At 43.1% G+C, this 72,089-nt stretch overlaps 2 long non-coding RNA genes and 1 other non-coding gene across 3 annotated transcripts; 2 read left to right on the top strand and 1 right to left on the bottom strand.

Moving 5' to 3' along the window:
• Positions 1-2,174: 2,174 nt before the first annotated feature.
• Positions 2,175-2,334, top strand: LOC128108112 (U1 spliceosomal RNA). Its single transcript, XR_008217324.1, has one exon. It is a non-coding gene; the product is annotated as a U1 spliceosomal RNA (small nuclear RNA).
• A 6,852-nt stretch (positions 2,335-9,186) lies between these two features.
• Positions 9,187-23,367, top strand: LOC128107032 (uncharacterized). The gene is made up of 4 exons (XR_008216917.1): positions 9,187-12,000; positions 20,186-20,323; positions 20,984-21,092; positions 22,183-23,367. It is a non-coding gene; the product is annotated as an uncharacterized LOC128107032 (long non-coding RNA).
• On the bottom strand, positions 15,605-28,252 carry LOC128107031 (uncharacterized). The gene is made up of 2 exons (XR_008216916.1): positions 27,744-28,252; positions 15,605-17,914 (listed from the first exon to the last, which is right to left on the bottom strand). It is a non-coding gene; the product is annotated as an uncharacterized LOC128107031 (long non-coding RNA).
• Positions 28,253-72,089: the final 43,837 nt, after the last annotated feature.

Here is a 72,089-nt window from a genome sequence, read left to right on the forward strand (position 1 = left end):
TCCTAAGAAGGCTACTTCTGGGTAAACGAAGGTGTTATTCTACCCTAAACCAGATGATGGAACCATGTTGTCCTTGAGAGATTTTGCGTGTGTGTGTGTGTGTGTGTGTGTGTGTGTGTGTGTGTGTGTGTCTCATAGAGTCCAGAAGAAGGCATCAGATCCCCCAGAGCTGGAGTTACAGGTAGTTGTGAGCCATCTGATTTGGGTGCTGGGAACCAAACCGTGGTCTTCTGCAAGAATAATATATGTTCTCTCCCTCTCTCTCTCTTTAGTTTTTTTGAGATAGGGTCTGTCCATGTAGTCCTGGTTGTCCTGGAGCTCACTATGTAGTTCAAACTGGCCAGTATGTGCTCTTGACCACTAAGCCATCACTGAAGGAAGTAGTAGCCCTAGGGTGCCATGGTGAATTTGACGACTCATTGTCATGTCTCGTTTTTGATTGGTCAAAGCTGGTCTGTTATAGAACACCTTCAAATGTCAGTCTTGAGGATGCTCTCTGCATACAGAGGAATTCATTTCCAATCTAGACGTAATCCCCGGCCTCTTCTTCCCACTGCCAAGTGCATATGCACTGAACACTTGTCATTCCCCAGAAGCCCCGCTCGCCCTGCCTTGCTGGCTGACAACGTTTCCTTTCTCTGGAATCCGTGTCCTGTTGGGCTCCTTTACACCTGTCTTCCAGGCCTGAGCCCCAGTGTCTTTTCTTATCGGTGTACTCTTAGCTCCTGGCCCACTGGGGGTTCTTTTATCTGGCTCTCCCACCAACTATAGTCTCTCTAAGGACAGAACTGTGAACTCACCACAGTATCTTCAGGATTGAGAACCGATGATGGTCATACTTATTTATAACCATTATATGATTGTTTTATATATTTAAGGATATTAGCAGTTCTTAATATTTGCTGAGTGAATAAAGAAGGAACAAATTATGGCAAGCGAGGGTAATATTTTAGAGACATTATTCCACAGTAATGGCCAGTGCTGGTGTAACCACTGTTTGTTAGAAATGAAACTGGGGCCTTAAGTGATTTCATTTGGACAGCCCTTTAATTTGAATTTCTAGTTCTCTGGAAATTTATAGTTGCCCCTTCCCTGTTTGCTTCTGAAACAACTTAGAATCAAAGGCAGCCTCAACTTCAGTGTGGTTGGGCTATCTAATAACTCGACTGTCTGTTTTCTGCTTGTATTTGGAAAAAGTTATCTTAGGATTTAAAAAAGACATTAGAGAAACCAGATGAGGAAGGCTGGTACCACCCTCCTTAGAAGGAGTGCATTTGGTGTTTTTCTTTAGAGATGGCTCCTGTGTCAAGCTTCATTAACTGGAAACATGTTAAAACTTGATGGGTTGAAGTGGCGCACACCTTTAATCCCAGCACTCGGGAGGCAGAGGCAGGCAGGTCTCTGTGAGTTCGAGGCCAGCCTGGGCTACAGAGTGAGTTGCAGGACAACCAGGACTCTGTCATTCTAGATTTTTGAAAGTTGCTTATAATGTACTTCCTGTTTACTTAGGTAATATTATATCCTTCTGAGGTCTTTGATGTAGTTGAAGACTAGATAGCTATAATTTCCTTAGTTATGGTAAAAGATAAGTTATATATAAAACCTTAGACTCAGAAATATAGAATAGATAGAATATCTTCTTTAATTTTGCCAAATACAAATAGACTAGATATTATAAATAGACTAGATATTGTAACTGTAATTCTTGCTTGATAATTGTTTTGTTATATGTAATTTTACTATGTTAAAGTTAAAACCTTCCTTTTTTTAAAAAAAAAGTGGGGGGAATTGCTGTGGGTATCTCTCTGTATGCTGTGAATGTGTTGCTCTGATTGGTTAATAAATAAAGTGCTGATTGGCCAGTAGCCAGACAGGAAGTATAGGCGGGACAAAGAGAGAGGAGAATTCTGGGAACAGGAAGGCTGAGTCAGGAGTCGCCAGCCAGACTCAGAGGAAGCATGATGTGAAGGCAGAACTGGGAAAAGGTACCAAGCCACGTGGCTAAACATAAATAAGAAATATGGGTTAATTTAAGTGTAAGATCTAGCTAGCAAGAAGCCTGAGCCATTAGGCCATACAGTTTCAATTAATATAAGCCTCTGTGTGTTTATTTGGGTCTGAGTGGCTGTGGGCCTGGGCAGGACTGGAGAATATACAGAGAAACCCTGTCTTGAAAAGTGCCCCCAAGAGATACCATGATCACAAAGGTGGTTTTCCCAGGGCGAGGCTTATCCATTGCACTCCGGATGTGCTGACCCCTGCGATTTCCCCAAATGCGGGAAACTCGACTGCATAATTTGTGGTAGTGGGGGACTGTGTTCGCGCTCTCCCCTGTATAAATAAAAAAAGTAAAGAAAAAAAAAAAAAAGAAAAGAAAGAAAAGTGCCCCCAAAGAAAACAACAAAAACCCATGGTAGGCCACCCACTCCCTATTTTAATAAAATGGATCTTAAATGTTAAAAATCAATACTCATTTCTTTGCTTTTGGTTCAGGACCAGAAGCATACGTTGCCACACGTGTTGCCCAGTCAGGAAGAGCCTGCAGCGTGAGCGCGTATGAGGAGGTTCTGTGGAGTCAACCACCTCCCCACATAGCATCCTTCATGCAGATGTCTGTTCTGTGCTAATTTGTTTCCGGGTGAAGAGAAAAGACCTAGCACTCTTATTTCTTTGTTTTAGGAGAGATTTTTATTTTCACTTTGTGTATGTGCTTGTGTGAGTGTGTGCCATATGTGTGCCCATGGAGCCAGGAGATGGCGTCAGATCCTCTAGAGCTGGACTCCCAGGTAGCTGCGAGCTGCTGGATGCAGGAACTGAACTTGGGTCTGTTAGGATTCTGTGCCACTCCAGCTACATGACTGCACATGTGCAGTTCCCGGTCTTGCGTCTTACATCATCAGTGTGTGCTGGCGACTACATACAAGCCTTAAAAGCCGGACGCAGATCCCACCCTTTCTCTCTGCTCTGCTCTGCTCTGCTCTGCTCTGCTCCCCCACCTCCGCCACCATCGTTCTCTTTCTCCAGGCCTGGCTCTCCTCTTTCCCCTCCCCCCCTTTTCCCTCCTGATAAAGCTCTGAACACTAACACTGGGTTCTGCCGTGACCGTGACCTTTCCACGCGGTAACCAGCACCGCATGCCACAGCCAGCACTGTTTATCACCCTTTCAGGGTCCTCTGAAAGAGAGAGCAGCAAGCACTCCTAACTGCCGAGCCATCTTCTAGTTCTATTCCTTTTTCTTTTAACTTTTTTTAATTTAATTTTTTTATGTGCATTGGTGTTTTGTCTGCATTCATGTCTGTGTGAGGGTGTCAGATCCTCTGGAACTGTAGTTACAAACAGTTGTGAGCTGCTGTGTGTGTGCTGGGAATTGAACTCAGGTCCTCTGGAAGAGCAGCCAGTGTTCTTAATGGCTGGGCCATCTCTCCAGCCACCTATTATTTCTTTGAAAAGGTATCTATTTTAAAATTATGTGTACATGTATGTCTATGATTTGTGCACAAGTCCTGGTGCCCCAGGAATCTAGAAGAGGGTATCAGAGTCCCCTGGAGCTGGGGTTACAGATTATTGACATGAGTGCTTGTAACTGTACTTGATCTTCTGCAAAAGTAGCAAGTGCCCTTAACCACTGAGCCATCTCTCCAGCCCCCCTCCAGTATATCTCTTTATTTTAGTATTGATAGTGGTGACATAAATAAATTATATCTCTATTCTGTTTTCATTATTTTAAAAAATATTTTATTTTTTTGTGTATGACTGTTTGCCTACACATATGTATGTAAATCATATGTATGCCATACTCACTGAACTCAGAAAAGGGCATCAGATCTCCTGGAATGGTTGTAAACCACCATGTGGGTGCTGAGAACTAAACCTGGATCCTCTTTAAGGATAGCTAAGGCTCTTAACCACTGAACCCTCTATCTAGCCCCTATTTTCATTATTGAAATGTATCATTTTCCCCATAGTTATATTGCCCCATGTGCTCATCAGAGATACACTGGAACACATTCGGATTTCTAATGTAGTTGGCCTTCTATAACCACAGACAATGAATGCTTCTAGAGATTTGACCACCAGGCATGGAAAATATTAGGAAGAAAAAACGTTCTGTAGCGGATATGTGCTGTGGGGTTTGGGCCACAGTGTTTGTGTCTATGCTGAGCACGTGCAGGCTGCTCTTCATGTCATTATCTCCTAAGACAGTACGACAGCTGTGTGCATAGCAGTCCATTGTGTTAGTGTGGGGAGCACATACCCCGGTTATGGGGGAGGAATAATCACTCTTGATTCTGATTTGGTATAACACTCATTTATTCACTCACTAAGATTACAAGCAATATTTATCCCATCTTCCAAGTGGAAGCAGGAATACCTCTCCCAGTGTACAGGTCCAGACTCGCCACGTCTGTTCCTCTGGATCTCAGGTCAGCCTTCCTGTGGTCAACCTCGTCTGGTGAGGACAGGATCTTTCGTCCCTGGCAGAGGAGAGTCGTCTCACATGAGGGTCTGATGAGCTCTGTTGGTCCTGTCTGAGGCTTCATCTTTTATACCCCTTTCTGGATAGGTTTCTAGTCTTATCACTACTTCCACACATAGTTTATCACTGCTCCATTTATGGTTTATTTACATTGTTCTATTGCTTATCACGCCTGACCAGGGTTGTTCACCCTAGTCTTACATGTTCCTTGCAGTTAGCTATTGTAAGCAATCTAGAGATGACTGGAACTGGAGGGTGTGCTTAGGCTATAAGCAAACACTATGACTTGCATATCAGGACCTGAATATTCATCTTTGAATTCTGGTACCCAAGGAACAATGCATTATGGTATTCAGGACCAACTATATTGTGTTCCCTTTTGACAGATAATGTGATAGACCTGGTCAAGCTGTGTGAAAGTCTGTCTTTGTATGGGTCAACTGTAGCTGCGTGACTACTTCAAAATCAGCATCATACACTGATCACCATTTGTCTATTGAGTTTATGGGTCCACTGAGACAGCTTTGTCTCATGTGATAGGTTGACTTGAGTGGCTCCAATCCATGTGACTCTCTTCCACTCTTGGTATCAGTGATCAAGGCCAGTTTAACACTAAGTTTAAAAAAAAAAAAAGAACCAGAGAATAACCTTCATGTTGATGCCTCACTAATGTCTCTTGGGCTAAAACTAGTCATGGCTAAGCAGAAAGTCAAGGACTGGAGAGGTCCAATCACATTTGCAAAGTCCTTCAGTCACCCCCAGAATGTGTTTTTAAAATTGTGTGTGTGTGTGTGTGTGTGTTGGTATGCCTCGGCACATGTGTGGGGGCCAGAGGACAACTCTGTGGAGTTGGTACTCCTTTCGCCTCCATGTGGTGGCAGAATGGTGTGGACCACGTGGCAACCATTGCTGCTTGACAAAGTTCCACATTTCCACATTGCAGACCACACTTCTCCAGCACCTTTTTACTTCCATTTCTAATGATTCTCAATATTAATGCCTTTCCCTTTGGGAAATTTTGCGCAGGCTTTGGTAAAGGGGAAAAAAAATGTGTGTGCAACGGTAGCCTCCCTAAACAAAATAATTCTTTGGAAAAAAAAATCTGGAATTTCATTGTGCTCTCCTAATTACACCAGAAACAGGAAAGTTAGATTTACTAGACACACCTGATTCCAACGATGAAATGTTTACAATTCAGATCCAGAGCCTGAGGCCATTTGAAGTTCAGTTAATAAATACAGAGAAATCAGAATGGTACAGTATAGTGGGAAGAGAGTAATGGGGACGTTATGAGGGGAACAGGCCCATATAGTAAGACTAAGAAATTGTAGTATAGTGTCTGCACCCCAAGGTCAGGAATTTGGATTAGGGTCTCTAATCCCCTGGGGATTTGAGGAAAGTTCCTGCTTGGTAAAGCAGTCGTTCTTATCTCTAGCAAGAGGAGCTTGTGGCCCTTCATTAGCATATGACTGGCGCCTATTGTCAGGGTCAGTGCTGGATTCCTCAGCCCCTGATCTCAGGGCACACCCCAGCTCCCATGCTCCTTGTCTCCCCTTTAATCCCAGGTGCAAGTATAAAAGGTCCTTTTCAATTACACGCTGCTGGCAACCATCCTTGTTCACCCTCAGATCGCGTCCTTCTCTTCCTCCTGCCTACCCCCACTCCACACATCCTCTTTGGCACCTGAAGCATGTCTTCTGACTTAGCAGACATCTAGCTCAGGCAGCCAGGTTTATGTAGCTCTTCACCTGCTGAGCCGTCTTGCCAGCCCGTTTTATCACTTTAATGCAGAAATTACCCCTCACACCAGGTATTTAAATCACTCTGTGTCCACACCCAGGCCAATGCAGGACATGTTGGTGGAGGTTCTGTATTAGTTTCTTTCTTTGTTGTTGTTATAAAATATTGTCCAAGAAGCAACTTTAAATGGGGGAGGGAGTGGGGGAGGGTTGGAGATGGGGCGGGGGTGGATCTTAGCTCACAGCTTGAGGAAAGACTGACTATCAAGGCAAGGAGGTCATGGTCACACAAACAAGGCTTGGTCACACTGCATCCACAGTCTGAAAACAGTGGTGAATGTGTGTGTGTGTTGGGGGGGGTGGATTTCGGGGGGCGGCGGGGGGATAATGCCCAAAGCAGCTTGACCACACAGCTGCCATGACAGGCTTAGAGGTCCAGTCACAGCTTCTGGCAGGCAACCTGGACCCAGGAAAAGCCATAAGCTGACCCCACCCAGGGAGGGCCTGCATCTAAGAGGAAATACCTGACATTCCAAACATTCCCTATACCCCTAGACAAATATCAGCCAATCAGTGTCCTGAACCCTGGAAATCCCCTCACCCCAAACTCTACTGTGGTAAAAACCCCACCCTGCCTGGGTCTGGGCTCTCTGCTCTCACCACTGCCTGGGACTGAGAGTCCAAGCTCTGAGCTTGAAAATAAAGGCTCTTTGCTTTCACATACGGAATTTATCTCCATGGTGGTCTTTTGGGAGTCCCAGTGATCTGGGCATAGCAAATGGTGCTCAGCCAGCTTTCTCCTTTGCAAATGGGACCACAGCCCACAGGATGGCACCACTCACACTCTAAAGCTCATCTAGATTATCCTCACAGACACAGGCTTGTGACTCTGTGTCCTGTCAGGCTGACAACATTAACCACCCTGCCTCTTTTTCAGAGTGTGAAATGGGCTGAAGGGGTAGCCCTTCCTGTGTCCACACCCTTGGTCTGCAGTTAGCTCTCCTGGCTGCTCCACGGTTACAGAATGACTCTCTGCTCAGGAGAGGGTCTGTCATATCCATGGTCATTTCAGTTCTTAGAGAAGGAACTGGAAAGCCAATTAAATGTCATGTATACATTTTATTTTTCTAAATCTCATTTTTCTTGGGGACCCTTTTTGGGGTCATATCATTGTTAAGTTTCAAACAGGAGACAAAGGGCTGAGGTGCCTATTTAGCATATCAAAGCAGACCTGGCCTCCAGATTCTCCCAGCATCCCTCAATCTCTACCAGTTACCTGGTATGGCTGGCATACTGGTCCCCTACCCAGAATTCTCCAGCCCAGGGGCTGGACTGCCCTTCCCTATATAATCCAGGCGTTTTGGATAACTGACCCTGTTTTGGATTTTGGCCTCCTGGCTGCTGCACCTGGTTCCCCTCTCTTCCCTTCCCCGATGGCCCAGCTCAGTCTGGTCATGTCCACTCAGCAGTCTCCCAGATGTCTACAATAAACTCTCTCCTCCATCATACCTAGGAGAGCCATGTCCTTTCCTTTACGTTTCTTTTTCCATTCAATTATCAGGTGTTCCCTAAGCCATTCATAAAGGTGGTTCCTTTGTTGATTCTTGGTTGGTTTAGGTTGGATTATGTAAATCCTAATATTTAATTAATAAAATATTTATGCTACATAGTATAATATTATAACTTATATATACAATATATATAACTTATGATATACAATATTATATTGTATACAATATATGTTATAATTATATTTAATTAACAAAATAAAAATCTTATTAATTTTGCTAAAAATAACTAAGAAATTTTACTAAAAAAAAACCATATGACTTCATTCTGACAATGACCGCATGTGTCCCAGAATCACTATAAATGTGGCTTAACATTACACAGATTACAAAGTCATGTTGAACCGTCTAAAGGATGGACTCCCTTGTGGACAGGTGCACCTTAGGCTCCTTAATCTCCACTGCGCTTCTCATCCAGGATGGAAATCTCAGATTCTGGAGGAGAATAAACCAAACCAAGAGGGTGAGGCCACCAAGCGCCAATCAATGTGGATTCTTTCTGTGCTGCTGGGCGTCCATGACCCCAGGTTGTCTGGTTCTGTATCGCAGGGCTCTCAGCCTGTGCTCTGTACCAGAACTACAGCTTCCATTCACCCCAGGAGTCCAAGGTTGTGCTCCAGGAACAGAGGGAGTGGCAGACGGCATTGAGTATGTGCAGATGTGTGAGTGGAGACAGTGTGGCGGTGGATGGAGACAGTGGGCTGGCCTGAAGCGGGGAGGGAGGCTAGACAGCTCGGTCCCCTGCTACCCAGGAGTTTGATCAGGCTTTTGAGGACAGGCAGGCCACGGAGCAGACCCACTTTCACAGCCAGCGCAGGAGCCCAGGGAGGGAAGGTAGGTCAGGGCCATCTGTATTCACAACGGGGCTGGAACAGTTCTTTCCCTGAAGGTGATGGCGCAGAGATGGAAGCGGAGCAGACACGGCCATTATTTTAGGACTTTCTCAAATTGTTCTTAGATTTGGGAATCGGTTTCTAAGGAGAGTGCTGATGTTGATATACATGACACACACACACACACACACACACACACACACACACACACACACACATATAGTTAGTTTTTGAAATTAAAATATAATTACATAATTTCTCCTCTTTTTGCCCTTCAGCCCCACACATGTGCACTGTATCCTTGTTCTCTTAAATTTATGGCCTAACTGAAGTTACATAAATATTCCTAAATATATAAATACAGCCTGCCCAGTCTATATAACCTTGCTTGTATGCATATGATTTTCAGGGTTGACATATCTGTATATGTCTTAGATTTGTCTGACTCACAGTTCTCCATGTGACAGCAGGTTGTAAAATTCATTTTGAACTAGCCAGAGAAAGGGGCCCTAGGTTTTGTAGAAATTCTGAACAATAGCTTTTCTTTTTTTTTTTTTTTTTTTTGGTTTTTCGACAGGGTTTCCCTGTGTAGCTTTGCGCCTTTCCTGGGACTCACTCGGTAGCCCAGGCTGGCCTCGAACTCACAGAGATCCGCCTGGCTCTGCCTCCCGAGTGCTGGGATTAAAGGCGTGCGCCACCACCGCCCGGCCAATAGCTTCTTTTCAAAGCCGGGCAATGTTTCTTACATTATCTTTCTGATTCACATAAAGACACTAACTGTTTAGCCTTCCTGTTATACCCTCCCCCACCATCCCTAAGCCCACAGGATGGAAACTGCAGACCTTCCCTTTTACTGTGCCTTATCTGCTAGGACCTCCCCTCCAGACACTGCATGCACCTGCAACGTCGGGTCCCAGCTTTCTGTTCCGGTGGAAATGGCAGAGTCGGGGAAATGGGAGAGTAGAAGGGTAATAATCTTGTTTTTTTTTCCCTCCCTATAACAAAATATTACAGACAAGATAATTATAAAGAAGAATATTTTATCTCTTACAATCAAGAGGCTGGGGTGCTCCAGAGTGAGAGGTTCTCATCTGTCTAAGGCCTTCATGTTACATCATGCTAAGTGAGAAGGTAGAAGGCCAAGGAGCTTCCTCTACATCTGCCCACAGCCTTGCCTGCTGTCCCTGCCTCTCTGAGTCTCCTTTGTTTTGAGGCAGGACCTTGTTCTCCAGTTGGTCTGGTACTTCCTGTGTAGCCCAGGCTGACCTTGAGCTTGTGGCCGTTCCTGAGGGCTGGGAGTCTAGATGCACTCCGCCATGCCTGGTCATTGTCTCCTCATTAACGTCTCTTTAGAGCTTCTGCCTGTTCCCTGCCGGGACCTGACCCAGTGCCTTCCTAAGCCACAGGTTCCTGGACACGGTTCAGTTCTCTTCTCCAGTGTCCACCGCCATGCATATGAATCCCCCTCCCCTGACTCTGTTTCCCCTAGTCCCTGCCTGTCCTCTCCCAGCTGTTTCCACTCCTTTTGTTTTTAGCTTACATGTAGTGCTCGCACTGAGCACGGCTACAAACAGCAGGTGCTCATCTGGTTGTTGATTTGAAAATTGAATATTTATTGACTGTCTCCATGTATGAGGACCGGTGGGCAACTCTCTCTCTCCTGTATCTGAGAGTGTGACCCTCAGAGAAGCTAGCTGCTGTGCCAAGGCACCCAGCTGGGGCTGAAGTCAAGTCTCCTGCCTGAGCTCTTCCTTCCTCAGGCCCTGTCAGTGGAGCACTTCTTGTTTTGCTGAACTTGACTTGAACTCAGCAGAAGGTTGGTGTGTTCTAAAAACAGCTAACATGACTTCAGGGGTTTGAACTGTAGTAGCATGCTTTTTGCTAACTCATTCATCAGAGACACTTGCCTGCCTCTGACTTTGAGCCCCTGTAATTCACTGCGATTCTAAAAATTACCCCTGGCTCCCTAAAGGGCTCAATTTTAGACTCACGGTGTCTTGACAGTACACGACTCATTTAAATCTAGAGCAGCAGGACTTTTTTCTTTTTATATCAGAAATTGGAAGTAGGAATCACTGTATTTTATTCCCTACAAAAAGATGTCGATAAAGCTTTATCAAGTGTAGGACCAGATACAGCCAGGACTGTGGCTGCTGTCCTGAAAACGTCATTGTTATTCAATCAGCTCCTTAAAGAGCAGAGAAGAGGAAGGAGTCACAGTGTGGGCATCATAGATCCAGTTTCAAAAGCTAGCTGGGTGACCTTGGCACTCGCCCTAACTCCCCAGCCTCGGCTTCCTCACCTGTGTGTGACTGGACACGAGAGATGAGCAAAGGAGACAGAGTGTTCTCAGCAATGCCCGTGATTCAGCCGCTAAACCTAGCCTGGCACTTTAGCAGAGACCACAATGTCACTTTGGAGAAAACCGGAATCACTGTTGCTGACAGAGTAGGAGCAGAGTGCTGGGTGAGAAAGATCCTGGAATAAAACCGTGAGGCAGAGATGCCCAGGACCAGGTTATCCTGGGACACTACTTGGGTTGAGACACCCACAGCCCTTTCCTTACCCAGGACCCTCACCCTCAGGGAGCTGCACACACACCCCTTTCCCAAGAAGGCAATCAGGTCACTTTGACCTAGCTACTCTTAGTTAATTCTTTTTCTGTGACTAAACAGCTTCTCAAAACTATCTAGGGACCAGTGGCAGAGTGCTGATCCAGCCTGGGCTGGTTTGGTACACTTTCAGCAGGTCACACTGTGTCCTGTAAGCGAACTTTTAGGGGAAATCCCTATTTACCATCTCATGACTATGGGCATGCGTATGATTAAAGCCAGATGCATTAGGGGTAAGGACGTGCACAGTGAACAAAGGCTTACTTAACAGAAGCCTGTCAGTTAAAACAAAGACCACCTATATCTCACCCTTAGCAACAAAGAGGCCCCAGGCCATTACCAGGTGTTTCGGAATACTTTATCTCAGACAGTCCCTGCTCTTTTGCCAAGTATGGACTCTGTACTTACTACACCTAACCTTGAACGAAATCCCTCCATACCTGTGGGATTTTTAAACAAGATACCAAGATCCTGGAAACACCACTCTCCAGACAGAGACCGTTGGCAGCACACTAGGGCCCAGTGCAGAGGACCATGAGTGGTGGTGGGAGCCGTCCTCGGCCTTGGGTGGACAAGGAGCCCGGTGACCCTTGTTTCTTGAAGAGCAGTGTTGCTTCTGTTTGTCAGAACCTTCCTGAAGGCAGACTTGGATTTTCGAGGAAGCTGCTCAGATACACGCACTGAAAGGCCTCCTGTGAAGTCACCACCTTGGCTGAGTTTCTCTGTGAGAGGGAGGAAGCAAAAGTGGCTGTTTGGAGATCCCCTCACTGGTAAGTGATACACAGATTCTGGGTGGAGGGTCAGAAATGGTTGGCATTTTCCTAGAGGGGAGGGGCAAGGTTTTTTGTTTTTTGCTGTTTAGAGTAGTTGGACTGACAGTGTTGTAGCTGGGAAAATTATGGCCAATTAACATTTATATAGAGAAAACATTACACACAGTGCATCTCACATATTAGGTTATTAAGAAATGGCAGGAAGGTATGCAGAGGTGCCTCAGTGGTTAAAGCACTTACCACACAAGCATAGGACCAGAGTTTACATCCCCAGAGCGTGTATATATGCCAGGTGGATGTGGTGACCTGCCTGTGATTCTAGCACTTGGAAGGCTATGGGAACCTTAGAGTAAGCTGGCTAGCCAGCCTCTCTGAGTTTGTGAGCTGAGGGTTTAGGAGAGACCCTGCCTCAGTGAGTAAGTCACAGAGTCATGGAAGGAGATTCTTGGTTACTTTTCTGTTGCTAGATAAGACACCATGACCAAGGAAACTTAGAGAAGAAAAAGATTCCTGGGGCTAACCAGTTTCAGAGGGTAAGTTCATGGCCATCACAGTGAGGAGTATGGCAGCAGGCAGGCTTGGCTGTAGAGCATCAGCTGAGACATTATATTTTGAGACACATCTATGAGGCAGAGAGGCAGAGAGCTAACTGGGAATGGCATGGGCTTTTGAAATCTCAAAGCCCCCCACACCCCGGGGACAGGCTCCTTCTAACAAGGCCACGCCTCCTGATCCTTCCCAAACAGTTCCATCAACTGGAACCAAAACATTCAGACATGTCTCATAGCATGTGTGTGGACATCAGAAGACAACTTTCAGGAAGTGGTTCCCCTTCCACCTTCTCATGGATTCCAGGGGTCAAGCTCAGGCCATCAGGCTTGTGTGGCAAGGATGTAACCTGCTGAGCCTTCTTGCTGGCTACTAGACAGGGTCTTGCTATATCAACATGGTGGACCTGGAACTTGGAGCTATTCTCCTGCCTCTGCCACTTGCATACTAGGATTACAGGCATGTTCCAACATGCTCACTTGATATGTAAACCATATACAGTGACACACTACAAATAAAACATTATTATTGTTATTAATTGAAAATAAATATTTCATACAATATATTTTCATACAATGTAATTTCATACAATATATTCTGATCAATATATTCCTTTTGTGATGGTTTGAAAGAAAATGGCCGTCAAAGGGAGTGGCACTATTAGAAGGTGTGGCCTTGTTGGAGGAAGTGTGTCACGGTGGGGCTTTGAGGTCTCTTTTTCTCAAGCTTCCCTCAGTGTGATAATCAGTTGACTTCCTGTTGCTGCAAGATGTAGCACTCTCAGCTCCAGCATCACGTCTGCCTGCATGCCACCATGATGATAATGGACTGAACCTCTGAAACTGTAAGCCACCTCAATTAACATTTTCCTTATAAGGTCATGGTGTCTCTTCACAGCAAAAGAAACCCTGACTAAGACACTCTTCCTTCATATCCTCCCAAGTTCTCCCAACTCTCTACTCTTACAACTCCACCTTCTTTCTCTCTCTCAAACAGACAATAAAGAAGACAAGAAAAAAACAAAATGAACAAAATAAACAAAATGTCAAAGAAAGAGCACAAGAAATGCACACGTGCACACACACACACACACACACACACACACACACACACACACAATTTATAAAAACAGAATCAGAACGGTAATATACAAGGAAAGACCGATTAGGTAAAAATGTCCAAACAAAGCATTATGAGACCAAAAAAAAAAAAAAAAAATCTTAAAAAATACCATTGAGTTCATTTTGTGTTGACCTTCTTGGCCATCTCCTGCTGGGCCTGGGACCTGCCCCAGGTATGGTTTGTATATCCAGTGAGACTCCCTTGGAGATTCTAATTTTTCCTTTGTGAGCAGTTGTTAATTGGAGATTCCTTCTTGGTTGGGGATGGGAGCTTGTGTCTACTCCCCCACTGGGACTCCACCCGGTTTGGACTTGTGCGGGTCCTGTGCATGCTGCCACAGTCCCTGTGAGTCCGCATGTGCGTCAGTCCCGATGTGTCCTTCGTGTCCTCCATCTGCTGTGGATCTCACATCTTTCTACCTCCTCTTCCACAGAGCCCTGAGGGAAGACATTCCATTTCAGGCTGTGTTCCAAGGCCTCTCACTGGTTGTGGGTCTCTGTATTGGTGCCCGTCTAACACCGAGACCTTTTGGACAAAGGTTAACTACGAACACCTCCTCTGTCTCAGATGAAGGCTGGGTTCCATTTGATGGAGTTGTGAAGGGGCCCCAAAACAGCTTGACCGCACAGCAGCCATGACAGGCTTAGGGGCCTAGACATAGCTTCTGTGACAGGCTTACTGGCAGGCAACACCCAGATCCAGGAAAAGCCTTAAGCTAACACCACCCAGGGATCTACCTAGGGGTGAGGAAGTAAGTACCTGACATCCCAAACATTCCAACCATTAGATAAGGTGGCCAGGTGTCCTTGAGTCTAGCACACACCTATTTTTTGTTTTACAGATACCCCTAGACAATTGTCGGCTAATCAGAGTCCTGGACCCCAGAAATCCCCTCACCCCAACCTCTGCTATGATAAAAATCCCACCCTGCCTGGGCTCAGGGCTCTCAGCTCTCACCGCTGCATTGGACAGACAGAGGGACCGAGCCCTGGAGCTTGAATAAAGGCTCTTTGTTTTTACATATGGGATTCGGTCTCTGTGGTGGTCTTTTGGGGGTCTCCGAGATCTGGGTATAACAGAGTGAGCCTTCAATCCCATCAGGCAGTGGTTGCTTGCTCCCACAATCTTTGTGCCACTTCCACAAAACGTTAACTAGAAATGTGTTCTCTAGGCTCATGCTATCCTCAGTCACTGAGGCCAGTAAATTTTTTTTTTCATTTTTAAAACAAACCCCAAACTCGTAATTGTAGCTGTAGCAGCTGGTTTTAGTTTTTCTATCAAATCTAGCATCTACAAGATCCAAACCTAAGTGCAAATGTACCACAAGAAACACCCTGTTGGTGCTCAGAGTACTTCAAGTTGCTTGTGGTATTAGTCATGGTCTCAGCAGGAAATGGTTTTCACTCTCTTCCAGGAAGATGAAAATTTGCTAAGCCATTTGTAAACTCATAGACAAACCAGGAAACCGGGACAGGGGTGGAATGGCCCAGGGTTAGTAAGTAGGGTTTGTTAATACCTTCAGGGCTGGGGACGAGGTGAGGGAGTAGTCACCAGAAGCTGGAGGCTGACTGCATACCTGCTGCCTTGCAGGAGCAGACACCACAGGAGAGGGGCCGCTCTACTTCCTGAAGAGGGCAGAGGAATGAGAACAGATCCTCACTCTGCTCCTTCCTTCTAACTACTTCTCAGGACTCTGAAGGACAGAGAGTGGGCCACAGATGTAGAGACTAAAGCCTGAGGAGCCAGCAGACACACCCGCACCCCTGTTTTAAGATCACAAGAATGACGTCCAGCAAGCTTGGATGAGTTGCTAGGACCACACGGTAAAGGGCAGCTTAGGAGTGTAGGGATAACGCCTGCGTTACCACCACCCATTCACCATGTCCGAGCGAGGGGCTGTGGATTAAAAAATAGAGACAAAGGCAGCGGGTCGTTCGCCACGGCTGAATGCCGAATGCCGAATGCCATTTATTGAAAGAGGGAGGAAACCTTAAATACAGGCTTACAGCACAATGGCGGATCCCCGGAGGGCAGAAGTTCGCTACATTTTTGCATCTAAGCTGTTTACACCAAATGCAGGATACAGGAACAAAGAACCTCCGGTAGAACGTTAGGTGAGAAGGAAACCGGCAGGGAATCTGAATAGGGAGGACATCTGGTCAAAGTCGGCAAGCAAGGCGGCAGCCACTCACAGTGGGGGGCCAGGGCCCACAGGTCCCCCCTTTTTACTAAAAAATGAGCTTCTGACTTAGGTTGTGTGGGACGTCAGCAGGTCACCTTACCCATCATAGAGACACCTGCCCAGGCCACACAAGTGCTCTGTCTTAGGTTGGTGACCGCCCCCCAAGCATTACCCGTCTCTGAATACTCATTATCATACAGACTCAACCACGTGAGCTGTAGAGTGACTGCTGCCAAAGATCTCAAAGTGGCGCTGGGCTTGCAATCTGTGAGATACAGAAAAGACCAACAAAAGTCCTTACCCACCCATAGCCAGGAGGCTAAAGGCGATTGAGCCATTCCCTTCTTAAATGAGCCTTACTGTAAATTGGAGTCTTTGTAAGGTGGTATCCCATAAGCAAATGGAACTTGAGTTTTAATAATTTTTACAACTTTCAAAGCCAATTTAAATGTATAAATGCAGAATTAAATTTATCATGCCCAATAAAATAAAAGATTAACTAACTGTGGTAGCTACTTTTGCTGCCAGGGTCTCCATTGTGCTAGCTGTAGAACCCAATTATGAAATAGCCATCCCAGAAGCAATAGCAGCAGTGGCCACCACTGCTATAACAGCAACAACGGCAACAGCGATGTCAGATTCTCTTCTGGAGCGTGTGAGCATCATCTGTGTCTAACTGCCACAGTCCACTGGCATGGATGCAGCTCCAGGAACACGAACCACCAAGGCCCATTTTTCTTGATCCCAGCACTACTTAGGCTGGCAGGTCTGCAAAAGAACAACTAAGAACCATAAAGAAAATAAAAAACAAAAACAGCAAACAAGGAGCAGAACTAATGGTCTCATTAATGGCTACCTACATTCAGGCTCACAAATTTTAAGGTATCTTCAAAAAGGCTAGATGAATTTCAGGAGGCCAATAAATGTTGCACAGAGCCATTCCTGAAAAGTAGGTACTACACCTGCTTGAAGAGGGTTGCAAAATGTGAAAAGGCTTAGCTGGCATGCTACTGTTAACAAATGAAGGTCATTGACCTTCAGAGTTATCCTTAATCTCCAAAGTGTGACACATTCTCAACATTTTTGAAAAAGGTTACCATACATTACCTTCTGAAGAATCCAACCACATGGCTACAGTTCCTAGGCTTACAATAATGTTTGCCAAGGCTGGCCGTATTGAGCTCTCAATCCCCATTGGCATCAGAAGGGGAGAGTTTTTTATGAAGGCCCAATAGGTCTCTGCCATGTTGGAATTCAGCAGCAGCCACAGGGTGCACGCAGCGCTCAGGAACCCAAAGAGGAACCTCATTGTCCTGCGGAAAGACACAAACAGATCCCCGGGCCCACACCAACACCAGATCGGGTCCCCTCCAAGTGCCAGTAGAAAGATCCTTCCATCGCACCAGAGGATGATTTGCAACAGGAGCCCTCCAGTGCTTATCTGCAGTGGATACTCCAGCAGAATCCACCGATAAAAAATTTAAAATATATAAAACAAGGGAAAGAATAGAATGTGGAGAAGAGAGATGAGCCCCTATCTCCCCCTTTTTACTTTAGAAATATATGTTTTTAAGGTACGATGGCAGCGTTCTACTATAGCCTGTCCTTGAGGATTATAAGGAATACCAGTCTTATTAACAATAGAAAAGTCTTGGCAGAATTTTGAAAATCCCGTACTGCTATAGGCGGGACCATTATCAGTCTTTATGCATTTTGGTACTCCCATGTAAGCAAAAGCATGAAGACAATGATTCTTTACATCCTTAACCTTTTTCCCTGAATGGGCAGAAGCAAAAATTAGAGAAGAATATATATCAATAGACACATGGAAATATTGCAAGCAAGGTGGCAGCCACTCACAGTGGTGGGCCAGGGCCCACATAGGAGTCCAAGCCCTGCTCTCCCGGTTCCTCCCCCCTCCTCACCTGCTTCCCTCCTCTGGACAAGGAAATGTTTGTGTCATCTCGCTTTAGATCTGGAGCTGAAGGGTCAGGTTGAGCCTCATCCAGGAAGTTCTGGTGTCAGGGTAGGCTGAGGAGCCAGGATGAGTCTGCAGGTCTAGAGAGAGAGAGTGCAGCTGTTCAGGACAAGAGCAGAGCCAAGAGCTCTTTGGCTTTGAGCCACACTCTGAGGTCAAATACTTCTCAGCAAAGACAGAAAGTGAGAGTGTCTGGGAGACCAGGAGCAGAGGAACTAACTCCCAGGAGGAGTCCTGCCTGGGAAAGCCACACAGATGCAGAGAGCTGCCTTGGACCTCTGGTGACCTGTACACTGTATTCATCCTGCTTCCCAAACATGCTCCTTTGTCCTGACTCTCCTGGGATTTTTTGCTTAAGAGGGTCTCTCTCTCTCAAAAAGATTTATTTTTACTTGATGTGTATGGTGTTCTGTCTGTGTGTGTGTGCACCATGTGCTTGCAGGGCCCTCAGAGGTCAGAAGAGGGCACCAGATCCCCTAGCACCAGAATTACAGATGTTTGTGAGCCACGGTGTGGATGCTGGGGAATAAAACCCAGGTACTCTGCAAGAGCAGTCAGTGCTCTTAACTGCTGAGCCATCTCCCAAGTCCCAAGAAGCTTTTTAAGAGAACACACCCATCAATCGAGGTGTGGATGACACCCAGCCACATACTCTTCTATGGCTTGGGGGGATTAGTCCCTAGGATGCCTGCAACCTGGAGCTCAGAGCCACCAGTTTGAGGCATGTTATAAGCGGTTGGGTCAGTCTCGGTTTCTGTGTTCAGCTAGAAATTACAGGCAAATGCGCTTTGTTGTGAGGCAAAAGGGATTTGTTTAACCACGAGTTGGGGCCTAACGGTTTTCTCACAGACCACATGAGCCAGAGTCTTTGAAAAGCCTAAGCACCTTGGGCAACCCTTTACCACAGCTGATGAGGACCCCGCAGCCGGCCCTCCTGCGCTTCCCCACTCTGCACACCTCGCCAGCGGTGACGAAGCCTGGCTCGATCGCCCTCCCCGCGGTGCTGACTGCCTCTCTGGGGTTACTGATGCCCTGTCTTAACAAAAGCTGTTTACTCAGGGTCATGGTCGATGGGCTTTGTAGAGGTGAACTCCGCGTTTTCCTTTACGGGCTGTCAGAACACTTGGTGTCCTTGGTATCCCAGGCAACCAGGGGCGACGCTGCCCTCCTCTTTGTCTGCTACAGCAGTAGCTCAGTCTCCTTCTCTGTAGTTTTTCAGGTGAAACGGCGTCCATTTGTGGTGTGAACAAGGCTGACTGCCATCTGCCATTGCCAGCAGGGTCAATATCAGTGGCCAGTTGTTAATCTGGGGCTCACTGACGGAACTATGTGCCACCAGGGACCTTGCTTCAACTGATTTTAACCCAAATTACCTAGATGATAATAGTACTTCAGCAAACCATTTCAATTTAAATGTACTTGACTGCTAGTCTGTTTTCCGTAGGGAGCAATGGGCACAAGTGTCTCCCAGCTGCAACTCAGAGAACATTAAAAAAAAAAAAAAAAAAAGGCTTGCTGTGCATGCCCTGAGTCCAACCCCCAAAACCTGAAGTAGAAGGAGAGAACTGGCCTCCGAAAGTTGTCCTCCGACCTTAGCACGCATGGCATGGCACATATGCGGACTCTTTCTCTCAAAAATGAAACAAAAACCAAACCAAAGAAAACCCAACCTACAAAAAGGAAAATCAGAACAAAAAGGCAAAAGACCAGTAAGACCAAAAAAAAAAAAAAAAAAAAAAGAATAGCATTTAGTGTATTCTGTGTTGGCCAACCACTCTTCACTTTGTTTTTTACTTGGTGCCACCAGCCTGTCTTCCCTCTTCTTTCCTACAACTTCCTTGAGATTGTCGCGGACATCATGCTCTCTCACATCCCCTGACACTCAGTCATGACCTTGCCCTCTCCAGACAACACACACCGTTCAAATGTCCCTAGCACACCTCTGGCAGCCTCCCGCTTTCCGAGGCGTTAGGGATGGTACAGACACACGGAGGGCAGTGATGTTACAGTGGGCTTCCCAGGACCAGCAGCAGCAACAGCAGCATCCGGGGGGACTTCGAAACACGTTCTCACCATCCGCTCCATAGCCACCAAATCTTGGGAGTGTGATTTTTTAACAAGTTCTTCATGTAATTCCGATGCATGAAGAATTAGCTTTAAAATAAGATGCTTTTTCTTGCTTCCTTCCTTAGCCTTCTGTCTTGTTGACATTGCCAACACATTTTGCTCTGCTCTGCTCTCCCACCATGCAGAACCCAGGGCTGATCTGGCCCAGTTTCCCTTGGCTTTGGAATCTGCAAAAGCCTCAAAGTCCACACTGCTGTTGATTGTATACTCCTTGCCTCCTCCAGCACTTGCGAGCGTGAGGAGCCTGTGAGCGTCAGGAGCTTCTGCATCCCACGGCTAAACCCCAGATGTAATGACAGACCGGCATACATGCTCTAACATCACCAGCACAGGGCTCTGCCAATGTGCGCCCCAGAGGGAAGGTCCGTCAGTCACAACAAACTCCGTTTTCCTCAGGGTTTTGAAGTAAAGGAAAGCCGGGTTAAAACCTAGGCTGTCTCCAATGTCTTTCTGTCCCGAGTCAGCTTTTTCTTTTTCTCTCTGGAATCAGCTCGTGCGTGGATTGGGTTATTATCTTGATTAAAGGTTAGAGATTTCTTAGGGGAGGGCAAAGGGAAGGCAAGGTGCTACTTTTTGAGGTGACCTCATTCCACGCCCCCCAGTCCCAGTTTGTTACCAAGAGCAACCCACACACTTTTGTCGGATAGCTGGCACCCTGGTGACATGCACGATGACTGTGGGAGGGCAAACCTACAGGTCAGCTTGAGACAAAGCACACCTTTCTGGGATAGCGTGCCTCTTTCACGACGCCAAAGTCATCAGCTAGGTAGAAGTGCCTGCCCCAACCCTGGACTGTGGATGATGCCTCTGCTTGAGCCCAGTCTAGGGGCTCAGGGGGATTGAAGGCTGGTGTGGACAGGAGGAGCAGAACCTCTGGCAGATGGGGCCTGATGGAAAGTCTTCAGGTCACTGGGGGATTGTTCTAGGAATGTGGCTCTCATGGGGTTCCTTGTTAATTCTGGTGAGAGGGTTATTGGGAAAGCTAGAATTTGTCTTCACCATATTCTCTATCCTGATTTTAGATAAAATTCCTGGACTTCGAACCCCCAAAACCACGAGCTGAATTCTCTCTCCCCCTCGCCCCCTTTTTAAAACATTCTGGGATTGAACCTACGGCCCTGTACATGCTAGGTAAGCACTCTACCATTGAGCTACACCCTCAGCCCTTAAATATTTGATTTTTGAGACAAAATAAAATATTAATTTTTATTTTTTTCTAGACTGTCCTCAAATTCTCTATAAGCCCAGACAGGCTTGAACTTGTGATCCTCCTGCCTCAGTCTCCTGAGTAGTTTGGATTACAGGCTTGTATCACCAAACATGGTTACCTCTCTTTCCCTGGTGGCCATCTTTCTGTTTCTGTTTCTTTTTTGAGGCAGGATCTCACTATGTAGTCACAGCTGGCCTGAAACTTACTATGTAGGTATGATTGGCCTAGAACTCTTAAAGATCTGCTGCCTCTGTCTCCTAGTGCTGGGATTAAAGGCATGTGCTACCCTACTCATTTTTGGGAGAATGATATGTTGTGACTAAAAGCTAATCACACACGTAGACTATGGTGTTCAGCTGGGAGCCATGTAGAACTAGGTTCATCATTTTCTTTTCTTTTTGAGATGGCTGAGATGTCTCAGTGGGTAGGGTTCTTGTCCCATGAGCCCGATAACCTGAGTCTGAGCCCTAGAATCCACATAAAGGTTGACAGAAAATTGACTCCAAAGAGCTGTCCTCTGACCTTTACATATACTGTGGTGTACTGTGTCCCACCCCACTCAATACACAGATACACTCAATATTGATAAATAAAAATAAGTAGAAACCATGGGATTTTACATTTCTTAATACATATGACATTTTTCCATTAAAAAAAGTTCCTTTTGTATTAGGACACTCCACTGATTACTTCAGTCATAGTTTCATAGTTTTCTCTGCTTAAGACTAAAGTTCAGTAGTTTCTGATTGCAATGGTGTGTTTAGATTTCCTTTCTTCTTCTTAATAATAATAATAAATTATACAATATAATCATATTATAATCAGTATCAATCATAATCACTATTATTGTAATTATTAATAATAATTATTAGTATTGTTATTTTGCTTGTCAAAATATTCATTACTGAAAGGATTGTTAAAATCTCCTACCATGCTGGCCGATTTTCCCTCTGAGTAGGAGTGTTACTTTTATTTTATGTGTCTCATTTATTTTTTGTTTTTGTTTTCTAGGACTGGCTTATGTAGCCTGGTTTATCCTTGAACTCACTATGGTGGCCGTGGCTGATCTTGAACTTCTGACTCACCTTTCTCTGCCTGCCTAAGTCCTGGGATTATATGTCTGGGCCACTATGCCAGGCTTATTTTACATATTTCGTTTAAATTTATTTATTTGTTTATGTGTGCCATATGTGTGGAGGTCAGAGGAGAATTAGCAGGAGGAGGACCTTCTACCACGTGGGGCCCAGGGATTGAATTCAGGTCATCAGGCTTGAGGGCCAATGCCTTTACCCACCACACCATCTACTTTATAGGCCCACATTTTAGAAATTTTGATGAATTTTATTAAGGATGTGCAATTTTAGGGTTGCTGATTACTGCTAACCTGTTTATCTTTAATGACTCAGTTGATCAAAGTTCATTTCATTTTACATTAATTTATTCATTAGATTGTATAAGTTTGACAACACTTAGCACAAGATCTTGAAATTTGAACTTTTTTCAGTCTTCATAGAATGCTGCAGAAAATCTTATTTTATTTCACAAAATTCCCATGACACCTTGTTCTGTGTGGAAATTAAAAACATCGCACAAAACTGTCTTCAGGCTGTGTATGAAAGGTAAAGGAATCTGACTCGGTCCCACCTCTAAGGTGTTTCATTGTGTTGCTGCAAACATTCCACCTCCCCACCCCCTACCCTTGACCCCTGCCACCCACAACTGAAACACCTGTTGGTATTTCAGATAAGGGCTTCTCAACCCGTGTATTGATATTAATATTAATATACTTGTATTGGTTTTCTTATTATTAGCTCGACAAGTTAACACCAATATAGTAGCTTAGGACAGCTTGCCGTGACAGGCTAAAACAACACGGAGGTCCCTCCATCTTGTATTCTTGCTGAGGCCATTTCAGGTTTAACTAGAATTTGATCTCCTTGATGGAGAATTCCATGGAAAACTACCTAACTCTACTCTAGAAACCTGAGGTCAAGATGCCCCAGCCAGCATATCTTAGCTTCTGTTAAACTGCCTGCTTGATCAGCCCTTCAGTTCCCTGCAGCTGCCAAGTGAGATACCAGGATGTGGTTTTTGTCTTTAAAAATCCCTTACCCTAAACACTCAGGGTTACACTTGGGTTCCAAATACCTGAGTATAGTCCCAGCCAGCTGGAATAAAGACTTTCAATTAGCTATATATTGTGTCTGAGTGGTCATCTCTGGTGGGCTCCTTATAACATTTTAGAGGCCCCAGCGAGATTCCCCAGAGACTGGACTCCAACACTTGGGGAACTAATGGGGGCCACACCCTTTTGGCCTGGCCAGGTCATCCAGAGAAATGCAAAACCTCTCCCTGTTCTCTCTGGCCCAGACAGGGAGGAGGCAGTCGTTCCTTGATTTGTGTTCTCTCTCCCTGCTTCCTCCCCTGCCTACTCTAAACAGCTGGTAGTGCCCAGGGAGAGAAGGGGGAAGTAGTTCCCCTAGTCACAGCATGGCAGGGGAAGTGGAAGTTCACACACACACACACACACACACACACACACACACACACACACACACCCGTTCATGGTTTATGTCTTCTTCTCTACCAGTGACCCGTATAATTGGAAGACCCCAAACCCTCCATTTTTGGAGAAACTTCAGGCCCTATCAGCCTGTTGGAAACTGTTCTAAGGTAAGAGGGCATTGGACGCTTTTTTTTTTTTTTTTTTTGGTTTGTTTGTTTTTTTGATGTGGGAGTCAGGATTTGCAGGATAGCTGAAATATGTCATGGGAAAGTGTCTGCTGCCCTTCCTCTAGGTAGCTTAGGTATGTGACTGGAGAGATGAATAGCTGAGCCTTCTTGGTTGAGATTCTACTCCAGGACTTAGAGGTTTGTAAAAGGCATGATGACCTTGCAGAACCCCTGTATGACTGTCCTGAGGTGACTGACCTGAGCCAGTCTATCAAGCTTGATCTGACTAATGTCCCATTAGCAATACTAAATGATAGTATTGGGATCAGTATTGTCTCAAATGGGACCAGGGATGCAGGGGGCAGGGGTGATGATCCAAGATAAGACTATCTAGGCATAATCTTTAAAAAATGGAACCTCAGCTCAGTGAGCTGGACTTTTGACATTGACTCAAGCACTCTCCTGGAGGAAAGACAGTACTATCACCATATACACCGGTAGCCAATACGATTTCATCACAGCCCATGTCCATGGGGCTCTATACAGGGAAAGAGGATTGCTAACCTCAGCAGGAAAAGAAATCAACAATAGAGAAGAAGTCTTAGCCCTATTGGAAGCTATCTGGCTACCCAAGAGGGTGGCCATTGTCCATTGTAAAGGACACCAAAAAAGGGGTTCCCCAGAAGCCAGAGGCAACAGAGGGATGACTTGGCCACTTGGGTGGTGGCCCTAGAACCAGCAGGGCCTCTCTTAGTCTTGGTAGTCCTGCCAGATCCCAGCTTACGAGACGGCCTAGAACACATGGTGGGTCTAGAACACGCTGTGAGTGAGCCTGACTGGGTGAAACAAGTACTGGCCACACGGGATGGACAGGACGAGTTGGGTGGTCTCTCCCTTTGGTGTCTCTTGAAACATACTTACAGGGCTGAAATTTTGAATTTTTGAATTTTTTTTTTGGTTTTTCGAGACAGGGTTTCTCTGTGTAGCTTTGCACCTTTCCTGGATCTTGCTCTATAGACCAGGCTGGCCTCAAACTCACAAAGATCCTCCTGCCTCTGCCTCCCGAGTGCTGGGTTTAAAGGCGTGCACCACCACCGCCTGGCTGAAAATTTGAATTTTAAAGAGAAAACATCACAAATTTTGGCAAGCCCTCAATTAAGAATGTCCCATGCTAACCGCAGACATAGTTGTGGCCTACACACAGCTTTTAGATCAATCTCCACTTTGAGTTAGGTTCTAGAACCATCTAGGTGCTTATATCCTCCTCATTCTGAGGCAGCTCCCACGCTCCAAACTCTACCACTAAGCCACACCCCCAGCTCTGTTTAAGTCTATTTTAAGTTTGTCATATACTCGACGCCGATTTTTGGCCAGAATATAGGAATTCTTCATCTGCCAGAGCCCTTAGAAATTACACAAGCCCTTCCCTGTGTAGGTTTTGTAGACAGGAGCAAATCTTGGTTCAAAAGATTTGCTGAAGGTCTCAGCTGGCTGGGAGCTAGCCTGCATGGTTTGTTATGATAAATTTTACGGCAGAATTGGCTAGCTCTCTCCTAGCTCATCATGTGGCAGTGGGAATGAATCTTTTTAAAGATTTTATTTCATTGTTCAAAAGATTTTCATTTATTTTAATTAATCCATGTACGTGTGTGTGTGTGTGTGTGTGTGTGTGTGTGTGTGTGTGTGTGTGTATATGGGTTGTGCATGCAAAGGGTTGTGCATGCAAATGCAGTGTTCATGGAGGCCCAAAGGCATTGGATCCCCGGGGCTGGAGTTACAGGAGGTTGCCAGCCTTGTAACATGGGTGCTGGACATGAAGTTGGGTTCTTTACAAGAGTAGCATATGCTTTGCTGAGCTGTCTTTCCAGTACTTTATTTTTACTCATGTGTATGTGTGAATGTCTGCATGAATGTATGCCGTGTGTGTGTGTGTGTGTGTGTGTGTGTGTGTGTGTGTGTGTGTGTGTTCTGAGGAGGACAGAAGAGGGAGTCAGAGCCCTTGGAACTCAGTTTACAGGTGGCCGTGAGCAGTGTGACATGGGTGTAGGAACTGAACTCAGGTTTCCTGGGAGATCAGCAACAATGCTTAACCACCATGCCATCTCTCCAACCCTCCAATATGATGATGCATTTTTATTTTTGTTTTTGTTTTTCAAGATAGGGTTTCTCTGTGTAGCCCTGGCTATCCTAGAACTCACTCTATACACCGGGCTGGCCTTGAACTCACAGAGATCCACCTGCCTTTGCCTCTGAGTGCTGTGATTAAAGGCATGTGCCACCTGGCTGATAAATGCATTTTTAAAGCAGGACTCCTGCCCCCAAACCTAAGAGGTCAGAGTACAGGGGAAGACTTGGGGTTTGCAGGTCTGTTATTATCTGTCGCTGAGGCTTTAAGGCTTAGCTTGGGCTCAGGACAGAGACCTGGTTCAACTTATTGTACAGGCGTTGTATCTTCTGGATGTTATTAATTTGAGTTAGTTCCCAAATTTGAATCGCAACCATCATCTCATGTCTTGAAAAATTAAAACTGAGCCAACATCATATGTGCCTGTCTAGGGGAAGGGACAGGATCTCCTGCTCGGGGCCACCCTGCTGGGAGTGTTAGGACCCAGGGGTCATGGAGTCCTGTGGCAGGGCACAGGCAGGTGGAAGGCCGGCAAAGCCAAAGTTCAGTCAGTGCCACGGCTCCATGTGATTGTCAGAGATATCTAACCTCTCTGAGACTCGACGAGGATGGCAGCGCCTCGGCTGAGACTCGACGAGGATGGCAGCCCCTCGGCAGACACAGCCTACGGCAGTTGGTAGGGTCAGTGACACCTGGGAGAGACTTCAGGAACCACTGTCTTCTTTGAGCTAAAGGCTCTTCACATCACAAGGTTGTCCTGATTAATGAGGTCCTCTAGTCCCTCCCATCTGACAGAGGGAGGCTGGCTTCAATACTGACTGTCCTCTGTGGAGCCACTGTGGTCCCTAAAGGAGGAGGGGGTCCCTTGCTTTCTCCAGACTCCTAGGTTTACAAATTTTGCAGATCAACACTTTCAGCTTTTGGTGGCTTAGTTAGGGTTTCTTTCTATTGCTGTGATCAAACACCATGATCAAAAAGCAAGTTGGGGAGGAAAGGGTTTATTTGGCTTATCACTGTTCATCAAGGAAGTTAGGGAAAGAATTCAAACAGGGCAGGAACCTGGAGGCAGGAGCTGATACAGAGACCATGGAGGGGTGCGGCTTACTGGCTTACTCCTCACCGCTTGCTCATACTGTTTTCTTATAGAACCCAGGACCACCAGCCCAGGGATGGCACCACCCACCATGGATGGCACCATGCCTTACATGATGGAGGCATTTTCTTAATTGAGGTTCCCTCCTCTCAGATGACTTTAGCTTGTGTCAAGTTGACACAAACTACCCAGCACAGTGGCCACCCAGGAGCCAAGAGGCCCCTGGAAAATGGTCAAATCGTCTCCTCTCCTCCCTGAGAACCGCATTCTCAGGCTCTGAACAGAGAGGGCCTGAGCTCTGCCCCTTTGCCAGCCACAGGGGAAATTCCTTCTCCTATGGACTGGAGTCCCTACAGAGAGATCTACCCCTTTTCTTATTTTGATGTTTCATTTCTGGAATGGACAGAGTGACTTTTATCAGGGAGCAAAAAGCCACAAAACTATAAGCAGGTGAAAATTTCCCAGAGACATCTTGGTACACCACATAGCGCATTGCATTATGGGCCTTCCTCATCTCTGGTGTGCAAAGGACACTAGGAGGCAGATTGCATGGGAAGTGAGCTGGCGGCTTCAAACCTTTCAGTGGGAACTGCCAGATACTCGGATCTTTCAGGAACGCACCCAAGCGTCTGGGGATGGCTCCGTTTTTATTTGCATATGGAATTCTGGGGGCTTACTCACTCTCTGAGCGGCCCATGCTGGGAAGGTGGGGCCAGCCTGAGGGTCACGGGCTGGGACCAGTGGAGCCCAATGGCCTGCTTTCTTCTCATTGGACTAAACAGCCAGGGGGCAGCATCCACAAAGCCACTGCATCCACGGAAGATTCCAATAAACAAGGAAGGCTCCGCTTTCTGTTCAGAATTCTAGCAACTAGCAGCAGATGTTTAAAAAACGTTTCCCGCTCAGTGAAAGCAAGACCAGGCACCAAAACCAATAAATCATTAACTTAAAGGACAGACTTTCGAGGCTTACTGCCTGGCCAGCTTTGCCAAGTGACAGAAGGGTCACTGACTTCATTGTTGGAAGGAAGTCGGTAATGATTTCCCGGAGCACCCGAGCACTCTTGCCGCGCTTGCGCTGATGGTGCAAGGCTTAAAAGCGAGGCTGTATCGCCCCCTCGTGGATTCCGTGTGCATAACCTATGATGCGGAAACACTCCTAGCAAAGTGAAGGCGCTTTGTGCTACAAATCGCAAACACCAACCAAAAAATAAACAGAAATCAGGGAGCGTCTTGGAATAACTCTGTTTTATTTTTATCTAAAAATTTTATTGAAATATATATTTTTTCGATAAAAAACGCGGCAACAACGTGTCCAGAGCACATAACACGTGAGAGTAAATTACTGACGGTAATAACGAAGGGAGAGGCTCAGACTGGATTGTTGTAACGTACATTCATTAAACACTAACCAGTAGCGCCACAGAACTTACCCTAGAAAAGCATAACTAAACGAGTATGTCAAATATTAGTACTGTGAATACCCCCTTTAATTTATCTGATTTTTTTTCCTGCTCTATAACATATTTGACAAATTAAAGGGTTTATATTTATAGCCTATAACTTGATATGTACACATTGTGAAATGATGAGATCAAGTTATTTAGCACATTCATTACCTCATATACTTTTTTTTTTCATGAGAACACTTAGTCTCAGCAATTTTTGCATATGCAGTGGTGTGAAGCTTGCCAGTGAGCAAGGCCAGCCTTGAGGAGTTGCCTCGAAAGCCAGAGAATGTGGCGCCAGGTCCTGTGTGTTGAGCTGCCTGGCTTATTGTCTGCGCTAATGGTGCTCCCTGATCTTTACAGCTGCTCCAGGAACCCCAATTATTTCTATTTTGACCAAGCCGATTCAACTGGGTGTCTGTCAATCACATCTGAGGGACAACTGCCTGAAATCACGTCTCTACTGCTTAGGTGGTTCGCACTGTACTAAAGCCACCTCAGTGGCTAATTTAGCGACCTCACATTTGGGTTAGCACTGTGGTAAGAGAACACTACCTACCCTGAACACCACTAATAAGTCCCACACACTTTCTGCTGCTGATGTATTAACATTCATCGTTACCAAGAAGAATGGAATGTTCTAGAGAGATCATAGGTAGTTCATTTAAAATAACTATAGTTCCATCTGAAAACCTAAAATATTTCAATACTTTTGTCCTGATTTGCATTGAAATCATTGGTGTAGTAAAGCTTCTGGGAAGACTGAAGAACTGGTCAAATTATAAATACCGAGTGGGGGACAGTGAGGTGGCTCAGGGGTTAAAAGCATTTGCTGTGAAAGGGTGGGGATGCGGGTTCCATTCCCAGAATGCATGTAAAGGTAAAAGGAGAGAACTGATTCCACAAAGTCATCTTATGACTTCCACACATGTGCAGTAGTGCCCCCAACCCACCCCATCCAACAACAATCCTAAGAAACTTGAGTGGATTATGAACCTGATGTAGTATATTAAGTCATGGTGAGCTGTAAGTGGGGGACAATAAAGACGGTAGCAGAATCTTTTGGAGGAAAGGAATTATGCTCCTGAAGAACAGTAGGAGAGTAATTTATTTCTGCATAAAGTAATCATGACTATAAATGAGCAGGCACAGGGCCCAAGTAGGCACCAATCTGGCTTCAGAATTTTGTTATTTTAAAACAATTTCTAACAGAAGCAGCTTCAGCTATGCATTTGCTGTAGTGTGGTGTAGGACGCAGAATAAACATGACACAGAGGAGGTGTGAAATGTGTTCTATGAATACATTTAAAATTTATCTGCTTGATGGAAAGACAGATTGGGCCATCTATCAGTAATGCAAGGGAGCAGCTTCGCCCTGACTGTCTAACCAAATACAAGTTTGGAATTGACTTCTTCAGGCTGTGGGGTTCATCAATTCTCGAAGGCTTTTAAAGATTAGTATTTTGAATGCACAGCTGTAAAGTGATTGTATTTCTAAGTTTTTGATAATCAGCAGGATTATTGTCATGTTAAAGACACAGTGTGGAAGAATGTAAGCCTGTCTGACTGTGAGTCAATTAATGTATAAAATTCCCTTAGACACCAAACATCACTGAATCACAGCTCAGAAATATCACTGACTTCACCTCAGTAGCCTATTTTATTTTCTAACTACTAATAATCAACTCAGTGTTTACAATTTCTTTTGGCTTAATTTATTTTTTTTGTGTGTGTGTATGAGTGTTTTTGCCTGCATGTATGTATGTGTACCATGTGCATGTCTGGTGCCCACAGAGGCCAGAAAAGGGCGCTGGATCCCCTGGAACTGGAATTACAGATGTGACTCATGTGGGTTCTGAGAATCAAGCCGGAGACCTCTGCAAGAACAGACCGGGCTTCTAACCACTGAGCCTCTCTCCAGCTCCTCACTCTATCACGAGGTTGTTGTGGAAAGTGAAGCCGCCAGACCTCCAGGAAGTTCACTGTAGTGACGCGTAAGCGTGTGGTCGAGAAGCCACATTATAAGCAGCGTCAGCGACATCCCAGAACTCCTAGACGACACCCCACAGCCTGACTTTGTTTTGGAACGTGCCACTCATTATGGGGCTGGGGAGGGGCCTGTCTGCGAAGTGTTTGCTCGGCAAGCGGCAGTTGGATCCCCAGAGCCCGTGTAGAGGCTGGGCATGGTGTCACGAGTGTGGAATCCTAGAGCTGGAGGCAAAGACAGGCCGATCCCCTGGACTCACTGGCCAGCCAGCCTGGCCCACATGGCGGACTCCAGGCCAGTGAGAGACTGTCTTCAACAACGAGGTGACCAACACTTAGGGAAAGACACCCGAGGTCGACCTCTGGGTCACACATGTACACATGTGCACGCACGCATGCATGGTAGAGATCTGAATGCACATTTGTTATGGCTCTAGCTGCCTAGTATACTTGGTTATATGTTTTATTGATTAGTTAAGTGCAAATCAATCTGCAAATTTTACTGAAGCAATAATTTTTATCACCACAGCTTATTTTTAATCACAGATATTAGCAGAATGCTTATTAGCATGTAAGGTTCCATAGGTTTGCTTTTGTGGGTGTATTATACATGTTCACGTGTGAAGTGACCCACGAGCCACAGGGTGGTTCTGGACCCAGGATTAGGCACAGACCACACCCCAAAACCGATTTCCAACACAAAGAGATCCTTTATTTAGCAAGGCAAAGAGACAAGGTGGCTGAATCTGAATAGGGCAGAAACAGCAGCAAATAGCTTTGCAGGAGAGCTTTCAGGAGGAAAGAAGGGGAAGTCTGTGTTAGAACGAGGAGGATGTGTGGGTACGTTCTGGTCGGGCATGTTAGTCAGAGGAGCCAAATGGGGATTTTGATCACTGGAGCTTGATGTTTCCAGAGTCAGACCCTGGCGATCAGGCTCAGGAGTGAATGAGGCAGAAGGAAACGGCCCAAACAGACCAGACCTTGTGCAGCTTTAGGAATGTGGACGTGCCCAAGGGAACCTAAGGGTTAGCAAGGGAGGGGAGGGGAGGGGAGGGGAGGGCCTGGTGTTACCTTGCATGCCGTACTCAATAAAGCCTGTTAGAGCCCTTCAGTGTGTGTGTGTGTGTGTGTGTGTGTGTGTGTGTGTGTGTGTGTGTGTGTGTGTAAGGGGTACACACGGAGGTCAGAGGTCAACAATGAGCATACTTGACCCACGGAGCCACTCCTCAACCCCATGATTTTATTTTTAATGAACACTCACATATTAAAAAAACTCTGTAAGATCCGAGGGAATCCACAGGTCAGTGATATGCCAATGTGAGCAAAACATGTTCTTCCACATCAGATGTCCATTTCTTGTCTTCTCTTTCCTATATGTCCTCTCTCTGTGTCTCTCTCTGTGTGTGGTGTGTATAGATGTTTATATTTATGAGTTTATAAGTGTCACCTTATACAGATTTAAAAACTGGGGCATGTGTATATTCTGATATACAGTATTGCATTTCGTTAACATTCTTTGGTTTGTTTTGAGCTAAGGTCTCACTATGTAGTCCTGGTTGGCCTTGAACTCACAGAGATCCACCTGCCTCTGTCTCTTAAGTGTTGGGATTAAAATCGTGCACCTCTACACCAGGCCCTTATTAACATTCATTTAAGTGGTAGAACTAATTATTTCCATCACTCTGCAGAGGAGGAAACCAAGACACAGACTAGAGAAGCTGGATGGTTAGGGCTACATCTTAATCACAGAGAGCTGCTGATAGAAACACGTGCTGGTGATGTGATGAGGGCTCTCTACCTGACGAAGTCGGGATTGGAACTGAGAGTGAGGTTCAGAGAGCACCCCCACCTTCTATCATAGTCAAAGGAGGAGGAGGAAGAAGAGACCCAACGGGAGGAGAAGGGACTGGGGAAGCAAGTGGGGCAGAGAGAGTCACTCAGTGGAGACCTGACATGAGAGGAGCACGGAGAGCCTTCGGGTGACAACTGTCCTGCACGGAACTGTTGCCGAGACTTGGTATTTACACCGACGCTTGTGCCTAACATTCTTCATTATGTGTTTGACGTCATGAGGACGTGGGAACATGGTCTTGCCCATGGAGCCCATGGCTGCTGGAGTCTTGCCAAAGCTGGGGCCTCAGCAGATTTCTAGCTCTCTGCTGTTCTCTGTGGAGTCAGGCAGATGGAAGGTGGGAGTGGGCATAAAGAATGTAAGACAGAGAGAGTTTTCTATTTGCGTAGTAGTCTCTGCAAATTTCTGTTTTATTGCCAAAGAATTTTTTAATTGTAAAATTACCCAGTGAATGAACAATTGATGGAATGTTTGGTAAAAACAAACAAACAAACACCAAACCAAGCCCAAACAAAAACTCCTTTATTTTTGTCTTTGCTATATTGTCATTATAAATTTGAGATGGACTCCGAGAAAAGTAATAGGCCTGTGTCACATTAAATATGTCTGTGCAGAGTGAGCGGCAGACATGTCCAGTGAGTCTGGTAACAGCAACGGCTGCGCCGCCTCAAGGGCTTCACTGCCCTTGGAACCAGCTGTTTCCCAAACCAACCAGTTACACCCACAGTGAAGCTAGAACCTTCCGTCCTGCCCACTTCACCTAGTTCTTGTGGGAGTGTTCAGCATTTTGAATCATTTGTGGGAAGCCTCAGTCAGTTGGTTCGGCTTTACCACCCCCACATTCTAAAGCAGGAGAAGGGGCCTTTGCCTGTTTCACCCCTGAGACTTAAATCCAACCATGTCATTAATCAGCACAGTCACAGAAACGGTCCCCCCATCTCAGAAAGCCAAGGTCAGGGCTGGAGAAAGCATTGGCTACTCTTCCAGAGGACCCGAGTGATTCCCAGCACCCACGTGGCAGCTCAACACTGTCTGAACTCCAGTTTTGTCATTGATTTTATCTGGGTGTAATAATAATGCAAAGTGTAAACAAATTTACCCAGGAGGACAGGTGAGGACCCCAATGTTCAGTCACAATCTTCTAGTATAGAAGAATCCTAAAACATTATAAGAAACTGCAGAGCAATGTTTTCCTCGATTTTACACACATTTTCTGAAAATAAGCAAACAGAATTAGCAATTCAAATCCAGTGATTTATAAAAGGACCATACACCCTGACAAGGGGTTTATCTTAGGAGTGGAAGGTTGGTTTAACATTTGAAAATCAATTTACCACACTACCAAAATAAGGATAATGATAGTGGACTCTGCATTTATTTCCCAGCCCCCTCCACTCTTTTAGGTTTTTTGAGACAAGATTTCTCTGTGTAGCCCTGGCTGTCCTGGAACTCACTCTGTAGACCAGTCTGATCCCAAACTCACAGAGATTGCCTGCTTCTGCCTCCCCAGTGTGGGATTAAAGGTGTGTGTCACCACTGCCCAGCTCTAATCCCTTTTTAATGAGCCTAATATTGCTTTAAAAATAAAGTCTTAAAAAATATTAATCCCAGCATTCAAGAAGCAGAAACAGGTATATCTCCAAGAGTATGAGGCTAACCTGGTCTATACAGAGAGTTCTAGGACAGCCAGGGCTACATAGTGAGACCCTGTCTTAAAACAAACAAAGCTTATTTTAAAAAAAAGTGAAAAAAATCATATGGCTATCTCAGTAGATAGAGGAAGCATATAAAAAAAGTCATGTATTTATATGTATTTCACAAAAAACTCTTTTCTTCTAAATAAAGAACATTCATGAAACACATTCTGTAGTGAATGTCTTCATGAATAAAGAGTGACTTGTGACTGAGGCAGGAAGATTGTGAGTTTGAGGCCAGCCTAGGTTATATATCATAGATGTCTTAAAAAAACAAACAAACAACAAAGTGAATGCTTTGCTTTTAAAACCAAGAACATGGCAAGGCTCTCTCTTTATTCACAATCTTTGTTGAAGATTGTGTTGGAAATTTAGCTAGCACAAGAAAGCAAGAAAAAGAAATAAAAGATGTTCAGATAAAGAAGTAAGTCATGGGGTCTGAGGAGATGGCAGTGGGAAAGGTGCTTGCCAAATGTGAAGATTAGAGCTTGAATTCCCAGAACCCACATAACAGCCAGGTGGGTATGGCAGCCTGCCTACAATCCCAATCCCAGCGGTCAGGAATGTTCAGAATATTTGTTTAACTATGCAAATATGTGTTGCATTTGTTTAACTATGTAAAGTTGTGCTGCATTTGTTTAATTATGTGAAGATGTGTTGCTCTTTTACCTTGCCTGACTAAGGCAGTTGATTGGTCTAAGGAAAAGATGAATGGCCAATAGCAAGGCAGGAAGTATAGGTGGGACTTCTAGGCAGGGAGAGTAAATAGAAGAAGGAATTTAGGCTTGAGGAGGAAAGAAAAGGAGGTGATAGGGAGATGCCAGGGGCCTAGCCAGCCAGACATGGACAAAGCAGGAGAGTAGGACATACAGAATGAAAGAAGGTTAAAAACCCTGAGGCAAACCATAGATGAATAGAAACAGGTTAAATTAAGTTACAACCCTAAGCTAAGACTGAGCATTCATAATTAACAATAAATCTCTGAGTCTTTATTTGGGAGGTGGTAGGCAACCCAAAGAAAATTCGAGCTGCACAGGAAGTGGAGAGAGGGGATCTCTAGGGCAAGAAGGATGGCTAGATTAGCAGAATTGATAGCTAGGCATTCAGTGAGAGACTCTCCTAAGTGAATAAAATGGAGGGTGAGTGAGGAAGACACCTGTCTTAGTCAGTGTTCTATTGCTGTGAAGAGACCATGGCCAAGACAACTCTCATAAAGGAAAACATTTAATTGGGGCTGGCTTACAGTTCAGAGGTTCAGTCCATTATCATCATGGTAGGAAACATGGCAGCATGCAGGCAGATATGGTGCTTGAGAAGGAGCTGAGAATTCTACATCTTGATCCCCAGGCAGCAAGAAGAGACTGTGAGACACTGGGCCTAGCCTGGACAGCTAAAACCTCAAATCCCACCCCCAGTGACACACTTCCTCCAATAAAGTCACACCTAGTCTTAACAAGGCCACACCTCCTAATAGTGCCACTCTCTATGGGGGTCATTTTCTTTCAAACCACCACATTCTACTACCTAGTCCCCAAAGGCTTGTAGCCATATCACAGTGTAAAAAATGTATTCAGTCCAACTTTAAAAGTCCCCATAGTCTACAACTGTCTCAAATTTATTTAAAAGTCTGAAGTTCAAAGTCTCTTTTGAGATTCATGCAATCTCTTAACTGTAATCCCCTGTAAAATCAAAATAAAAAAGCAGACCAATACTTTGAACATATAATGGCACAGGATATACCATTACTGTTGTAGGGAAGGGAGCAGAGTGAGAAAATACTGGACCAAAGCAAAACTGAAAACCAGCAAGGGCAAACTCCAAACTCTACATCTCCATGTCTGACATCAAAATGTTCTTCAGACCTCCAACTCCTTACAACTTTGTTGACTGCAATATACTGCTTTCTCCCAGTTAGCAGCTTTCCTCAGCAGGTATCCCATGGCTTTGACATCTTCAACATCTTGGAGTTTCCAAGGCAATTCAGGATTCACCTTCACAGCTTTATACAATGACCTCTCTAGGCCTCCATTCAGGAGCACCATTGACACATGCCTGGCCTCAGTGGCTTTTCTTAGTCATGGAGGGAGATTTCATAACCCCCTTTTTATATCCTTGACTCTAAAGCCAGAACCGTGTGGCTGAAGCTGCCAAGTTCTGCTGCTTGCTGAAGCTGGAACTCGGCCCCTTCATTCAATTACATCTTTACCAACTTTCTGTTTTCAATGGTATCCTTCACTGACTAAGCTTGGCTGTCCTAGAACTTGCTCTGTAGACCAGGTTGGCCTCAAACTCAGAGATCCTTCAGCCTCTGCCTCAGAAATGCTGGGATTAAAGGTGTGTACCACCATACCTGGCTCTAAGCTTTTCTTTAATTCCTTTTCACAAGTTGGAAACTTAGCTGGGTGGGATCTTCCCTTGAGGTCACCATTCTCTTTATTCCATTTCTTAATCTGTTCATTTCCTTGAACACAGGACTTAGCTCCATTCCACTTCCTGGTGCTCCTTTTCTCCCCAAATCATACATTTTGTAAATTTCCTTGTTTAGCTTGCTCCTTTTCACTATAAATCCTTTTAGAGTTAACACTAGTACCCACATGACAGAGTCTATACGAGGCTATTTTGAGATTTCCTCTGCCAACACTATTAATCCAAAACTCTTTAGCCTTAGGCAAACTTTTCAGACAAAGGCAAAAAGCAGCCACATTATTCTGCAAAATACCACAAGAACAGATCTCTAGGCAACATATTAAAATTCTTCTCCTCTGAAATCTCTTGAGCCAGCTCCCTACAGCTCAGTTCAGCCCCAGCACCACTGTCTTCCATGCTCCTACTAGTAAGGCCCATTGAGCAGTGCTTAAAGCATCCCACTGCTTTCCTAACCCAAACTTCCAAAGTCCAAATTTCTCCAAACAAAAGCATGGTCAGACCTATCACAGCAATGCCCCACTCCTGGTACCAACTTTTGTTAGTTAAGATTTCTATTGCTGTGAAGAGACACCATGACCGCTCTTATAAAGGAAAACATTTAATTGGGAGTGGGCTTATAGTTTCAGAGGTTTAGTCCATTATTATCTTGGTGGGACAAATGTCAGCATGCAGGCAGACATGGTGTTGGAGAAGGAGCTGAGAATTCTACATTGAAGTATTAATCTAATTAATCTTTATCAATAAAAAATCAGGAGTCAATTATCAGGGTAAGAACCTGAAAGATCAGAGAAGCAGGGAGCAGCTGCCAGGGAGCTTCCTACCTCTACTGTTTCTCCAACCAAAAGGGCCAAGATCCTTTCTCAGTCTCATCTTACTACTTCCTGTTTCCTCTCAATCTACAGTCCCCCAAACCTCTATGGTCAGCTAGTGGCTAGCTCTGCCATCTGACCCCAAGAAAGCTTTACTTGTCAGAACACAATCAAAATATCACATAACATTTCCCTTTTTTTGTCTAAATAAAAAGCAAAGGTTTAAACTAACATAGTAAAACTATATAAAATAAGTACAAAAACTATATACAAATATATATATAAGCAAGAATCACACTAACAATGTCTAATCCATTTGCATTTTACAAATTCAGAAGAAATATTCCATTATCTATCCTATCTTGGTGAGTCCAAAGTGTTGTACCTAATTCACTTTCTGTCCTAACTTGCATTACCAACCCAAAACTATCTTTTTATATCTCTCAATCTTATACATTTTACACCTCTTTTGTGAGTTTCTTTTATAAATTTGGTAACAAGGAAAATTATGACTATCTAGTCTTCAACTCCATCAGAAGTCTGAGAAGGATATAATATTACCTGAGTAAACAGGAAGTGCAGAGAAAAAACTTCCAAAACTAAGAAATGAAAGAAACAGTTGGCTGCCTAGACAGTCACCCAAGGCTCCTCTGTAATGCTGAGGCATTCATCTTTGGCCTACAGACCTAGAATATCTGGCAGACTTTTCTATGAAGCAGGATTTTTGAAGAACTGTCCTACCTTGTCTTGGCAAGGTTTGGCAGTCACTTTCTTTTGTGTCTTGCTTTTCCAATTTGGACAGCAACTGTCAGTAGTCAAGGCAAGGACATTTTCTTGCTCAGTGGATAACTTTTGCCACAAAGAAAGTAAACTCCGTATGGAGTTTCTTCAATTCCCATCATCTTCTCTGAGGTAGATTGGTGCTGCTGGGAGCAGACATGCCTCATTGTCATAAAAAAAGAACCCCATGTTATTAAAACATCTTAAATGCTATATTCTGTAGATCTCTGAAATGTTTGAAGACCACCTGTCCATCTAAAATGTATCTCTGTTTGATCTTGAAAACATACCTAACCTGACTACAAGTTGTAATAGGTGACTAGCTACTAACATGCATTTCTTCATTATCCTAAATAGTTTGTAAAAATAATTTTCAAGGACTAGAAATTTACATTACAATGTTAAATGAGCTGTATAGGTACAATACCTTGAAAAAGAGTAGAAATGTATGTACAGTATATTCTAACAAAAATAACCTTGAATTTGTATCAACATATAAAAATCCATACCAATGTGAAATATTTAAGACTAGTAGTTACTTTTTTGGTTTAAAAGTATACTCAATAATTTACCCTTAGGATTATTATAAATAGGATTATCATTTCTATATCCCCTCTTTTCCTTTTCAGAAAAAGATTCCTAATTCTAATCTCCTCTGTTCAGCTTTCTTCCTGACCATTACCAATAACAGCTTGTAAGCAATCCTCCTAAATGATGACAAATATCCATAACCCACTGAACTACCAAAAACCATCCATCCCACTACTTGGGAATGTGGGTGTCACATTCTTAAAATTACTTAAAATTGTCTTGGGGCAATGACATCTTTAGGGGACCCTAAAAAATTGGGATAATGGTCAAATCCCGGGAGAGCTAGATGTATCATTTGTTGTCCAGTCTCTGTGTAATGGGAAAGTGCAGGGCTTATCTCAAGTCTTGGCTAGAGTAGTCTGTGAGATTGGACCATCTCAACTAGCCATCTTGAAATTGTCCTGAGAAGTTTGTAGTCCAAAGCCTGCTGAGGACAATTTTAAGAGCCATGCCATATTTCCTGCCTGAGTTAAGTTTCTGTTGTCCAGTATTGAGCCACTAACCAGAAACTTTTGACATGCCTGGACAAGTCTTGAGTTATTAGAAAATAACTTAACATTTCCTTATCTTTCTGCTACAGTGACCATTAGTAACAATGTTTTGTGGTTAGGTTGCTTGGTTGGGTTGCTTGGCAACTCAACAGTCCCCTGATCTTTTCCCAAAGAAGTTTCCTGGTCTGCTTCTATAAAACCCACCTGAGAAAAATAAAATTTTGCAGCTTGATCAGAATACGGTCTTGCTGTCAATTCTTTGTGTCTCTTGTCTCTTTCATTCGCCATTGCCCCTTATAGGGTCTCTGCTGAAGATCCCACTGGCCAGGACAAAAGCCAATCATTGGATGGTGTTTGTCAACTTAGTGGTATTACCACAATCCAGGTGGAATTGTCATTGTGGGGCCCCATTCTCCTTTTGGAGACTTCAAAGGTCATTGTTAGGCACAGTCATGGTACACTGCAGAAAACTTAAACATTTTAAATGTCACATGCAGCAGATCTCAAAGAGGTTAAAAGACCATGATTTGTTATGTACATCCAGAGTTCATAAACTTAATTCCTAGTTACCCGATAGAGACTCAAACATGAAATCATGTACAGGAAGGTAGATGAAGCCTTTTGCTAGAATTAGTGCTCTATATGACACTAATAACATGAAAAAAGTTAAAAAATATATATTAGTTATGCCGGGTGGTGGTGGTGCACGCCTTTAATCCCAGCACTCGGGAGGCAGAGCCAGGCGGATCTCTGTGAGTTCGAGGCCAGCCTGGGCTACCAAGTGAGTCCCAGGAAAGGCGCAAAGCTACACAGAGAAACCCTGTCTCAAAAAACCAAAAAAAAAAAAAAAATATATATTAGTTATATAAATTTTGAGATAATATTTATACCTTAAGAAAAGTGTTAAAGAATCAAAATAAAACCAAAGGATTATGAGATTAGTGGCAATAGAACAGTCCCTTAATTTTGGTTTTTCTTCTGTCCCACATCAAGTGGCTTTTCTGACATGAGACAGAGATTTTGGATTTTCCTTTAACAAGCATGCTTGAGTTTAGAGAAGGAGAGAGCCATGCTCCAACTTTAAAGCTAGCTTTAATTTTTAATTGAACTGGGATTACAAAAAGACCATTTGCGTTATGTGTCTCTAGAGAACAGCAGAAACAAACATTTAGGAACACTTATGAAATTTTATCCTGTTGGAAATGTGATATACCAATAGGCCAATTTACTCTTTTTATTGGGACATTTTTCTTTCTGGATGATTTGTCCTTTTTCTTCAGATGTCTTATTCGTCCAGTGGTCTTCAGATTCCTTAGTTGGATGCCTTTATTCTCCTGGAAAGACAAAAGCAAAACCCTGTCCCAATCTTAATTTTGGGGAGTTTCTAAATGAAAAGCATTTGTTAGTCTTATAAGTTAGTTTAGATTGAATGGCCATGCTGTTTGATGAACTCTTCTAATCAAGAGGTCTCTCTTGTTTGAATCTAATCTTTATCAAATTTGATGGTATCCATAGCTTTTCTTCTCCTTTGGAAACAAAATCAAAACCCCTTCCCCAACATTTCCATTCTGAAATCAGCACATCTTTCTTTTGGTTTTTCGAGACAGGGTTTCTCTGTGTAGTTTTGGTGCCTGTGCTGGATCTCGCTCTGTAGACCAGGCTGGCCTTGAACTCACAGAGATCCACCTGGCTCTGAATCCCAAGTGCTAGGATTAAAGGCGTGAGCCACCACCGCCGAGCACTCAGCACATCTTTAAAGTACACACAGTTGATTTTTATTATTTTCCAATGACTCTCTGCAGCTGTTGTTTCTTTCTCATTAGCATTTAGAAAATTTGAAGTTAATAAAGCACTATGCAGTCTATCTCTGGGGGGTGGGATTTATTACCTCATTCTGTTTATTAAACATATCTTTTAGAGTTCAATTAAATCGATCTTCCTTTCTCTCTCTCTCTCTCTCTCTCTCTCTCTCTCTCTCTCTCTCTCTCTCTTTCTTTTTTTTTCAAGACAAGGTTTCTCTGTTTAGTCCTTGCTGTCCTGGAACTCACTCTGTAGACCAGGCTGGCCTCAAACTCAGAGATCCATCTGCTTCTGCCTCCTGAGTGCTGGGATTAAAGGCATGTGCCACCGCTGCCTGACGGATTAAATCTTTCTAGAACTGCTTGCTCTGTAGGATTGTGTGGTATAGCTGTAATATGCTTTATGTTGTAATGTGCAAAAAACTGTTTTATTTTACTAGAGACATTTGCTGGTGGCATTATCAGTCTTAAATTATACAGATATTCCCATAATGACCATAACTTCTAACAAATGTGTGATTACAGAATTGACCTTTTCAGAACTCAAAGCAGTTGCCCATTGAAATCCTGAATATGTATCTATGGTATGGTGTACATATTTTAATTTTCCATGCTGTACAAAATAAAACACATCCATTTGAAAAATTTTATTTCCTTGAGTACCCTTTGAGTTACTTCCTGCAGGTAGTGGAGTTTGGTTATACAAAGAACAAGTAGGACATTTCCTTATACTTTCCTTGGCTTGTTGCCAAATGGTGAAAAAAACTTTTTTCAAACCTTTGCTATTAACATGGCATTTCTTATGAAATTCTGAGGCTTTCAGCACATTTCCTACCAATAGTTGATCAGTTTTACCATTACCTTATCCTAGAGGGCCTGGTAGACCTGTATGGGATCTGTATGCGCTATATATAAGGTATGATTTCTATTTCTGATTATTTCTTGTAACTGAATAAATAACCAACTCAATTCTGAATCATCTGGAATAAATTCAGCAGTTTCAATATGTAAAACAACTCTTTCTGCATATTGAGAGTCAGTAACTATATTAAGAGGTTCTGGAAAATCTAATAATACCATGAGAATAGCATATAATTCTGACTTTTGAATGGAATCATAAAGGCTTTGAGCCACTTTATTTAAATTTCCTGACTTATAACCTGCCTTTCCTGATTTGTTTGCATCAGTATAGTGTAGATGTAACCAACCATCTTTTTAAATAAGAAACACAGAACCAATGCAAAGAAGAAAGCCAAGAGGTCAGAGCTAAGAGCTAAAACCTTACCCTTCCTCCTGCGGTGGTCCTACCTCTCCGAACCAGAGCTACCCCTGTGTTAAAGTCTTTATATAGAGTTTCTGTTCTGCCTTCTCATTGGTTGTAAACCCAACCACATGACTGCCTTGTCACGGTCTGTCTGTATAGACCTCCAGGTTTTCTATGATTAGTATTGAAATTAAAGGCATGTGTATTCAATACTGGCTGTATCCCTAAACACACAGAGACTTACCTAGCTCTGCCTACCAAGTGCTGGGATTACAAGTGTACGCCACCACTGCCCTGCTTTCCTATGGCTTGCTAATAGCTCTGACCCCCGGGCAACTTTATTTATTAACATACAAATAACATTTTAATACAAATAAAAATATCGCCATAGTATAGAATGTAGGGGCTCCAGAAATTGGTGTTTCCTGTACAATGTGAGGAAGGACCCAGTTAGTTCTCTTTTTAACCTAAATTCTCTTGCTTTTGAGATATTTGTTGTTAATCTCTCCCTCAAAATTACTGCAAGCTCTTTGCCAATGTTCATTTTCTGCCCATAAAGAGGAAATTTCAGCATTAGTAAAAGGTACTTCTGGGTCTATTTCTGCTAATTGACAAAGTCTTAATTTTCCTTCAGAATCAACCCAGAAAACTTTTCTACATAGATCTTTAATTTTTTTACTGTGTTTATGTGGTAAAAATATCCATTCTAAGATATTGTCTTCTCTCTGCATTAAAATTCCTGTAGGGGAATGCATAGAAGGTAAAATAACCAGAATGGAATCAAGCTCTGGATCCAAACGACCCACATGTGCATCCTGTAATTTCTTTTCTACCAGAGCCAATTGTCTTTCAGCTTCACCTGATAATTTTCTTAGACTATTTAATTACTGGTCACCTTGTAAGGTTTGAAATAAATTACTTAGTTCTTGAATTATTAATACAATTGTGGATTATAGCCAGTTATTGTCTCCCAGCAATTTTTGAAAGTCGTTAAGAGTTCACAGTTGATCTCTTCTGATTTGTACCTTTCTGTGTTTGAATTTTCTCTACACCTATTCTATATCCTAGGTAATTAATAGAATCTCCTCTTTGTATTTTTTTTTTTTAAGATTTATTTATTATGTATACAGAAGAGGGTGCCAGATCTCATTACAGATGGTTGTGAGCCACCATGTGGATGCTGGGAATTGAACTCAGGACCTCTGGAAGAGCAATCGGTGCTCTTAACCTCTGAGCCATCTCTCCAGCCTCCTCTTTGTATTTTTTTAAGAGCAATTTTTAATCCCCAACAAGGCAAAATTTTCTTTACTTCTTCAAACATTTTCTCTAAGGTATCTACATGTGAATCAGCTAGTAAGATATCATTCATATAATGGTAAATTATAGGATGAGGAAACTGATTACAAATTATTTCCAATGGTTGACATATAAAATACTGGCACAGAGTGGGGCTGTGTAACATCTTTTGTGGGAGAACTTTCTTTTTTTTTTTTATATATTTATTATGTATACAATGTTCTGTCTGCACATATCCCTGCAAGCCAGAAGAGGGCACCAGATCTCATTGCAGATGGTTTTGTGGCACCATGTGGTTGCTGGGAATTGAACTCAGGACCTTTGGAAGAACAAGCAGTGTTCTTAACCTCTGAGCCATCTCTCCAGCTCCGTGGGAGAACTTTCTACTGATATCTTTTAACGGGCTCTGGATTATTATAAGGAGGCACCATAAAGGCAAATTTTCTTTATCCTGTTCTTGCAAATGTGTAGTAAAAAAGCAATCTCTTAAATCAATCACTGTAATAGCCCATCTTTTAGGTCATAGAGATGGCAAGGGAATTCCAGGCTGTAAAGAGCCCATTGGTAGAATCATCTTATTAATAGCACTTAGATCTGTTACCAGTCCATTTTACAGATTTCTTTTTAATAATAAATACAGGAGAAGTCCAAGGACTGGTCAATTCTTCAATATGTTGAGCATTTAGCCGCTCCTGTACCAGCTGTTCTAAGGCCCATAATTTTTCTGATGTCAAAGGCCATTGGTCTACCCAGACAGGTTTGTCAGTTAACTGTTTTAGAGGTAGAGCTATTGGTACCTTTGAAAGATCAGCAGCTGTTGTGCCCTGTTTATGTACGACCTGAATGGTTGGTGACTGTTCTTTGTAATACCTTTTAATATTTTTCTCGGAAACATACATTTGTTTCTGAGATTGGAGAAATGTTAATCTGAGTATTTCATTGCTGTAACAAATCACATCCTCATGAATTCATTGCTACATTAGCCACATACGGATTTAATTTTCCTTTCTGTTCTTCTGGCCCTATAAATTCAACCCACCTTGCACTTTGTTTTACCTAAGATAAAGTTCCAATCTGTAAAAGCTGAACAGTTACCTCCTGAAGAGGCCAATTTGGGTGCCAAGATTCTGGTATGATTATTGTTACATCTGCCCCTGTGTCTACTAGACCTTCAATTACAGTGTCATTTATTCATATTTTTAACTTTGGTCTTTGATAATTTACAGAAGTTTAACAAAATATTTGCTTTATGGTTTCTCCTGAAATTTTTGTTTTATCTTCTAAAGCTGTTTTATCATCCAGAGCAGTATGGTTTTTTACAACAGACATTATGTCCTTTAATTGCTCTGTGGAGGAGTTACTCCCATGGTGACAGGGAACAATTAAACCAAATTTGACATGGGAGTATATGAGAGGTCCCCAAGATATTTTCCAATGGTAAAGGGTTACTTTGTTTGTCCCTTGTTGATCTGCATTCATTGGTCCAATTTTGGCCTCTGCCACACCTTCTGCATACTTCAGAAGACAAAAATCTTCTGTTTGGATTATTTCTAGAAAAAACATTGTTTCTGGGAATGCCCTGCCTACAATCCCTTTTTAGGTGACCTTATTTACCACAATTAAAACATCTGACATTTTGATTTTCTTCAAGCCTTTGGAAATCACCTCTCTTATTCAATTATCATCATGGTTATGAGATTCAATATTGACTGTATCTCAGATCCATTCCTCTATGAGTGCCGATCTTGCCTTTTAAGGCCTAACTACCCTTTTGCATCGTGAATTAGCATTTTCAAAAGTCAAAGATTCAGTTAGTATTTGTCTAACTTCTGGATTGGTATCATTCTGTTTACAGCTGAAGTCAATATTCATAAAAAAAAAAGTGAAGGTTTCTTTTGGGCCCTGTTCAACTTTAGTAAATGATTCAGTTCTCTTTCTGACTTCTTTAACCCTGTTCCAAGCATTCAAAGCTGCTGCATGGCATAGAGCAAAGGTGTGGTCATCATATATAGACTCTCTGTGTACATCAACATAATCACCCTCTCCAAGAAGTTGGTCTTGGGAAATTTCAATACCTCTAGCCCTACTTTATTGTTCAGTGATCCTAGCCTCATCTTTCCACCAGGTCCTCCACTGTAATTGAGGACCAGGTTCCAATACTGCTGTAACTAAGTCCCTCCAGTCTTGTGGGACAATTCTGTTACTAGTTGACCATGAATTTAACATCTGCCTCACAAAAGGTGAGTGCATACCATATGAAACTATCATCCTTAAATCTCCTCAAATCTAACATTTCCACAAAAATTCAGTCAGCTCTCCCATAGCCCTGGGGATACCTGTCATTTGTTGGTTGTTCCTGTTTGGTGACTGGATTAATTAAGGTTGGGTTTTTTTTTTTTTTGATAAACTTGGGCTGTTCCTCTCTAATTTTTTTTTTAAAGATTTCTTTCTTTCTTTTTAAATTTATTTTATTTATTATGTGTACAGTGTTCTGTCTGCATGTATGCCTGCAGGCCAGAAGAGGGTACCAGATCTCATTACAGATGGGTGTGAGCCACCATGTGGTTCCTAGGAACTGAACTCAGGACCTCTGGAAGAACAGTCAGTGCTCTTAACTGCTTAGCCATCTCTCCAGCCCCCATTCCTCTCTAATTTTATAGTGTAATGGTGAGGTTGGTTCCTTCTTAAATTCTTCTGTCTTTGTCTGAATATCTCTAGTCTCTATTTTAATTAGTTTTTCTAAGGCTTGTAACTTATCAGTCAAATTGTATTTTTATTTTTATTTTTTATTTTTAGTAACCTTTTCTAAGGCCTGTATCTTGGCACTGATATCAACCGACTTTTTAAGGGATTAAACAAGAATTACCAAACCAATGATTATAATTGACATTACATAAATCCCAGCTAAGTTAATTATCCCCTTTTCTTTTTTTTCTTTCCTTTTTTTTTGGGGGGGGGGTTTTCGAGACAGGTAGCTTTGCACCTTTCCTGGAACTCACTTGGTAGCCCAGGCTGGCCTCGAACTCACAGAGATCCACCTGGCTCTGCCTCCTGAGTGCTGGGATTAAAGGCGTGCGCCACCACCACCCGACTAATTATCCCCTTTTCAACAATTAACATTTAATTGTTCCACTTTCAAATCATTCATTGTAGAATCACAGAGAGACCTAACTCCCTCTTTTGTAATATTGTTTCCCATTTTTAACATGGGGGAAAACCCTCTTTTTTCCTTTTAAAAAAAACTAATTCCCCTTTTAAGAATTCCAAGTTGTCTCACCAAATTTGCTGATGATGACAGTGAAGTGTGAGGCTGGCTGTCACCGTGAAGAACGTCTGGGTGGAGAGCACAGGCAGTGCACATCGTGGCTGGGGACAGCTGCCACTGATCATGTATCAGTAGCCTGAAGAGGGGTTTCAGGGAAAGCCCACAACCCATGAGGAGAAGGAGCCAAAGAGCCAGCCATCTGCATGGGGGAATGTGTGAAATTAGCACCTGTGACAGGTGGGAACTACGAGCCTAGAGCTGCCTGAAGGCAGAGCCGGCTGGTGGTGAGGGGCTAACTCTGGCACCATTTGGAGCCCAGGCAGCTGTGGAGTTTGTAGAGAGGTTGCAATAGGAATGTCCAAGACTCACTAACAGGGCTTCGGGAAGAAAAGGAAAGCCAGCTGGCAGTGGGTACAGATCTCTCGTGCAGCTTCAGTGGGTGCCAGTGGCCACAAACCCACAGCAAGCAGCTATCTCATGACTTTGTGCCCCAAATAAAGTGTATATCTAATAAATCTTTATCAATAAAAAATTGGGAGTTGGGCTGGAGAGATGGCTTAGAGGTTAAGAGCACCGACTGCTCTTCCAGAGGTCCTGAGTTCAATTCCCAGCACCCATATGGTGGCTCACAACCATCTGTAATGAGATCTGGCACCATCTTCTGTATACATAATAAATAAATAAATCGTAAAAAAAATTGGGAGTTAAGTTTTAGGGTAAGAACCTGAAAGATCAGAGGAGCAGTGAGCAGCTGCCAGTCACTTCCTGTCTCTACTGTTCTTCTGTCCAAAAGGCCCGAGATCCTCTCAGCCCCCCCCTTACTACTTCCTGTCTCCTATCTGTCTACAGTCCTCCAAACCTCTATGGTCAGCAAGTGGCTAGCTCTGCCATCTGACTCCAAGCAAGTGTTATTTGTCAGAACACACACACAAAAAATCACACAATACTACATGTTGATCCATAAGCAGCAAAAGCAACTGTGTGCCACACTGGATGTAGTTTGAGTATAAGAGACCTCAAAGCCCACTCCTTATAGTGACATACTTCCTTCAACAAGACCACACCTACTTCAACAAAGCCTCTCAAGTCAGCCCCCCCGCACTGTATTTTCATGTCCTAGCAATGCACAATTGGGAATTTAAGAAGTAGTACTAATAAATAGTACAAAATGAAAACTGTTAAGTGACGGATGTGACTAGCCATGTGCAAGGACTGTGCACTAAGAATGGTAAAGTGTGGCTGAAGAGAACAAACGCAAGCAATACCTAAGGAAGTAGAGACCACATCAAGGTGGCCGTGTTCAAGCCAGAGGCTTGTTGTATTTTCCAAGCTGGCCAATGCAGTATCAATCCAAACCCCACAGTCTGTCTCCATAGACACTGACAAGTGGACTTCATGTGGGAATAAGAAGGACCTGGAGAGTTTGCAGTCAGAAGAGCTAAACCGAAGGTGGCGTCTGCATGGAGACAGGGTCTATGCTGATGAAGCACCTAAGTCCAGTGAAGAGCAGAGTTTTGATGGAGCAATAAAATCAGTTTATTGGAGGGGAGGATCTAATTTTCTATAAGAGAGTGATGGAATGTAGATACACACTAAGTCATGGGCCAGACGTTTCATCAGCTGTGAACAGAACATATGGCAGTGGTCTTTAAGACAAAGATGAAACTGAGAGCAATATGCTCCACATATTTACATTTGCTGTGTTTCCTAATTGCACCAGGAGGCCACACTGAGTGACTCACTTGCACCATTGAGCGCCGAACAAATATACTCTCTGGGTGTTTGCACAAGTCAGGAAATGGTGACTGTCTTAGAATATATCCCACAGAATGTGGCTACACATGTAGAAAACTCAAGCTCAATCAACAAAAACCTCAACTCCTGCGTCATATAGAAACTATCTAAAATAGCTGCAATCTGACTGTTGGTAATTGGTTGAAACATGAGTGGGTGGTGTACTCTAAATTTTAGTTTTGAATTATTCATAGGTTGTGGTTCCTTTTATAGGAACTCAAAGTACTGAAATCCTAAAATGAATGGGTGCTTGCCTATTTGATTGATCAAAGCCAAGACTATTGAAATTCTAGAAGAGAACAGGGGAGTGTGTTATTGGTAGAGTTTTCACTCTCTCTCTCTTTTCTTTCTTTCTTTTTTAAAAATTAGTTTCATTTGAAATTTATAGATTTTCTTTTTTGAGACATAAGTTCCTTACATAGCTCATGATGGCCTCAAACTCGTGTGCTCCTGTCTCAGACTCCAGAGGACTGGTCTTATAGACATGCACCACTATGCCCAGGTTTTTGCCATAGTTTTCTTAAATATCACAGCTTTTTAAAAGGAGTCGATAAAATTGACAGCAAGATGAAAGTCTTTTGCAATTCAAAAGATACTATCAATAACACAAAAGACAAGTGACAGACGGGGAGAGTATATTTGTAACCCATTTCTGGCAAAGGACTTGCATCTTAGATATATAAAGAACATTCATGATTCAACAATGAGGAGATTTTTAAAGCATCCAATAAAAATGGCCAAATGATTTGAACAGGTGCTTCATAATCATTTGAACAGATTAATCACATGAAATGATGACAATCTTTAGGTATGTGAGTAAATTAAAATAACTGACAAACTACTGTGTACTTATTAGAACGGCCATAACATGGTGGTTAGGGTCTGGAGCTACTGGAATGCTCATACGTCATTGGTGGCAAAATGGTATAACTGTGCTGTAAAACAGTGTCTTAAAATGGTATTCATATGTCAATGGCGTCACCCAGTAAGATCCCTTCTAGGAATTTATCTAAGGGAAATTAAAGTGTCTATACAAAGACATGTGCCTGGGTATCTCTAGTGGCTTTAACTGTGATCATAAAATATGGAAACAGCATAGATACCTATCAAAAGGTAAAGAAATTGTGTTATCTCTTCAGTGGAGTTCTACTTACAAATAAAATGCCACAAAATATTGACAACCACAACAACATGAAGCAATTAAAAAATTATTATGCTGGAGGAAGAAAGCCAGATAACACCCCCACCAAAACCCAAGCACATGCCACATGGCTTCATTTATAAAATAGCATTTGAGACATTCAGGATAATCTAATTTTCAGTGTCAGTGGTACTGGGGATCAAACATAGGACTTTGGGCATATTAGGCAAGCACTCTAACTGAGCCATGTTCCAACCTACAAAGTAACTCATATTGATAAAAAGCAGGATGAAAATTCCCTCAGAGATAGGGGAGAAAGGTCACCAAGGGCCTTGATGAAGCCTTTGAGGATGACAAAATAGATGTTCATTATCTTTATAAAATATGCCTCTGTGTGTGTGTGTGTGTGTGTGTGTGAGAAAGAGAGAGAGAGAGAGAGAGAGAGAGAGAGAGAGAGAGAGAGAGAGAGAGAGAGAGAGAGAGAGAGAGAGAGAGAGAGAGGCACTTCTGTGTACATGTGTTGTATGTGCCATAGCATGTGTTCATGGGGAGGTCAGACGACAACCCCAGATCACCTTCCACTTTGAATAAGGGTCACCTTTTGTTCACCATTGTGTACGCTGGGTTAGATAGCCCACACACTTCCAGGGAGACAGCATCCCTTATGTGGGCCCCGGAGATCCACACTCAGGTCCGCAGGCTTGCGAGATGAGTGCTTTGCCTACGGAGTCATCTCCCCAGCCCAGTGCTCATGCTCACTATCTTGATTGTGGGCGCGTAGTTTGTGCAAAAGCCAGAATGGGATGGAATCAGAGTTCATTAAATGTTTGATGTCAGTCTAGTCTATGTCAATCACACCGCAGCAGAGCTCTTGGGAAATCAGAGAACACGAGCCAGAAGGTGGAGAATATGTTCCGGGACCCTTTCTAAAGCCCCTGAAACTTCAAGTCAACTGTCACTTGTGCTGCTAATACCCAGATTTTGGTATCAGAAAAATAGGGACTTGCAACACAGGATTCTTGTTCAGGAAGCTTTGAACCAACAATGCATTTACTTTTAAGTGCACCAACCACGCACGTGTTGTCTTGCTGCACCCGGTACCAAAAGAGGAAACTGTTGTAACCATGGATCCAAGTTCCTTGTTCTGAATACCAGGGAACCGGTGGCTTAATGAGCTCTGAGTTTTGAAAGCCTATTTCTCCCCAAATGAAATATATACCCTGTTGATGCTTCAGAACACAGAAAATGAACACAGATGGCAAATCAAATTTAGGGAGCAGGGATGTTCTCCACAACTCCTAGCTGCCAGCTTCAAAACACTAGATGGCTCCCCTTAATGTACTTTAGATTGAGTTAAAAATAGGGCTTCTCATCAGAGTTACTGAGAAAGATGACAATCATTTCTCAAGTGACGGTGTGTCCTTACGAGCTCCTGCTCGGAGGAGGTGAAGCTGCCGCCTTGGCCCCTTAGGATGCTCTCAGGTCTGGCACCGCATCATCAGCTGCTGCTCCTTCTCATCGTGGAGCCGAAGCAGCAGGTGGGACCTCCTGAGCCCCTTGCCCTCTGGGAAATGGGGAATCTATTTTTAGAAAGTAGTCATGTGTTATTCCAGAGAAGAAACAGCAAATGAGTAATTTATTTTTTTACTTATTTTCAAAGATTTATTATTTGATTTTATGTGGTGTGTGTGTGTGTGTGTGTGTGTGTGTGTGTGTGTGTGTGTGTGTTCTCATGTGCTCATGTCTGAGCATATGTAGGTGCATGACATGCACACAGGAGCTTGTGGAGGCCAGAAAAGGGCACCGGATTTCCTTGGAACTGGAGTTACAGGAGGTTGTGTGCTGCCCACTACGGGTGCTGAGATCTGAATCCAGGGCCTCCGCAAGAGCAGCCAGTGCTCTTAGCCACTGAACCATCTCTTCAGCCCACAAATTAAAAGAACTATGTACATGAGAATGAGGTCTGTCTGTCTATCTATCTATCTATCTATCTATCTATCTATCTATCTATCTGTTATTTATTATATTTGTTTGTATGGAGGTGGAGGTCGAGGATGACCTTCTACTATGTGGGTCTGAGGGATTAAACTCCAGCCATTAGGCTTGGTAACGTGTGCCTTTACCAACTGAGCCTTTCCCCTGGTCCCCTTCAAATGGTTTTTATTTTTATATTTTAGATTTTACTTATTTTTATGTGTATGTGTGTTTTGCCTAATGTGTGTTTGTGTACCACATGCCTGGTTCCCATAGAGGCCAGAAGGAGGCAGTGGATTCTCCTGGAAACTGGAGGTACAGATGGCAATGAGCCACCATGGAGATTCTGGGAACAGAACCCGGGTCCTCTGGAAGAGCAACAAGTATTCATGACTGTTGGGCCATCTCTCCAGACCCCAGCAAATGTTTTTTTAAAAAAATAATGTGGCCAAGAAGATGGCTCAGTGCTTCCCACTCAAACCTGAGGACGAGAGCTCGATTCCCAGCATTCATCTAAAGAAGCCAATTGTAACAGCACATGCCTGTGATCCCAGTGCCGGGGAGGTGGGGACAGGGGGATTCCTGAGGCTTGCCAACCAGCCAGTCTACACAAATCAGTGGACTGCAGTTTCAGTGAGAGAACCTGTCTCAGAAAAAATGAGGTAGAAACTGATTGAGGGAGATGCTCATTATCAACACTGGCCTCCACATGAGTATGTACATGTATGTACACACACACACACACACACACACACACACACACACACACACACACACACAAATCATGTATTTGATAGTTGATGCTGTTGAACGTGGCCTTCTGCTAGAGCCCCAAGGGTGCTTTAGCAGCAGAATCATGGTGCTCAAGTCTCTGAGGGTCAGACAAGCACAGGCTGAAAGGCAGAGTCTGCGTAGCAAAGAGAAAAGCTCTGGGTTAGACCTTCCCCACTGATTACTGACTGCCAAACCTGTCAATTTATCCATCTCTAATCATCAGTAAAACGGATATTTGAGAAATATCAGCTTGCTGGTCTCATAAATGAGCATAATTCACTCTCTGTGGATAGAGTAGAAAACTCTTTGTATTTGTGGAATGCCTTATATTTTGTGGAACATTTTCATATTTATGAGTGATTTGCAAATTTTTGTTGAGGAATGTGCTTTCCGATGCAAGATTATCCAGAAGTACGATGTCTAAAGGAGCATAGAAACAGATTTACTCTGGTTAAGTAAGGTGTGGATTTCAGCCTTAAATGTTTCCACCTAGACCCAAACCTCCTTCACCACAATGTGGTCCTCTCTCTACCAAGCCGAATCTTCTACCACTAAGGTATGTGCTTTGCTCAAATACCAGGACAAAGTGGACATTTTTATGATGTAGAATCTTATAGAACAAAGGTCATGTTTACTCTAAGGTCATATACAGATTCACTTCACCGTAGCTTTAATCTAACAGATAGTGTGATGTGATTGCAATAGAGGTGTTGGGATGAGCGTTTAGGATATTTTTATAGCTGGCTTTTTGGCTCATTAAGGAATTGAATTCCATCTCTAATATGTCAATATTAATGAATAGCAACCTGCCCTGTGTTTTGAAGGATACCAAGAAAGCAATTCAAGTTCATTGCATGAATCATTATGCCTAGCTGGAGAGAAATAATGAACTTCATTTGAATGTGGATGTGGGTAAAAAACATTCCCTTTTATCTTAGATAAGACAATTGAATTCTTTGATGTAAATTTTATAATAAATCATGACTTAGTGACTAATAATGACATTATTCCACTTTTTTTATTAAAAGAATTTCCAGTTCAGCAGTCCACAGTAGTTTATTATTTTGTTTTATTTTGAGACAAGCTCTCATGCAGCCCAGGATGGCCTTAAGCTGACTATATACCTAAAGATGACCCAGCCAAGGATGTCCTTGAAGTTGGGTTGATTTTTCAAGTACTGGATTTGCACGTGCACACCATCACATCTGGTTTGATGCAGTTCTGGGAATGGAACCCACTGAAGTACATCCCCAGCCTTCCATGTAGGGCAAAGACACCTGCCTTTCAGGTGGAAGTGACCTTCACCCCTGTCCTGGATAGTTTTATGTCAACTTGACACAAGCTAGAGTCATCTGAGAGGAGGGAACTGAGCAACTGAGCAAATGCCGCCATAAGATCCGCTGTTGAGCATTTTCTTAATTAGTGATCAATGAGGGAAGGCCCAGACCATTGTGGGTTGTGCCATCTCTGGCTAATAAAGACTTTCTATTGGCTAAACCCATATCCAAATAGCCTTCTCTGGGAATTATCCCACAGCAATACACATAAAAAAATTAAAACCACCACTGAGGCTGGAGAGATGACTCAGTGATTAAGAGCACTTGCTGCTCTTCCAGAGGACCCAGGTTTGATTCTAAGCACCAACATGGCAGCTCACAACCACCTGCAACTCTAGTTTCAGGAGATCCGACACACTCATCTGGCCTCTGAGGGTTCCAGACATGCACATGGTTCCCAGATATGCATGCAGGAAAATACCCATACACATAAAATAAAATAAATTAAAATCACCACCTAACCCCAAAATTTCATAGAGCCCAAAGGCCCCAGAACAACCTTCTTGCTCCAAATCACCTGCTATATCAACTATATGCTTTTGGATCTGTCTCCTCATCCTCAAATTGATTACTAAACTAAAGCCACAGAAGGGAGGAGGCGGAAGCCCATATGACTAAAGCTTCCCTTTCCAGAGAATCAGATCCTTGAAAACAAGAGTTAATATAGCCCATCCCACAGCTGGCCCTGTGCCCAGTCAGAGCCTCAGACACTATGCCTGAATTTGCTACAAATGGTGTTTAAGGGGATTAGTTACAAGCTGTTATTGGTAACGGTCAGGACAAAAGCTGACTAGATTCAGGGATCTTGTTCTAAAAAGAAAGAGGAAGGCTATGGAAATAGGATAAAAAGGTGGGTTATTGAATCTACTTTTAAACCAAAAAAGAAACTACTAGTTTTAAATATTTTACACTGGCTTGGATTTTTGTACATTGATACAAATTTGAGGTTATTTTTGTTATACTGTATATATGTTATAGAAATGATAGGATAAAAGGTAGACCATTGATTCTACTTTTAAACTAAAAAAGAAACTACTCATTTTACATATTTTAAATTGATATGGATTTTTTGTATATTGATACAAATTTAAGGTTATTTTTGTTAGAAAATACTGTACATACGTTTTTACTCTTGTTCAAGGTATTGTACCTATACAGCTCATTTAACATTGTAATGTATATTTCTAGTCCTTGAAAGTTACTATGACAAACTATTTAGAATAAGAAAGAAATGCAGGTTAGTAGTTAGTCACCTATTACAATCAGACTTGTAGTCAGGTTAGGTATGTTTTCAAAGTCAAACGGAGATATATTTTAGATAAATAGGTGGTCTCCAAATACTTCAGAAATCTACAGAACATGACATTTAAGATGTTTAAATAGCAAGGTTTTTTGTCTTTGTTTTTAGTGACAATGAGACATGTCTGCTCCTGGCAGCACCAATCTACTTCAGAGAAGATGATGGAGATCAAAGAAACTCCATATGGAATTTATTTTCTTTGTGGCAAAAGTTATCCACTGGACAAGAAAGTGCCCTTACCTCAACTGCTGACAGTTGCTGTCCAAATTGGACAAGCAGGACACAAAAGAAAGTGACTGCTGTATCTTGTCAAGACAAGGCAGGACAGTCCTTCAAAAATCCTGCTTCACAGAAAAATCTCTCAGATATTTTAGGCCTGTAGGCCAGATATGAATGCCCCAACATTACAGAGGAGCCTTGGGTGACTGTCCAGGCAGCTAGCTGTTTCTGTCATTTTTTTAAAGACAAGGTTTCTCTGTGTAGCTTTTGGAGCCTGTCCTGGAACTCACTCTGTAGACCAGACTGGTCTTGACCTCAGAGATCCACCTGCCTCTGCCTCCTGAGTCCTGGGATTAATGGTGTGCACCACCACTGCCTGGCTGTCATTTCTTAATTTTGAAAGTTGCTTGCTTTGAACGTCCTGTTTACTGAGGTAATATTATATCCTTCTCAGATCTCTGATGGAGTTGAAGACTAGGTAGTTATAGTTATAGTTTTTCTTGTTATCTGGGAAACTCACAAAAGAGGTGTAATGTGTATAAGGTTGAGAGACATAAAAAAGATAGTTTGGGTTGGTAATGCAAGTTAGGATAGAAGGTGAATTAGGTGCAGAACTTTGGACTCACCAATATAGCATAGATAATGGGGTATTTTCTCTAAATTTGTCAAATGCAAATGGATTAGACATTGTTAATGTAATTCTTGCCTGTATATATTTGTATATAGTTATTGTACTTATTGTATATAGTTTTTCTATGTTAGTTAAAACCTTTGCCTTTTATTTAGACAAAAAGGGGGAAATGTGTGATATTTTCTTTGTGTTCTGACAAATAAAGCTTGCCTGGAGATCAGAGGGCAGAGCTAGCCACTAGTTAACCATAGAAGCTGTGTGGTGGTGGTTCACGCCTTTAATCTTTGCACTCGGAAGGTGGAGACAGGAAGTGATAAGGTGGGGGGAGACCGGACCCCAGCCCTTTTTGGTCAGAGGATCTGGAGAGGTAGGCAGTCACTGGTGGTTGTTCTTCTGTTTCTCTGATCCTTTCATGTTATTACCCTGATATCTGACTCCTGGTTTTTATTGATAAGATTAATTAGCTTTACACTTCATACTTCCACCACAGAGTCAGTTGTGCTGAGGTCTGGGGGCCTGTTACAGGATGAGTGTTTGCCTGCATGTGTGTGTGCACACCATGTGCATGCCTGGTGCCCCAGAGATCAGGAGAAGGCATTGGACCCTTTGGAATTGGAGTTAGACTGGGTTGGGAGCTGCCATGTGGATGCTGGGACATGAACCTCCATCCTCTGCAAAAGCAGCAAATGTCCTAAACCATTGAACTGTCTCTCTAGCCTCTAGAGCAGTGGTTCTCAACCTTCCTAACTCTGCGACCCCTTAATACAGTTCCTCGTGTCGTGGTGACCCCCAACCATAACATTATTTTCATTGTTACTTCATAATTGTAATTTTTCTACCGTTATGAATCACAATGCAAGTATTTTTGGAGATGGAGGTTTGCCAAAGGGGTCATGACCTACAGGTTGAGAACTGCTGCTTGAGGTAGTGAAGTCAAGGATAAGAAGAGAAAACCAGGGGACGTGGGAAGAAAAAGGAGCCCCTTTCCCCAGGACCTAGTTTGGGTTTCTCTCTGGCAGAACCTCAACCTCAACAGAACTGACAAAACCGAAGATTGCCTACTGTCATAGTTTGCTTCGTCTGTCAGCTGGACACACTTGGGAAGAGTGAACCTTGAGGGAAGAATTGCTTCAGTCAGAATGCCCGTGACCATGTCTGTGGGGCGGGTTGATTGCGGGTTGATGTGGGAGGGTCCCGGGAGGGTCCTGCCCCCCGCCCCCGCCCACTGTGGGCACTGTTGTCCCTGGGCAGGTGGGCCTGGGATGGAAGAAGGGTAGCTGAGCAAGTCAGGTAGAAACCGGTAAGCAGTGCTCCTCTGTGGATTCTGCTGCAGTTCCTGGCTTCCCCGCATGGATGACGATGACCCGTAAGGGGAATGAAACCCTCTCTTCCTCATGTTGCTGTTGGCCATGGTGCTCATCACAACAGGAAACCAAACTCAAGCTCTTAGAGAGAGGGGACTCCGTTTTAAGACATCTCAGATGAGGGTGTATGGACAACGGGCAGTGCCTGCTTAGGGTGGAGATATTTGTGACCTTTTGGTTTAGTCCGATCTGAACTCTCACAGTCCCAAACTGGACTGTGCACCCACTGAAACAAGCCCCCCCACCAGTACCTCCCTTTTCTGAGACAGGGTTTCTCTGTGTAGCCCTGGCTGTCCTTGAACTCGCTCTGTAGCCCAGGCTGGCCTTGAACTCACAGAGATCCACCTGCCTCTGCCTCCCGAGGCTTGGGATTAAAGGAACGTGCCACTACGCCTGGCTTCCTGCTGACGCCTTGGTTCTTCCCAGTTTGGGCAGTTAGTAAACAATGCTGCCATCAGCAGAGGTGTGCAAGATTCTGTGTGGACGTACAGTTTTGACCCCTTTGAGTAAATGTTAAGGAGTGTGACTGCTGGAGGATATGGCAAGAGTCTGTTGTCTCTGAAAGGAACTGCAGAGCTATCTCCCAGAGTGCCTCAGTGTGGGTTAGTTTCCCACAGACTGCTGTTGTTTCTGTCACTATTGTTACCCACGTTCCCCGATGGTCTCTACTTTGGTTTGTGTGTTCTGATGGGGAAACGTTGTGTTGGGTCACTGACAATTGGTGCAGTTCTATTTTTATGTTCTTTTAATATGACCTTCAATCAGCTGGTCCTCTGGAGTGTGAAATGGGAATGGACTAAAGCAGAAACTGCTTGACTCTGGGTTCTGGCTGCCAGAATTCGTTTTCTACAGTGACTGTAGTAGATTAAGAAAATTATATTTTCTAACATTAGCCTCTCAAAATAAAAGCACACGTTACTTAAGTGTTAATATTCTCTTTATACTGTGTTTTCTATGCTATGGATATTTGGATAGGGTACTGTTCAGATCTTTCCCATCACAGAAATCTGTATTTTATTTTATTTTATTTTCAGACCAGGGCAAGTGACAAAGGGTCTGTGATGGCTGATGGTTTTGATTGTCAACTTGATTGAATTCAGAAACACATAGATGGGACAACAAACAACCACACCCGGGGCATTAATGAGGTGTACCTTGTGAGGGAAGGCACACCCAGCATTCGGGCAGAACCATCCCTTGGCCTGAGGTTTCAAAAGGAATACAAATGGAAAATGGGGAAGCCATTGCTTTGCTGGTGGTTGTTGTTTAGACAGGCTGTAGCCTGGGTTCTCGGCTTCTTAGTCAAAGATCTGGCGAAGGACACACACACAGCAAAGTGGAAAAGATATTCTGAAGTGAGAGTGCAAGGTAGACTGCCTGCAAGGACTCAGCAGGCTCCGGGGAGATTGCTCAGGGCTGCAGGTTACTTCTTGAGGCTTCCTCTTGCGAATCTTGGGGTAGGAAGGAGGGGATTTTGGAGTGAATGAGTATGTGGTGAAACCACCAACTAGACCATTCTAAGGGTAGAAAGAAAGGTTTATTTGGGGAAATTCAAACTGCCAAGAATGTCTCTTGGGGGCCAGGCAGAGAGAATAGCAGAAGATGGGTAAGTCTTGCCAGTTTTGAAGAGACAGGATGCTGCAGGAGGAAACTTGTGAGCCAGAACAGCCTGGGAGCTGGATGCCAGGGACTCTTAGGATATTGTCACCAGCACTGCCATTTTGAGGTCTGTATTGGTCAGGGTCCCTAGAGTCACAGAATTTATGAAATGAATCCCCCCTCTTTCTATACACACACACACACACACACATATACTATGTATGTGTGCATATATACATAATATATACATTATATATATGTATGTATGGGAATTTATTGGAATGATTTACAGGCTGCAGTCCAACAATGGCTGACTGTGAATGGGAAGTCCAGGAATCTAGGAGTTGCTCATTCCCATGAGGCTGGATGGCTCAGCTGGTCTTGTGTACATGCTGGAATCCTGAAGAAGCAGGCTCCAATGCCCATGAAGGAATGGATGTGTAGGCAAGCTGGTGAAGAACAATCCATCCCTTCCTTCTTCCATTGTCCTTACATAGGCTTCTAACAGAAGGTGTGTCCCAGATTAAAGGTGTATTTTACCCCCTAAAGATCTGGATCAAAGGCATGTGTCATCCTGCCTCAAGATCCAGATCAAAGGCCTGTGCCTTCTAGCCTCAAGATCTAGATCAAAGGCATATTGTCCTCTTGCCTCAAGATCCAGATCGCAAATATGCCCTCCATTTCTGGATTGTAGTTCATTCCAGATATAGTCAAGTTGACAACCAACAATAGCCATCAAGGGTCTATCTTAGGGTTCTATTGCTGTGAAGAGACACGATGACCATAGCAACTCTTATAAAGGAAAACATTTAATTGGGGCTGGTTTACAGTTTCAGAGGTTTAGTCCGTTATTGTCATGGTGACATAAACATGGTAACATGCAGGCAGACATGGTGCTGCAGAAGGAGCTGAGAGTTCTACATTTTTTTTTTTTTGGTTTTGGTTTTTTGGTTTTTGGTTGTGGTTTTTGATACAGGGTTTCTCTGTGTAACAGTCTCGGCTGGTCTTGAACTCACAGAAAGTTGCCTGCCTCTACCTCCCAAGTGCTGGGATTAGAGGTGTGCGCCACCTTCACTTGGCTTTCAGCTACCTTTCTACATCTTGATCTGCAGGCAGCAGGAGGCTGTGAGCCCCACTGGGCTAAGCTTGAGCATTTATGAGACCTCAAAGCCTACCCTGACCCTGACAGCAACATACTTCCCCCAACAAGGCCACACCCACTTCAACAAGGCCACGCCTTCTAATAGTGCCACTCCCTATGGGCCAAGCATTCAAAAACATGAGTCTCTAGGGGCCATACCTATTCAAACCACCACAGGGCCCATTTTGGACCTAACAGTCCAGCCTTATGTTGATGATAAGGGGTGATGGTAGTCATCTGGCTGCTTTCAGTTGTGTGGGGACATCATAGGTGGCATCTTAGCAAAGCTGGAATAGGGTCAAAGGTGGAGAGTCAGGCAGGCAGGTGATGGTAGGAGACTTGGGGAAATTCTGTCAGAAGCATCTGGTTTACTGACTATCTGGTAGTTTAACCAATTCTCTCCTGAGAGAATCTGAACAGAATGGGAACAATCATTATTACAGGAAATATGGATATCAGACCAAGGAGATGGAAGAGCTGGGTGCCCAAGGAGAGCCCTGCGTAGGTTGGCCCCTGGAGACTGTAGTTATGTAAGCCTTTAATCTTCTCTTCTTCTTGGCTGGACTGGTGCACAGAGTAGTAACATTTTTCATTGAGGAAGAGGCAAACAGTTCCCTTTTCAGCTGTCAGAAAGTTCAGGGCTTACTGGTTTTGTAGGACCACTGAGGCTAGGGAGGTGAGGTGTTTCTGGAGTGATCATAGGGCCGAGGTTGATTTCTGGATGGAATCTGCCAGCTGAGTAGGAATCTGTTGAGACAGATACAGGCCATGGGCAGAAGGTAAAGGTAAGGAGCCTTGGGGATCTTTGTTTTTGGCGTATATTTGAAACTTCCAGACTTGTGTGGTCCTGGGAGGATGGGGAGACAGCGAGAATACCTGGCAGGTGCTGTGGGATGGTCTGTATGGCAAATGTGTTGCTCTGATTGGTTAGTAAATAAAACACTGATTGGCCAGTAGTCAGGCAGGAGGAAGTATAGGTGGGACAAGGAGGAGAATAAAGCTGGGAAGTGGAAGGCTGAGTCGGAGACGCTGCCAGCCGCCACAATGACAAACAGCATGTGAAGATGCTGGTAAGTCATGAGCCACGTGGCAAGATGGAAATGTATTAATTTAAGCTGTAAGAACAGTTAGCAAGAAGCCTGCCACGGCCATACAGTTTGTAAGCAATATAAGTCTCTGTGTTTACTTGGTTGGGTCTGAGCGGCTGTGGGACTAGCAGGTGAGAGAGACTGTGGGCCAGGCAGGAAAACTCTAGCTACAGGCAGGATTGGGAGGAAAGGGCCCACCCTCAGGGATAGGTGGTAGGAGAGAGAATTTAAGCATTGAAGGGGTCTGGAGCTCATTTGAGCTGTGACATGTGGATCCAACTTTCAACACCCTGAAACTTACATGAACTTTTAAAAAGTTGACAAGAAGAGATAAAAATCCAATCTCTATCTACCCAGTCTTCTTAAGGTGAGTGTGAGGACAGCAGGGCCAGGTTCATGCTTCTATTCCAGAACCGTCTTTTGGGCCCTCACGCCCTTCTTCCCTCTGTTCTCTTCCGTACTATTACAGTGAATGTTCACGTTCCTACTGATAACTTTTCAGGTTTTATTTTTATTCTGGCTCAAAACACGAGTCTGCTTGAGCTGCTTGCAGACACTTATTAACTGCTTTCTCTACAATGAGGCCTTCAATACAGATTAAAATAGACAGTGGTCCTGCTGATATATTTAAAACTTACAACTTGTTTTCAGTTACTTGCTTCAGGCTTGACTTTGACAACATATCCAGCAGACTGTCTAATGAGAGATATAGATTGGTCTCCTCCTCCAAGCTTATCTCTGTAAATAAATTAAAATTGTACTTAGCATGACTACAAACACAGTTCTGAGCACATTAAAGAATTTGATTATTTATAAGGTGACTGATCATTAACTTGTATGTCTTAATTATTCTTAACAATTTATAGTAAATTAACTTTTATAAGATTAGGATTTATAATTTTATCTCTGTTAAGTTTGAGTTAAAAATTTATAATTTTTGAATTGAAAACCCTTTAGTATCAAAATAAAATTTAAAAGATAAATACAGTCCATGGAGAGACTGGGAATCTCATTTTCCTGTTACTTTTATAGTGTACTTTTACAAAATACCACAGCTTTTTAAATGACTTGGTTTCTCCAAATAGCTTAAGTTTAACAAAGTCAGCAAAGACCTAGTGATTAGACATCCATCTTTAAGTCAGTTCCTGTTAGCTTGAACAGACCATTATAACCTTAGGAATTTATAAACCTCAATAATCAATCGAACATATGTTGTTCCTAATGCCTATTTTCCATAAACCTTGTTCATGATTTTGTCCTCATTTGTTATTTTTCACTCTTGTTGTTAATCCCACTGAATGGGAGTAAAGATTATTACCCAAACTCTTTTTTTGTTTTTTTTTGAGACAGGGTTTCTCTGTGTAGCTCTGCGCCTTTCCTGGATCTCACTCTATAGACCAGGCTGGCTACCCAAACTCTTTTAGTTGAATTAAGCAAGCTTCATTTTCTGTCACACAGGGCTGTCTACCTAAAGTGGGGTTAAAAAATAGCTTTGGACTTAGGAGAAGGTGGTGTTTATATTGGCTTTACAACTGCAAGGCTGGGGGTTTTCAAGGGTTTCTGGTTACATAAGAACCAGGCAGAACACTTCAAAATTATTTGGCAGAATATCTTATCAGGGCAGAGGTTAAGGTATAGGGTGTGGAACATGTTAAATTCCAGAAAATAGGTCAAGACTTGATCAAACCCAAGTTACAGAAAACAGGAATGGACTTATTTTGACCTTGTAATAAGATAGATTTTGATCTTATCATGGAGTCAGGGTAGTCTATCATCCCCCCTTGTTTTATGTGTACCTTTCAAATCTTTGATAGGTAATGGATATTTTTATCTGTTGTATGGACTGATAATGCTGGTGGGGGCATGTATCTTAGTATTTTTTATTTGATGAGAGATAAAATTTGCATCATGGCTAGGGTGTCTCTAATTACATCTGATGGGTTAGCATAGAAAAAAATAAATTTCACTTAAGGCCATCCTTTGTTCTGCATAGAGGAGGTTGAGTGACCTATCTTATCATATTGTAGAACTATTTCAGCCAATGAATTTACTTGTTGATATATCTTGGTTTATTTGTTTTTTACCAGGTACCTTTATGATAACCAGGGAGCCTGGTTTGCTAATAGGCATTATATATAGTCATTTTTGTCCCCTTTGCCTGGGAGTTTCCTTTGGACTTAACATTCCAGACTTTATTAAGGATAACTGATTCTTAGCTGAAATTATGACATTGTTGTCAGGACCCTGAAAGGCTGGAATGGTAGTCAAGGGCTGGGAGGGGAATTCAGACAATGGAGCATTCATCAGAAGCACCTGGTTTGTTCACTCAGCTGAAGAGACATGGAGCATTCACATCAGCTGGACAGGTTCACATCGGCTTTCAGCAAGTCTAGGGCTTGTAGCTGTTCGGAGCAGTTTTTAGTCTGTAGCTGATTTCTGGATGGTGTCTGTCACCTCAGTGGAACTCTGAAGAAACATCTAGCTATGGACTAAGGACAGAAGTTAGAGTTAAGAAGTTAAAGGGAAATCTTACACTGGGAGCTTCCAGGCACATCATCCTGGTAGTTGGGAAAGGGGAGGAGTCCCCAGACCAGGTGAGGGAGAAGACCCCACTCTCAGGAACAGGTGCTGGGAGGGGGGATGGCTTAGGTTGGTGAGTGACAGGAGCAAACTGGAGTCCATTTGGCCTGAGAGGCAGATCTAAGTTTTATGATTTCCTTGACTCCTTGAAGCTTATATGAATATTTTCAGCTCACAAACGAGATACAAGTTTTGGATATATTAGCATCACTATTGTTTGTAATCTATATTGAAATCCACAATGTAGAAAAAGCAGCTAACAGGTGTCTGTACAACAACTGGAGTTGACTCTGCCTTCCAGTCATAGCAAAAGATAAGGCTTTGGGTTAAGAAGCGTGAAACTTCTTTTTATTTTCTGGCATGAAACTTCTTTTTATTTTTTGTCCAGAGGGCTGGATATGGATTGGACAGATATGTTTTTAGCATGATGGGAAGCATTTTAAAGTTTATATTTAGAAGATAACTAAAGGAAATTTAAAATCTTGAGCTTGTGACTGATAATAGTCAGTGTTTCATCAACTTATCAGAATTCCATTGATCCATGTTAAAACTCTGAACTTTTGAAATATTAGTATAATAATAATATAGACTAACTTGTATTTATATATCTTAAATCATTTTCTTAGACCTTTATAATTTATTTAGGCTTTTATCTCCTTAGACTTCATTAATTTAAATTATTTTATATTCTTATAATTTATGTAAACCTTAAAAATTTTTATCCAATTAGTTACCACTAGACATATACAAGTGGCTGATTACTGAGAACAGTCTTTGTGAAGCAGGTTCCTTTAGATAGCAAAAGTTCTACCTGAAACCTGTTTATCTTTTAATATAAAGTCTGCTAGTAAGGCAAATCTGCCTGTGAGTTTCCCTTTCTCATCATGAGACCCAGTAGCTCTGGAAAAGTAAGGCCTGATTCTCTTATATGAGATCCATGGGCCAGGCAGCTGTTGCTAAATCCATAAAGCTACAGTTAGCTGTCAACACCATCAGAGATCTGAGGAAGATAAATTATAGCGGGAGGTATAATCCAAATGGCCTATGTACTGATTAAAATGATGGAGACTTACAGCTACCTGGGTGGTTACCCTAGGCCCCAGTGCTGGTTTTGTTGGGTGCAGAGGTCAGTCTTTGGCTGTCACACAGGACAGCATTGAGCATAGGCCTTCAGCTGCCAGATCCAGAAAGTCAGAAAGATTTTTCTGTGGAGAAGGAACCTGGGAAAATTGGCCTACCTTGACTTAGGCAGTGTATGGCAGTCAACCCAGGAGTGTTCACAGTTGGTGGAGGGCCTTGGCAGCAGGTGAGGCATGGGCAGTTCTCTCCAGTGGTTAGCATTACCACAATCCAAGCCTGTGCTCCATAGTCTTCTTTGGAGACCTTAGGGTCACTGCTAGGATCTGGCATTTCTGTCTATCATAGGAAGCTTTTCCTACTAAACATTTTAAATGCCAATATTCAGCAGATTTCTGAAAAGTTTTGAGGGCCATCTATTAAATACATGTGATATAAAATAAATTTTACTTGTTTTTAAGTTATGTGCTTTAGGCTTAACCTTCAAAACCTATATAGGAGGCTAAACCAAGTTTATTTCTCTAAAGAAATTACATTTATACTTAGCATGACTACAAGTATAGTTCTGAATATATCAAAGAATTTGGTCATTTATAAGGTGACTGACTGTTAACCTGTATGTTTTAATCATTTTTATGTTTACAACAAGTTATTAGCTTTTATAAGATGAGGATTCAAACTTGGTTTTGAATTGATTGTCATTTTTATGTTAACAATAGCCCTTAGAAATCCTGAACTTGCAGTGGAGGTTTTATGCTGGCTGTGCTGTGGGCCCAGGAGAATTTAACAGGAAACACAGTCGATGCACCCACTACATCCAGCAGAAAGAGCCAGTCCTCAGCTTTTGCAAGTTTTGCTTCCAATGCCCAGCACCTGCACATCAAAGTGTCTGGGTTTTCATCCTGTTGTATAATCCTGTAGAGCCATCAACAGGCCTGTGCACCTTCTCAACAGGCCTGTGCGCATCACCAAAGTCAGCACCTTTGTTTCAAGGAGGACGGATTAAGATGCCGTCTTTGCTCTAGCGCTCCCTGTGGTATCGGCGTTTCGGAAATCTTCATTCCCCTCTCAGTTTCTTTTATTTTCGACTTTTTATCTTCCTACTATTTTGCTTTGGAGCCCTTTTTAGCCATTTTCTCTTGAACCTTGGTTTAGGAGCCTGCTTCTGTGAGGACCTCCCCCTGTCAGTGACTATGTTTCTGTAGGTATATATTCATTATGAATGGTGCTGGGTTTATGAGGGCATTTCCATACATGTATATAATACACTTTGACCTGGCCGGCCCTGCACGCAATATCCCCCTTGCATCTCCTTTCTCTCCCCTCATCCCTATTACTGGCCTCTTTATTCCCCATGAGGACATTTTAAGACCTTCATTGCTCTTCAGAGGATGAAGATCACGTACGTATTTGTAGATATCTAAGGCTAACTAGGAATCATTTCATGTAACATTCTGGCAATGTCTGGCAGCAAAAGTCCTTTTTTTTGCATAAAAATAACAAAGAAGAAGTAACCCATGGGGCAGAGGGAGAAGCTTGATGGGCACAGTGGCAGATTTCACTTGGGTCTGTGTGCTTTCCCGAAAAGAAAACGTCTCAAATTTTGTGCTTATAGTTGTGGCCCTAACTCTTTAGCTTTTTTATTTTTTATTTTTTTAAAATCTTGTATCTAGAATAATACAGATCTTTACCATCTCTGTCTTGTTTAAAACCCTGGCCAGATCCTATCTGATGACATTGAACCTCTGTTGGTCCTTCTAAGTTATAATTTAATCAGAAGATGCAACTCTGGATGCCGGTCCTTGCTACTGACTGTTAGACAGGCAGGCAGGAGGTGGCCTGGGCTGATTTTTTTCCTCCACATGATGGTTTCTTTTATCTCCTCTCTTGTTTAGTTTTCCTTTTGGTAGCAATTTTGTCTTGACTTTTTAATGGATTTTTTAAAAGCTTAGTCCTCTATTTACATGTAAGCTAGACCTGGCAAAATTATTAGAAAAATTTTTGCATACATCAAATCACAGCCTCTTTGGTTTGATAAATGTAGTCAGCAAATTTGAGGACATTTAAGGATAAATATTTGGTTTAATCAATAATATTTGATATGAAGTTGACATCCAGAAGACCTATTTTGTAGTTTCTTTCTTTCTTCCTTCCTTTCTTTCTTCCTTTCTTTCTTCCTTCCTTCCTTTCTTTCTTTCTTTCTTTCTTTCTTTCTTTCTTTCTTTCTTTCTTTCTTTCTTTCTTTCTTTCACTCTCTCTCTCTCTCCCTCCCTCCCTCCCTCCCTCCCTTCCTTCCTTCCTTCCTTCTTTCCTTCCTTCTTTTTTTTTTCAAGACAGGGTTTCTCTATGTAGCTTTGGATCTTGCTCTGTAGACCAGGCTGGCCTCGAACTCACAGAGATCCACCTGCCTCTGCCTCCCGAGTGCTAGGATTAAAGGCATGCACCACCACTGCCCGGCTTTTTAGTTTCTTATTAAGAGCAAATAGTTATTGACCATAGTAAACAAAACCTTACTTATGTTACCTTGATTGAGGAATAAAAATCATTAAAGGCTTTTATTTATATCTTTAATTATCATAGTCTTTTAGTGTTGTTTCCCCATTTTTTTCAAATAAGAGTTGAATCCAAGTTATATATACAATATGCTATAGTAAATTAAAATTACACATGTATAGATTTTTATTTACCAACCTTTTTGTTATAAATTTTAAGTTAAACATTTGTTGTAGACTTACTTTAACCATGCCCAATATATTTATAAATCTTGAGGTACAGAAAATTTATATAATGATTTTATAAATCTTGAGATAACGTTTATATTTTAGCAGAAGTCTTAGAAAGTCAAATGGAACCAGCAGTCTATTTTTACAGGTTGTTCTGCTTTCCTCTCTTTTCTGTCATAAAATCAGCTGGCACCTGTCATAGGACATGCAGGAAACCTTTAAACAAGCATGCTTGGGTCTAAAGAAGGTGAGCCATAACCCAACACCAGAGCCAGCTTTCCAAGGCAGAACAGCATAAAAACAGTATTTCAGTATTTTCTAAAAACTGAATTCAGAGACCAGAGGGAGCAGCCTGAGAACAGAGACAGGCTCAGAGATAGAAATTCTGAGCCCTGGTTATTAAAGCAGCCATGGCAAGTGGCCAAAGCAGCCTCTGCTCCGGTCAGTCTTCCCTGCCAGGTCCATCCCCCACCCGGTTTTTGGGGCCTTTTTTTCCCCTCTGTGGTATTGTAGCCCTTGAGCTTTCTATTTCTCGCCCTCCAGCCTGCTAGAGTGTGGTGTTTTATCCCAGCCAGCACCTAGCAGGGATCTCAGGAAGGGAAAAGAAAGCTTTTTGGGTGGCTGAGGCAGGGCAAGCCCCTGCAGCAGCAGCAGTGGACCATGGCCTATTTAAAGAGACAGAGTCAGCAAAAATGAAAAAGGTAAACCCAGAACCCAGACCATTCACATAGTCAAAGGAGACTGGTCAAAAACAAAACCTGTGGTGGCCCCCTTCATTCATACATTTAAGCGGGCTTGACCAAATTCCATCTCGACTCCCAGTATCCAAGAAGCAAGTAGACAGAGTGACTTCTTGCTAGTGCCCCAGAAAGGAGACAAATAAAACACAGAACAAAACACAAGGGACCAAGAAGCAGGTGCCGAAAAACCAGGTGGACAGTGCAACATCTTGTTAGTGTCCTGGACAGTAGTTTGTGTACCTCACCAGGTACCTCTCTGTCCCTGAGATAGGATCCCACCAGAAATAGTACAGATGTCATAGAAAGAGACACCTATGACTCACCAATGGAGACCTCCTCAGACAGGTGTTCACTAGTTTCTTTTCAGTGTGGCGGTTCTCTCCAACATCTGTCAAACGGAAAGTGTATCTCAGAGTCTAGGGAGATCTTCAAGGTGTGCACCTTCTGAGGCAGCATTCTGGTTCCAGAGTCTGTGAATGAAGGCCCAGCTTAAGAATTTGGGTTGGTGTCTTGATATTGTAGGGTCCTCCAATTGTTAACCCCACTGAACAATAGTTAAAAGCATTACCCAAATTATTTTAGTCAAATTAAGCAAGCTCTCTTTTCTGTCACACAGGGCTGCTATCTCCTTAAAGCAGGGTTTGAGAAAATAACATTGAACATAGGAGAAGTTGGGGTTTATATTAGCCCCCAAACTGCAAGGCTAAGGGTTTTCCAAGGGTTTTTGGTTAGGTAGGAGCTTGACAGAACATTTCAAAATTATTTAGCAGAACATCGTATCAGGGTGGAGGTTAGGGTATAGGGCGTGGAACATGTCAAATTCCAGAAAACAGGTTAAAACATGGTCAAACCAAAGTTACAGAAAAGAGGAATGGACTTACTTTGACCTTGTAATAAGACGGATTTTGATCTTATCATGGAGTCAGGCTGGTCTATCATTAGAACAAAATCATCATACAGAAATCCACCATTACCCAAAGTATCTTAGAGGTCCTGTGTTCCCCAATTAGTCTAGGGAAATAAATACAATAAACTATTTTGGAGGCTTGGTGTCACCTCTGTAGTCTAATAAAAAAAATCTGTTTTCTTAAGTGAGAGTTGAACCCAAGTTACATATATGGTGTGCTGTAGCAAATTAAGATTACCTCTACACAGATTACAGCAGATACACAACCCTTTTGTTACAAATTTTAAGCTAACCTTTCCTGCTTGGGGATTTTACAGGTTTTCTTTTAAACCACACCCTAATAGTCTTTAAGATCCTGAGATAAAGAAAGTTTACATTTCAGTTAAGGTTTCAAAGATATCTATGATCTTAAATATGGGAACATTTTAGTAAATGAAACCAATAAAACAGGGTGGGTTTTCAAAGGTCTAAACATCTGCAATTATATTTAGCCACCAGTAATTTTCACTGGAAATAGTTTACATTAGTTGTTCTCAAGCATACAATGTCTTTTTCCTGGGCTGTTATGTTTTGTTCTCTTTTTTCCTGTCACAGAGTCAGGTGACCAGCCTGACCCAGGACAGAGGCTTTGGAGGAAACTTGCTTGAGTCTAGAGTGGGCAGGCCAAATCCCATCTCCAGAGCCAGCTTTTCAGTAGAGTAATACAACATGTGACATTTTTTCAATATTATCCATACTCAAAAGACATTTGAACATCTATAATACTGAACCCAGTGATCAGAGGCAGTTTTTTTTTTTGAATTTATTTTAATTTATTTTGCAATACAATTCAGTTCTACATATCGGTCACGGATTCCCTTGTTCTCCCCCCTCCCGTCCCCCTCACCTTCCCCCCAATGCCCCCCCCCCATTCCCATCTCCTCCAGGGCAAAGCCTTCCCCACAGACTGAGGTCAACCTGGTAGACTCAGTCCAGGTAGGTCTAGTCCCCTCCTCCCAGGCCGAGCCAAATAATCCTGCATAGGCCCCAGGTTTCAAACAGCCAACTCATGCAATGAGCACAAGATCTGGTCCCACTGCCTGGATGCCTCCCAAACAGATCAAGCCAATCAACTGTCTCACCCATTCGGAGGGCCTGATCCAGTGTGGACCCCTCAGCCATTGGTTCATAGTTCATGTGTTTCCATTCATTTGGCTATTTGTCCCTGTGCTTTATCCAACCTTGGTCTCAACAATTCTCACTCATATAAACCCTCCTCATTCTCGTTAATTGGACTCCCAGAGATCCACCCAGGGCCTAGTCATGGATCTCTGCATCCAGATCCCTCAGTAGTTGGATGAGGTTTCTAGCACAACAATTAGGGTGTTTGGCCATCCCATCACCAGAGTAGGTCAGTTCGGGCTGTCTCTCGACCATTGCCGGCAGTCTGTTGTGTGGGTATCTTTGTGGATTTCTGTGGGCCTCTCTAGCACTTTGCTTCTTCCTGTTCTCATGTGGTCTTCATTTACCATGGTCTCCTATTCCTTGTTCTCCCTCTCTGTTGTTGATCCAGCTGGGATCTCCCGCTCCCCCAAGCTCTCTTTCCCTCGACCCTCGCCTTTCATTACCCCCACTCATGTCCAGGCTGTTCATGTAGATCTCATTCCATTTCTCTGTCATTGGGCAATCCCTGTGTCTTTCTTGGGGTCCTGTTTTCCGGGTAGCCTCCCTGGTGATGTGAGTAGCAGACAATTCATCCTTGTTTCATGTCTAGTATCCTGCTATGAGTGAGTACATACCATGTTTGTCTTTCTGAGTCTGGGTTACCTCACTCAGGACGATTTTTTCTAGATCCATCCATTTGTCTACAAACCTCATGATGCCATTGTTTTTTTCTGCTGAGTAGTATTCCATTGTGTATATGTACCACATTTTGTTTATCCATTCTTCAGTTGAAGGGCATCTGGGTTGTTTCCATGTTCTGGCTATTACAAACAATGCTGATACGAACATAGCTGAACAAGTGCTCTTATGGTGTGGTTGAGCATTTCTTGGGTATATGCCCAAGAGTGGTATAGCTGGATCTTGGGGGAGATTGATTCCCAATTTTCTAAGAAAGCGCCATATTGATTTCCAAAGTGGTTGTACAAGCTTGCATTCCCACCAGCAGTGGAGGAGAGTTCCCCTAGCTCCACATCCTCTCCAGCATAAGGTGTCTTCAGTGTTTTTGATCTTAGCCATTCTGACAGGCGTAAGGTGGTATCTCAGCGTTGTTTTGATTTGCATTTCCCTGATGATTAGGGATGATGAGCAATTCCTTAAATGTCTTTCGGCCATTTGAGTTTCCTCTGTTGAGAATTCTCTGTTTAGTTCTATAGCCCATTTCTTAATTGGACTGTTGGGCATTTTGATGTCTAATTTCTTGAGTTCCTTATATATTCTGGATATCAGTCCTCTGTCAGATGTGGGGTTGGTGAAGATCTTTTCCCATTCTGTAGGCTGTCGCTTTGCCTTGTTGACCGTATCCTTTGCTCTACAAAAGCTTCTCAGTTTCAAAAGGTCCCATTGATTGATTGTTTCTCTCAGAGTCTGTGCTACTGGTGTTCTATTTAGGAAGTAGTCTCCAATGCCAATGCGTTCAAGACTACTTCCTACTTTCTCTTCTAGCAGGTTCAGAGTAGCTGGATTTATGTTGAGGTCCTTGATCCACTTGGACTTAAGTTTTGTGCACGGTGATAGATATGGATCTATTTGCAGCCTTCTACATGTTGATATCCAGTTTTGCCAGCACCATTTGTTGAAGATGCTTTCTTTTTTCCATTGTGCACTTTTGGCTTCTTTGTCAAAAATTATATGTTCATAGGTGTGCGGATTAATGTCAGGGTCTTCAATTCGATTCCATTGGTCCACATGTCGGTTTCTATGCCAGTACCAAGCTGTTTTTATTACTGTAGCTCT

This window comes from Peromyscus californicus, unplaced genomic scaffold (genome assembly GCF_007827085.1).
Source record: "Peromyscus californicus insignis strain IS unplaced genomic scaffold, ASM782708v3 Scaffold_12__1_contigs__length_115047231, whole genome shotgun sequence".
NCBI lineage: Eukaryota > Metazoa > Chordata > Mammalia > Rodentia > Cricetidae > Peromyscus > Peromyscus californicus.